Source organism: Miniopterus schreibersii, assembly GCF_964146895.1.
Source record: "Miniopterus schreibersii genome assembly, chromosome: 16".
NCBI classification, from domain to species: Eukaryota; Metazoa; Chordata; class Mammalia; order Chiroptera; family Miniopteridae; genus Miniopterus; species Miniopterus schreibersii.
Genome location: NC_138116.1, coordinates 24,078,572 through 24,147,386, shown reverse-complemented (window position 1 = coordinate 24,147,386; position 68,815 = coordinate 24,078,572). Strand labels below are relative to the sequence as shown.

General features: G+C 51.9%; 3 protein-coding genes across 16 annotated transcripts in view; 2 read left to right on the top strand and 1 right to left on the bottom strand.

Moving 5' to 3' along the window:
* Positions 1 to 2,293, bottom strand: part of RUNDC3A (RUN domain containing 3A) — a 9,636-nt gene extending 7,343 nt beyond the window's left edge. For 4 of the 7 annotated variants that reach the window (XM_081115968.1, XM_081115969.1, XM_081115966.1 and 1 more), the window contains exon 1: positions 1,939 to 2,293. In XM_081115968.1, the coding sequence (XP_080972094.1) occupies positions 1,939 to 2,045 (107 nt within the window). In that variant the 5' untranslated portion in view covers positions 2,046 to 2,293. The remainder of the gene's footprint in view (positions 1 to 1,938) is intronic. The other 3 variants (XM_081115967.1, XM_081115963.1, XM_081115964.1) reach the window with 2 other exon arrangements.
* Positions 2,294 to 20,486: 18,193 nt separating this feature from the next.
* Positions 20,487 to 36,375, top strand: SLC4A1 (solute carrier family 4 member 1 (Diego blood group)). Its single transcript, XM_081115769.1, has 20 exons — positions 20,487 to 20,644; positions 24,494 to 24,576; positions 24,702 to 24,792; positions 25,765 to 25,826; positions 26,682 to 26,862; positions 26,965 to 27,100; positions 27,527 to 27,650; positions 27,760 to 27,844; positions 27,992 to 28,176; positions 28,665 to 28,875; positions 29,137 to 29,349; positions 29,526 to 29,674; positions 29,786 to 29,980; positions 30,785 to 30,958; positions 31,391 to 31,480; positions 31,958 to 32,124; positions 32,649 to 32,902; positions 33,942 to 34,111; positions 34,203 to 34,379; positions 35,061 to 36,375. The coding sequence occupies exons 2-20, from the start codon at positions 24,562 to 24,564 to the stop codon at positions 35,139 to 35,141; spliced, it is 2,760 nt and encodes a 919-aa protein (XP_080971895.1). The 5' UTR covers positions 20,487 to 20,644; positions 24,494 to 24,561; the 3' UTR covers positions 35,142 to 36,375.
* A 14,419-nt stretch (positions 36,376 to 50,794) lies between these two features.
* UBTF (upstream binding transcription factor) lies at positions 50,795 to 66,992 on the top strand. Of its 8 annotated transcripts, none has more exons than XM_081115613.1 (21): positions 50,938 to 51,217; positions 54,182 to 54,316; positions 55,747 to 55,922; positions 56,480 to 56,563; positions 56,661 to 56,816; positions 59,182 to 59,246; positions 59,529 to 59,649; positions 59,998 to 60,108; positions 60,446 to 60,579; positions 60,740 to 60,881; positions 61,167 to 61,208; positions 61,306 to 61,419; positions 61,510 to 61,665; positions 62,021 to 62,176; positions 62,276 to 62,386; positions 62,825 to 62,913; positions 63,010 to 63,199; positions 64,195 to 64,242; positions 64,342 to 64,413; positions 64,495 to 64,638; positions 64,724 to 66,992. In XM_081115613.1, exons 2-21 carry the CDS (start codon positions 54,259 to 54,261, stop codon positions 64,847 to 64,849), a joined length of 2,295 nt encoding a protein of 764 aa, XP_080971739.1. In that variant the 5' UTR covers positions 50,938 to 51,217; positions 54,182 to 54,258; the 3' UTR covers positions 64,850 to 66,992. The 8 variants fall into 8 exon arrangements, with proteins under 8 accessions (XP_080971743.1, XP_080971739.1, XP_080971740.1 ...); XM_081115610.1 differs by lacking the exon at positions 50,938 to 51,217 and adding an exon at positions 51,521 to 51,705; XM_081115611.1 differs by lacking the exon at positions 50,938 to 51,217 and adding an exon at positions 52,805 to 53,023.
* The last annotated feature ends 1,823 nt before the right edge of the window (positions 66,993 to 68,815 follow it).

The following is a 68,815-nucleotide window of genomic DNA, read 5'->3' as shown; positions in this document are numbered from 1 at the left end:
TGGGCCTGCCAGAAGGATCCTGTGTTTAGGGCCTTATCTAGGCTTCATTACGCAGCCCCCATACCCCAATGATTTTTTATCTGGGTCAGACCACAGTGGGAGCCTGGGGCTGGTTTTGGCATAGTAGCTGTTTGCCATCTGTCCTCAGGGGTGCTGCAGAGCTGGTCATTGTTCCCCCCAAGGAGCCCCATGGTGTGCTCCCTGTTAGGAGGTGCAGTGGCTGCTGCAGGTTACCATGGAGACAGGGAGGCCAGGGCCCAGGGGAGCCCTCAGCTTGCTAAAGGGACTTGTTCTGGGAGCTGGAGATGAACCATGTGACAGTGATGAGGCAGCAGAGGCCAGAGGGGTTTCTTAGCCTTTGTCAAGCCCCCGATTCCCCCCAAACTCTCTCTCACACAGAAGCTCTAAGCCCACTTTCAGTCCACCAGAACTTCTGCCTCTGCAGCCTAGGCTAAGGGGAGTTCCTCCTCCCCCACACACTCAAGAGGCCCAGCTGTCCTGGAGTCAAGAGAAAGAAGAGGAACCTAGGAGGTCAAGAGAGAGGATAGGGACAGGGCTATTGTGTACCAGGCACTGGGCTAGGCTCCTGCATGGATTATGTCATTACCACTCCTTGGCATGGCTGTTACATCTATAGTGGGGGTGATGAGATATCCAAGGCCTGGAGTGAGTAGGACACTTCACCAAGGTTGCATAGCTAATAACTGATGAAGTAAGAGCTTGAACCTAGGGCCTGCCTCAAGGGCAGAAATCTTTGTTTTACACCACACAGGCAGAGGTTGGGATGTGAGGGTGGAGGCAGTGGCCTGCACTTTGCACTCATCCCTTCTATAACACTTTAGACATTTTTACAGAGGTCTGGTGTGCACAGCAGTGTGCTAGGCACTAGGGATACAGTAGTGTGAGACAGGCAGTGTGGTTGGGTGTGTGCCCAGGAACCTGGAAGGAGCTATAGGACACAGTAGACAGGGCATCAGGTGGGCACTGATTCCTGTATACAGGCAGGTGGAGCTGCCAAAGGGAAACAGCTGAGATGTGCTGGGAGCTCACTGACCTCAGAAATGGCATGGGGGGAGGGGGAGATTGCAGGTGGAGAAGGCAGCTGGCATGGGGATCCTAGAGGGAGAGATGAATGTAGGTGGAGGCTGAGGTAGAGAGGCTGAGCAAATGGCCATTCCTGGCTTCGGGGCAGGGCAGGGAGAGTGAGTCTCTGCAGGGCTGAAGTGAGAAGGTTCACTTTGTGGGCCCAAAGAAAGCTGGGGAATCTTCTCAACACTGCGACAGCCCCACCCTCAGGGATCGATGGGCCTGCTCTCCCAATCTCCTCCCCTTGAACCAAGGAGACCCAGGTTTCTGCAGCCAGGCCCTATGGCAGGGGCAGTGCCCCTCACCCTACACTGGATGAATTCTAGGGTCTTTGCCCACATGCCCAGTTGACTCTGCCACAGGTCGCAGCTGCCCAGCGAAGGAAGGCACCATCCCTGCTTCAGGATTTGAACACTGCAAAAGCTCCCAGAAAAGCCCCACTCCAGAGAGGCCAGGCTGTTGGGTAAGAGTGAGGGTATGCTTGGAGGGTGGCCATCCCCCTACCTCATCAGTTCTCCTGGGCCCACTGCCTCCCTGTCCCCAGCAAGGGAGCCAACCATCACCACCCCTCCCCCTCACGCACAATGTCACTTCCTGGTTCCCACAGGAAGCTGCAGTACCAATTAAACACCCCTCACCCTCCAGGCCTCAGGCTGAGCATAGGCCTGGCTTGGCCTAGAAGGGTAGGAACCAGACCTCCATCCCCCCTGCCTGGTCTGGGCCTCAGAGCTCCTCTTAGCCCCGTGCCACCTCCCTTTTCTCTGCGGCTGCTGTGCAAGCTCACCCAGGTCCCCAAAGCTGGGCCCGACGCCTCTCCCGACCACCCCACCCCCACCCGCCAGCAGAGCCCACCTGCACACGGTAATCAGGTTCCTACGCTCCACGGCCACGTTGCGGGAAGACGCTTTCTTGGAGGACAGCCCCAGAGCCATGGTGGTCTGGACAAAGCTCGCTTCCATCCAGATGTGCAGCCACTGCTGCCGCTGCCAGCTGCCCCTTACCCCGCCCGGCGCCCCGGCCCCGCCGCCGGATCACGGCTGGGCCCTCTGCCCATCGGGGCCCCTCGGCCCCTCTACGGCCATCACCCAGCCCCTGCGCCGGGTGTCCGGCCCCTTGGCTCCCTCCCCAGGCAGCGATTTCGGAGCAAAACAAGGCCGGGGAGGGAGCTCTCCGAGGTGCTGAGCCCGGGCCCGTCACCCCCTCCCCTAGCCGCCCGCCCCTCCGTCCAGTGACGTCACGGCCCTCGGGCCCCGCCCCCAGGCAGGCCAGGGACCAATCCGCTGAGGGTGCAGGGTTTGGGGGAGGGGAGAGGACAAGGGCCTCAGGGAGGGCTGAGGGGGGTCCCTGGAGCAGGCAGCAATGGGAAGGAGTGCGAGGGGGCGTCTGGCCTGTCCATCCTCACACCCGGAGCCCGGGACCCCTGGCTTCACGTCTCTGAGCTCTGACATTTCTGCTCTCCTGTGTCTGACCTGTGATCAGTGGTGTCATAGCTCAGATTTCCCCCCAGCTGCCTGGGGGATGGAGGTCCTCACCTACTGTACCCTCACCCCCGCCCCTTTCAGTGTCAGCATTCCTAGCGAGGCCAGGCCAGGTCTGCGTCCAGAGGGCGCAGGGGCCCTACACTGCGGGCTCAGGAGGCCAAGAAGCAGTCAGACTACGTATCTGCCTGAGCCCAGGCTTGACTTGGCTGCGCCAACCGCTGGAGTCTACGTCTCCTGGGGTGGGGGATGGGAACCCAGAATCCGCCGTAGGAGCCGAGAGCCTGGAAGCTCTCAGGACTGAGTGGGGAGTAGACTAACAGCTAAGGACCTGGGGTCTGCGGGGGTTCCCAGCAATAGAGGAGCCCGCAGTAGTGTCAAGGCAACGGGAGGGGATGCAGCCAAGGCACTGCTTCCCCGTGGAGTCTTACCCCTCGCATCACCCTAGCGGCATCTGGCTAACGGTTAACCTCTTGGCTGCCAACATTGCAGCGTGGTGCAATCAACCCTCTCCACTGGTTGCATCTTTTACAGGAAGGTGGGGGAAATGGAAGCACTGTCTGGCTTCCCTGCTGCCCTTTACCTCTCACATCCCTACTCGCTCCTGCTTCATTCCTCAACTCAACCTATTCTTTCACCCACTGAAATCCCCAGCTTCCACAAAAAGCCTTTCTGTGTGGATTAATGGGTCTCCACCCAACTTCTCCATTTAGCCTCAGGAATGTTCATTTCAGGGCTCAGCTCATATCTATTCACCAACTCTGCCTAACTATGGGATTTATTCTACTCTGCTAATAGATGGTCAATATCTCCACATTGATTCAGATGTGCACCCACATCTAAATAAGACCAGCGACAGGGGTCCTTCATTAGTACAAACAGAGAAGGAAGAGATGAAAGACCTACAGAGAAGTTCCCAACCTTGGTCTAACTTGGGGCTGGGGAAAAGGTTTTGACTCCTGGCTCAGATCTCATGTTCACTCAGCCTCAGCCTCAATTCTTGGCTTCTGGGACCTCAAACTTGGTCTTTTCTGTCCCTCCTTTGCCTTTTCCCTCTTGCCTCATCTCTAGAAATCCTTCCTAGCATCCTCCTGCCTCCAGATTCATAGTCAGTGGCTGTAACGATGTTATTTTGTTTTTCAATCGCAAGCTATAACTTCTGCACAAAAGAGCACACAAAACACTAATGTGCAGTTTAAAGAATATTGACAAGGCAAATACTTGTGTCATCACCTCAAAGATCAAGAAATAGAACATTATCAACATCCAGGACCCCCCATATGCTTCTCCCAGATCTCATCTTCATCCATCTCCCAAGAAATAACCACTACCCTGGATTTTGTGTTGTTTCCGTGCTCTTCTTTATAGTTTTATCATCTGCATGACCATCAATAAAAATATAGTTTAATGTTGCCAGTGTTTAAACTTTGTAGAAATGAAGTCATACTGTATGGATTCAGTTGTGGTTTGCTTCTTTCAGTATTATTTTAGGGAGATTCATTTTCCTTGAAACTACATTATGCACTTCGAATAGAAGGGATTTAATATAGGGGATTGGTTGCACAGGATTTGGAAAACTAAAAGAGCAAAAAGAGAAAGAACACAGAAACAACCTGGAACGAATAACTAAAGGAAGCAGTAAGGGTGAGGAAACACAGGGAGAGGTGGGGTTACTACACCCTCGGGACCCTGCAGAGTTGGGATTCAAACGCAGGCAGAGCCGCAGGGACTGCTGCTCACTCCTCGGAGGAGCCGTCTACAAAGCTGATTCTTGGCATGCAGAAAGAAGCCAACTCCCCGTGACAGTGACTCTGAACAGAACAAGCAGAATGTGAAGGGAGTCACTTCTCCCTTTGCCTTTCATCTCCCTCTAGTGCCCCGGATTAGCAGACCCCAGCAGGAAGCCAGTTAGTGACGGAGTCCGGAAAACAACTGTAAAGAGTCCCAGCCCCACCCAATAAGAGAGACAGCAAGAGTGGATTTGGAGCAGAAAGGCAAGAAGTAAATAAGTGATACAACCATCGCCACTATCTATTTCCAAAACTTTTTCATCGCCCTTCATCATACTGCTATAAGCATTTGTGTACAAGTGTCTGTTTAAAGTCATGTTTTCAATTCTTTTGAGTTGCCGTGTCATATGGTCATTCTGTGCTTAACATTTTAAGGAAAAAACTGTTTCTCCGGTGGTTGAACATTTTGCATCCCCATCAGTAATGTACACGTGTTCCAGCTTCTCCACAGCCTCGCCGACACTCCTTATTTCCCATTTTTATAGTAGCCGTCCTAGTGCGTGCTACTGGTTTTGATTTGCATTTCCCCAATGACTAATGGCGTCGAGCATTTTTTCATGTATTTGCTGGCCATTTGTATATCTCCTTTGGAGAAATATCTATTCAAGTCCTTCGACCATTTTAAAAATTACATTGTTTGTCTTTGTGCAATTAAATTTTTGTTGTTGTTAATCTTCACCCAAGGATATTTTTTCTATTGATCCTTTAGAGATGGGAGAGAGAGAGAGAGAGAAAAACATCGATGTGAGAGAGACACATCGACTGGTTGCCTCCCGAATGAACCCTACTGGGGGCGAGGATTGCAATGCAGTTACAAGCCCTTGAGCAAGAATTGAACCCATGACTCTCTGGTGTGTTTAAGAATTTCATCTCAATGGAATCATATAGGCTGTGTTATTTTGTGTCTGTCTTCTTTCACTCAGCATAACATCTTGGAAATGTATTCCTGGTGTTATATAAGTATTGTTAATTCATTACTTATTGTTGCTGTGTAATATTCCATTGTATGGATGTACCACATTTTATTTGTCCAGTCACTTGTTGATAGACATTATGGTATGTTTTTTTTCATTCTTGTTACTATTATAGCTATAGCTGCTATAAATGTTATTGTATAAATTTTTGTGTAATCAAGTATTTTCATTTCTTGTGAGTAAATACTCAGAAGTGGAATTGCTGTTAATATCTACAAGTGGAATATGAGAAGAATGCATTTAACTTTATGAGACACTTCCAAACTTCCAAAGTGGTTGTACCATTTTACATCCCCACCATCAAAGTACGAGAGGTCCAGTTGCTTCACATACTTGACAACATTCAGTATTTTTATTCTTTTTAATTTTAGCCATCCAGTGGGTAAGTGGTGGTACCTCCGTGTGGTTCTTCTTTCTTGAGGTATAATTTGACATACAGCAATTTTTAAATTTTAAGCATACCATTCAATAATTTAATAGATATATGCACTCATGTATCCCACACATGAAGTAAGACATCCCCCCCCCCCAGGAAGTTCTCCTATGCCTCTTCCCAAGCAATTCCCGCCACCACAGAAGCACCCACTGATCTGATTTCTAGAACCATAGATTCATTTTTCTATTCAAAAACTATATATAAATGGAATCATACAATACTCTTTGGCTCTGTTTTTTTTTCATTCAGCATAATATTTTTGATATTCATTGATGTGGTAACATGTATAAGTAATTTGTTTATTTTTATTGATGAGAAGAATATCACCATTTGTCCTCACTCTCCTGTTGATAGACATTTGGGGCTATTATAAAGAAAATTTCCACCCTGGCCAGTGTGGCTCAGTTGGTTGGGCGTCGTCCTGTGCACTGAAAGGCTGAGGGTTCTATTCCCAGTCAGGGCACATGCCCAGGTCTCAGGCTTGATCCCCAGTAGGGGGTGTGCAGGAGGCAGCCCATTTATGTTGTGCTCTCACATCTATGTTTCTCTCTCCTCCCCTCCCCCTCTCTCTAAAAATCAATATAAAAAAAGAAAAGAAAATATCCATGAACATTCTCATTCAATGTTTTTGTGGACATATATTTTATTTCCCTTGGATAAATGTCTAAGAGTGAATGAATGAATCATAGGATAAGTATATGATTAACTTTTTAAGAAACTGCCAAACTGTTTTCCAAAGTGCTTGTACCATTTGTACAGTGTACAAATGTGTCAGATTTTCAGTGCCCCATCTCCTTTCCAACACTTAGTGTCAATCTTTTTGCATTTAGCCATTTAATGGGTATGTGATGATATCTCGCTGTGGACTTGCACTTCTCTGATGACTAATAATGTTGAGCTTTTTCATGAGCTTATTAGTTATTTGTATATTTTCTTTTGTGACGTGTGTGTTCAAATCTTTTGGCAATTTTTTTTATTGAGTTGTTTGTCTTTTTCATCATTGAGTTGCAGGAGTTCTTTATATATTCTAGATACAAGTCTTTTATTAATATAACAAAATAAAATATTTTGGGGTTGTGTGGGTTGCAAACTTTTCCTCCCAAACTGACTTGCTGTAAGGATCAAGGTACTGGATTTTGTTATTTTCCAAAATGATGGACTTCGTTCTAACAGGCAATTAGTCAACTTATTCATAATAAACCAAATTCACTTGAGGCTTATTTTTTTTAGGTGTCAGGGAAGGTCTAAATTTGCCTTTAAGGCTGAAATAGGCCTACTACTAACATGTTACTTTCTGGGTTCTCTGCTAAGTGCCCTGGGTATTTTTAACAAAGATTCTCCTCTCTGGGTGGTCAAAAGTTGACTATATACTAGCCTTCTGTAAGCTCTGGGAATTCTTTAGTTTATAGCACACCTCTGACTCTCTCAGATGTGTGCAGTTTCACCTTCACATGGGCGGCTTAGTCTTAAACACTCTCAAGGACTCTCTGATACTTATTTCTGGAGCTCTTTCTCTACATAACTCTTTTTTCTTTGTTATCCACTTTGCTTTGGCCTCATCTTCTTACTTTTACCTTTTAGCATTCACATTCAACAAACATTTATTGAGCACCTACTATGTGCCATGTCCTGTGCAAATCATACAAGAACTACGTGTATGTACTTACATACTGCTAGGTTAGTATATACGTGGAGGGAATGAAGAGAAAGAATGAAACTCAGAATTAGACGGAGCTATGGGATTGAAGCATTAGCATTTGAATAATAGCGAGGAGTGACGGGCCCTGATTTGGGCTTTAGAAAGGTAGTCAGTTACGGAGAGGGAATGGACGGCTCCTGGATGGTTGGTCAGATAAGGTGGAAGTTTTTCAACCACTCCCAGGTTTATGGCTTGAGCAGCGGGTGGGCTAGGGCCTCGCTGGCTGAGATCCAGCGCCTCGGAAGAGGGCCAGGTTCCAAGAGTCTGCAGAGTGGAGGGAGAAGATAGCTCAGAAGACACAAACTCGGGGAAGCACCAGCATGGGGGGAGGTGATAGGAGGAAGATGAGCCTGCCAAGAAGATAGAGAAGAAACCATGAGAGATAGGAGGGGAACTCCGAGCAGACATTTCCAAGAAGGGAGAGGCTGCATGTGTCAAGTGCAACAGAGAAATCCAGCTGAGGATCTGGGGAGAGTCCGATAGATTTGGCAACTAACAGGTTATTAGTGGAAAGGGGAGATAGGGGGAAAGCTGGGTTGTCTGGAGCGGAGGAGAGAATGAGAGGTGAGAATGAGAGAGTGCTGTTCACTGAGGAGTTGAGCTCTGAAGGAGAGCAGTGCGATCGCCATAAGGTTCAGGGAAGACTGGTTATTTATTTATTTTTTTTAAATATATCTTTATTGATTTCAGAGAGAGGAAAGGAGAGGGAGAGAGAGATAGAAACGTCAGTGATGAGAGAGTCATTGATTGGCTGGGAGCCCGCAACCCGGGCATGTGCCCTGACTGGGAATCGAACCCCAATCGCCTGGATCCTAGAAGACTGGTTATTTTAATGGGGTCAGCTTGTGCTCATCAGAGCTGTGGGGAAGCAGCAAGTAGACGAGGGGAGAGTCTTGGGAAGACTGAAGGATTAAGACCTGAAGCGGGGCCTGGTGTTTTGATGGGAGCAAGTGCCCAAGAGAGGTAGGGAGTCGCACAGAACAGCCTGGGCCCCCTGGAGGACGGGTGGTGTCACTACAGACAAGTTCACGGGAGTCGGGGGAGGAGAGGTTATTATATTAAATTTTTCAAAGTCCAGGGGTCTTTACTGATGATAAGAAATCCTCTGCTCCTACCTGAACTTGGTTTCATGTTCCGTTTATTAACCTTCTGAATCTATTGAATAATTGATATTACGTCAAACAATCGACATCTCTCTAATATTCACCCAAGTAAAAGATAACACTTAGGAAATTGACAAACTAAATTTATCAGAACACTTTAAATGTGAATTACCAAAACAATGACCATAGAAATAGGTAACGCTCAATGGTGTGTTTACTCTGCACCGAGCACTGTTTGATGTGTCTCACGTGCATTACTTCACTAATTCTCGCAACCACCCCAAGAGGAAGCCTTCTGCTGTTATTACCACCTGGTTCCCATTTTGCATCCAAGGAGACTGAAGCCCAGAGAGGTGAAGTACCTTGCCCAAGGTCACACAGCTGATAACTGTTGAACTCCGTCGCCTGGGCCATGAAGACTCTATTGCAGTTACACACTGTAATGAAAACATGGTTGGTTTTTCTGAACACTTGGAACAATGGGCAAAACATACACAAGTATGTTTTGTGTATGTATCATGTCTGGTTATCAGGCAAACTGAGGCTTCTTTGCAATGAGGAGAGAGAAATTAAAGCCACCATGGAGAGGTATCTCTGGTGTCCTTGCTACTTTTTGCCTTCATTTTCTGTCCCCTTGGGCACAAGAATAGCCACCTCTCATGCAGAGGCCTATCCATGGTCAGAAGCACCTGTGACCCTCTGGACTTCCTGCTGTGTGTCCCTGCTGCTTTTCACACCCGTCTTATCTCATGTTTGCCTGAGTACCTTCTCTTCCTGATGCTCAGACTGTCCTGCCAACAGAAAGCCAGGAGCCCTGCCCCTGACATCTTTGAAAGTTTTCTTGCTACCCCAGGACACAAAAGCTGCCATCATCCTGGGAATCTTATTTCCTTTGAGTGAAGTACACTTATTTCCAAAAGTGCCACGTTCGATCCAAGCAATGTCTTCCCGGGTGTGAGAGGACACGCTCATGGCGAGGTGATGCAAGGTTTGGGGGTGTGCTGTGCAGATGAGGCAGAAGAGTGAGGGTGCCTGTGTATCACAGGTACTAGTGGTCCTTCTCAGCACTTGCCCTCTAGGCCTTCCCATTGAAGACGGAGAGGGGACGGCCGGATCCACCAAGCTGCCAGCTCTATCCATCATGGACACACCTGCTACAGTGCTTTGAGTGCCTATTTACCTTTTAGCTAAGTCATGGGACAGAATCCCTGCTCACTCTGGGGTTTACTGGCCAAAATGATGTGTGACTTGGTGCACGGGAGGCTCCCACGGGTTGTGAGCTGCTCCCTCTCTCTGCACAGTCCCAGAACTCCAGTGTTTACTCTCCCCCAGACTTGGAGACTCCCAGGCCCCTCAGCCTGGGGTTCAGGCTTCTGTATCCCCAAGCACCTAGCACACTGCCTGCCTGACACACTAGTAGGTGCAAAATAAGTGTTGTGGACCTACTTGAATGAATAAATGAACTAACTCCCTCATCGTCTCAAAGTTGAGCCTTAGGAAACCCCATTTCCTCAGTTATCCAAAGTATATCAGACCCAGTATTTTTTTCTCCAAGGCAAGATGGGTTGATGCTGTCCCCTCCCGAGTCTCCCAGCTGACAGCACTGGACCCTGAGATAGGGGCCTGGGCCCTGCAGAAACCACTCCCTACTCCCCACCCCACCCCACCCCACCCCAGGCCTCTTCTATACCCATGGCCAGGCAGGAATTGAAATTAACCGGTGCTGAGGCAGAGCTGAGGCTCCGGGTCCTGATTGGCTGCACCAGGGTCTGTTCAAAAAGAAACAAGGAGTGGTAGAGAGGGGAGCCTGGACTTGGGGACTCCCTGCCGTCCCACCCTGCTCTCTGGCAGACAGCTGCGTTATTGAGCTGAGACTGCTGGATCTGGCTGGCCTCCCTCTCAGGGAGCAGAGGCACATGGGAAGGGTGGAGGTCTCCTCAGAGCTCAGCTTTCCTGCTGGGATTGGGTGTGGGCAGCTCAAGGTCCCCTGATTGGGACAGCACACAAAGGAAGGAAAGTGAGGGTCAGGGGTTTGGGGGCCCAGAGGCCTTGCTCCTTCCCTTCCCCATCAGCCAGGCCTTTGGGCCTCTACCCACGCCTTCTGGGAGCATCAGACCTCAGGATAGAGCTTATGGAGGATTCCCTCAAGAGACCCCATGCTGATTAGGATTTTCTCCTAACTGGGGCAATGGCTGCTATTTACCAAACTTCCCTTTGTGCCTGGAACTGTGCTGAGGGCCTCCAGTACAACATCTCATTCTGCCAGCACCACCTCTCTTGGAGGCTGGACGTTACAGATGAAGACTCTGGGACTTTAAAGACACCAGGGAACTTACTCAAGGTCACACAGCCAGTAGGAGGCCAGGCCCAGTTGGTTTGACTCCAAAGCCATTGGCTTAACCACACCTCCTTCCCTCTCTCCCTCCCTCCCTCCCTCCCTCCCTCCCTCCCTCCCTCCCTCCCTCCCTCCCTCCCTCCCTCCCTCCCACACACACACACACACAGTGGGGGACACACCCATAGGCCTAGGCCCTGAGACAGACCTTGCCATCAGCTGTTAGGCAGAGGCCCCAAACATCTGGCTCAGCAGATAGGAGGGACCGAGAAGGGATGGAGCTGTTCCAGTCTCACAAGTCAGGCCTGGCCCTTTTCTGGGGAAACTATCTGTACCTTCCTTTGGGAGGGATGGAGAGAGAAGGGGCCCTTGTGGGCTGTGAGGGGAGACCCAGACTAACAGGGAGACCCACCAGCCCTGAGAAGGGTCAGAGAGAAATCTCAGGGGATGCATGTGAGAGACAAGCCATGGGCAAGACAGAGGGAGGAGGGAAGTGGATCATCCCCAGCACTCCCTCTCCCCCCAGGCACACCAACAGCTGCCTGGCCTCACACACATCAGGCTCAAATTCCAGAGGATCATCCCTTTACAACCCCCCCTTTCTCTCCCTTTAACCACCCGCCCAGGCCTAGCTCAGGCAACATGGTGCTCCAGTCAATTACAGTTAACCCTCCAACAACATGAGTTCCAGCCCACTTCACATGGATTTTTTCTAATAAATATATACTCAGCCAACGGTATCCCTGGATTCAACCCACTGTGGGAAACTGTATTTTGGGTCCCCAGTTGGGAATCTGTGGATGTGGAAGGCAAACTATCTGCATTGTTCTATGTATGTATTGTTACTATATGTATTGTTCTGTTATTTTATGTAAGGGTCTTCAGTATCTACAAATTTTGGTATCTGCGAGGGTCCTGGAACCAATCCCTGTGGATACTGAGGGACAACTGTAGTTAAGTTCTGGGGAGTCAAAAGTACTACAAGGATTTCTGACTGTGCGGGAGCTTGGAGCCCCTAACCCCCTGCATTGTTCAAGGGTCCATTGTATTACTGTTAAGGTTGGATGTGGAATCACAGCTTCAGGGATACATATTTTATCAGAACTTGGTTGGTTTTAAATAGAGTGCACAGGAGCCTCACTGGCGTGGCTCAACGGTTGAGCATCGACCTAGGATCCAGGAGATGGCGGTTCCATTCCTGGTCAGGGCACATGCAAGGGTTGCGGGCTCGGTCCCCAGTAGGGGGTGTGCAGGAGGCAGCCGATCAATGACAACTCTCTCATCATTGATGTTTCTATCTCTCTCTCCCCCTCTCTTTTCCTCTCTCTGAAATCAATAAAGACATTAAAAAGAAATAAATAAGTAAATAAATAAATAAATAAATAAATAAATAAAGTGCACAGGGAAGGGTGGCTGGGTGAGCTCCCTCCTTAATGCCAGGGTTCTTCTCACTCAGTGCCCATTGCCCAGGGTCCAGAGTGCACCCTTCTAAGCACAGGGAGCCTACACCACCACATGGCTCCTGGCATCAGGGGCCCTCTGAACACAGAGGAATACTGCCTGGGGCTGACCCCCACTCTGAGCACCCTGCAAAAGAGCTTGCTCCATGGTTTAAAGGGTCAGGCATGGAAGGAAGGGAAGGGGTCAGGAGGCAGCTTCCCAGTGGGTGGCTGACAGGTTGAATAATCCAAGGTCAGCTCCTGCTACACCTAGTTCTGAGCTCCTACTGGGTGCAAGCCCACCCAGAAGGCAGAGGGGAAGGAGAGGGGAGGGGAGGGGAAGAGAGGGGAGGGGAGCATTGTTCCTCGTTCTGGGTGGCAAGTCAACAGAAGGGGAAGTGGCTGGAATAGAGAGAAGGGACTGGGCTCAAAACATTTAACCAAGTGAAGGGAGAGCGAGGACACTAGAACCAATAGGGCAGAGCCTGGGATCAAGTTCACAGCCAGGAGGACAGGACTAGGGGTTGGCAGAAACCAGGTCAGAAGGAGGAATTTGGACTTTACCTTGAGGCTGCCAGGAGCAGCTGGGGGTGGGGTAGGGAGTGCAGAGTCAGGGGGTTCCTTGCACAGGAGCATGGCCCCCTAAGTGCCCTACCAACAGTGGGACATGGGACCTCTCACCATAGGTCCTCCACACACACAGAGGCCCTCCGGTGTGGGTCCTCTCCCTGCGCAGCCCCACCCACCAGGGTTCACCTCTCCACCCCCAAAGGTTCTCTGCCCTCCCACAGGTCCTTTCCGGGGGAGAGCTCTCTCATGCAGGCCTGCATCCAGGGTCACCTGGGCCCTAGGTGGGCAGAGCTGCGAGGGCAGTGAGCAGTGGGGAGCATGCAGCCCGTCCATCCCCCGCCCCAGGGCTCTGCCGTCTGGTGGGCTGTGGCTTTCAGGGCCCGCTCCAGCCCCGCCCCAGCCCCAGCTGAGTCCCGCGTGTCCCTGGCTCCCGCCGGCCAGTTCGACCTCCAACTGTCACTGACCAGGAAGAGCCATTTCCTTGAAGGTTTTCCCTCCCTGCCCCCACCCCAAGCTTTGTGCCCTGGCTGCTCGCATTCAAACCCTGTTGCAGCACCCCTGTGTGACCTCTGGGACATTACATCACGTATTGTGTCCCCTTTTCTTCAGTATTGTGAGGATTAACCAACGACAGCATGTCAGTAGACAGTTCACCTTATTGCGGGTGGTCTTTGAGCGTGTGACTAAGTCTCTTTGTGTGGATGGGGAAGCAGAGGGTCAGAGGTTGCTGGTTAATGGGGACGAGATGAGGTCTAGGTTCCAGCCTCCTGCCCTGGGCTGGGCTCCTTCCGAGACTAAGCGCTTCTTCATTTGGAAACCCTGCCATCCCTGGAGACCGGGAGCCATCCTAGAGCTGCTCTCTCCCTGCGGGCTGTGCTCCACCCGAGGGGACGGCAGCTAGACGGCGGGATTCGTGATGGGTGAGATAGTGCCCCAAAGGGTGGAAAGATGGGGGCAGGGCAGGCTGGGTTGCAAACTGGAAGTGACCTCAGGGGTTAGCACTGCTGAGAACAGGAATAAAACTGTCAAATGCTCTACTCCAGAGGATTCCACCTGTGTTTCAAGATGCCTCCTCCTTGAAACCTTCCCTGACTGCTTCGTTCTCTTATGGGAGGATTCCTGGGGCCTGAGAAGCTGCAGCTTAACCTTGGCTAGCTGAGTGTTCCCTGTTAATGTAGATGATAAGGGCTGACTGTCTCTTCATCGGCTAGTCATTACTAGAGAGATTTCCCATGTATTAGCTCATTTAATCCCTCTAACAGCCTTGGGTTTACAACCACGGGTCTAAGGTTCAGGGAAGTTTGTATGTCTTGCTCACAGAGAATTGGCAGAAACTCAAGTTCAGGCTCCCTGGTTCCAAATCACACACATTCTATCCACTAGAGCACTTCAAGGTTGGGGCTGCCTTTGGGCACTTAATTCAAACTCTAAGTTTCCTGCAGCAAAAGTAAAAAGGAAAACCTGATGAGTTAGGTAGTCTACCCTTGTCTGAAACAAACCCCATCAGTTCATGGGAAGTTCCAGACTCCATCCTCGTGCTTAATTCCAGGAGGAATTTATTTCATGAATTCTGCGTAACACCCTTACCTAGTGATTTGCAGAAAGGTTACAGAAACTTGTCCAAAATGGCCGTTTCTTGTGTTGATCCCATTAGAAGCTAAAGGCATGACAAAAGTGAGAACTTGAGATTAAATTTCCCAGGGAAATGGCAGTAGTAACAGACTCCAGGTAACAGTTTCCTGGCTTCTAACTTGATCCACAGAGGAGCTAAGAGATCAGAGGAGCCAGCATGGGAGGTAGAAAGAGTTGAAAGAACATTGGTGCCACAGACAGTAAGGTTCAAATATTGGCCCTACTGCTTACTGGGTGACCGTAGGAGAGTTACTTAACCTCTCTGAGCCTCATTTTCCCCATCTGTAAAATGGAAATGAGAATGCATCCCTCAGGTAATTATTGTGGGGAAGCATTCAGTCATTCATTCAGTAAAAATGCAAAGCCTAATTTGCACCAGGCACTGTGGAAGGCTCTGGAGATACAGTGATAAACAAGGCTAGCGAAGTATTTGCCCTCTTGGAGTTTATGTTCTAGTGGAGATAATAAATAAATAAATAAATAAATAAATAAATAAATAAATAAATAGGAAACTATCAGCTGGTAGGAAAAAGAAGAGAATTTAGCAGGTGATGTAATTCTGGCTGAGATTACTGGGTGTCCTCTCATTTCCACTCTCCTCTTCTTCCTGTGTCCTAGAACTCTGGACACATGGCTTCCCAAAATAAAGACTACATTTCCCAAGCTCCCTTGAAGCTAAGTGTAGCCATGTGACCAAATCTTGACTAATGGGATATAGGCAGAAGCAACCTCTGAGAAATATTCTTAAAGAGAGAGGGCACACCTTTCTTTAACCCTTTCTCCTCCCTGCTGGTTGGAATGCAGAGGTGACGGCTGAAGCTCAAGCAGTCATATTGGACCATGAAGAGAAAGCCACCTGCTAAAGAAGCCACAAGATAGGGTCCCTGACACTGCAGAGTATCATTGCCAGCCTGGGACCTCCTACCTCCAGACTTCTACATCAAAGAGAAATAAACTTGGGTCTTGCTTAAGCCACTAAGACTTTGGGTTTTCTCTCCCACACAGCCCACCCTGATTTTCCAGTGATAGAGTGACTGGGGGTTATCTCTAAATGGGTGGTCAAAGAAGCTTTTTTAGGGGCAACATCTGACCTGAGACCTGAACAGTGAGAAGAAGCCAGCTGGGGGAGGTTGGAGAGGAGCACCTGGGTAGGGGAGAGACACGCAGGAATGGCACTGGCGCCTTGGTGGAACAGAAGGGGAGGGGGAGCAGAGTGCAGGAGTAACCCAGAGTAAGGAATTGGTGCTACTCCACATGTGGGGAGTCATGAAGGATTTTATACAGGCGAGTCATGTCTTCTGATTTATGTGAGCTAATGAAGACTGGAAGAGGCCCGGGCCTTCTTTGCTTGGGGGAAATGGTTAGAATGAAATAATACTGTTGCTGCGTGTCCCTCATATTGCCTTTCTCAAATACTGTCTCATCGATGCTTTCAGCAGTGGGGTAAGGGCTGATTTTTAATGGATTCCATTCAAAGTCAACAAACACGTATGAACTGTCAGCTATGGACAGAGCTGTGGGCCAGGTTTAAGGGACTGAGCGATGTTCCCTGTCCTCAGGGTTCAGGGTCTGTGGAGGAGAAAGATAAGGGCCATGGACCACCCCGTAGAGCACAGACCAGCGATGACACAGGTGGCTTGGCCTAAGCCATCTCGACCTGCTGGGGGTGGGGGTGGGTATGGGGCGAGGGAGGCTTCACAGAGTCAGAGATTCAAGAGCTGAGCCATGAAGGCGGAAGCCTCAGTCCAGCAGGTAGAGAAAAAAGGGTGTCTCAGGACAAGGAAACAGCACATGTAAAGACCCAGAAGCCCAGAGAACAGAGAACCTTCAGAGAAGGCAACTGTCAAAGCTCACAGCCCCACCTTGAGTCCCATCAGCAGATCCTAGCTCCCAGGACTCCCCACCTCCTTGAGCTCCCAGCTCTCTGAACCTGCCCTCTGACCTCCCTCCTCTTCCCTATTTAGGGAAACCCACCCCTACTCCCTCTTCCCTGACCACCAGGTCTCAGGGGATCCTGTCCAACTTCTGGAAGGACACTCAGAGTGACTTATCTTTGCACAGATCTTGACCCAGCTGCCCCCAGACAGGCAGAAGCCTCCAGCAACCCCCCTGGGGCCCAGCCAAAGGTGCTGGTGATATGAGTAATGGGGTGCAGGATTCCAAGGGAAGAGGGCTGGACAGGCTCATCCCTGAGCACCTTTCCAGTTCAAGTCCTATCCCTCTGTTCCCTTACTTCTGCCCCCCCCCCCCCACCCTTCTGATGACTGGTTCATTTATAATGTGCAGCGATGACTGTCCCACTGTCATTAACCCCTAGGTTGCTCTGTGTCCCCAACTCATGCTACACCTTACACCTCATACCTCTTGCTGCCTCTTCTCCTGATGAACTTTTCTAAGACTCAGCTCAGAGGACTCCCTGGGGACATCTTCTTCACTTCCCAAATACCTGCCCTTCAGGCCCCCATTCTTTGTTCACACACCTTGTCATCACACTCTGGTTCTGATGCACGGCCATGCATTCTCCCCACTGGACAGGAACTCCTTGGGGATGGATGCTGGGTGGCCTTGGCCACCTGATGCACAGGTGACATTCAGTACCCATGGCTCCTTCTCCCCATTCACGACCCAGTCCCTTACTTGTGTCCAGAGAAGATCATGTTCTCAGCTCCTACCCATCTGTCATCCCATTTGGTCTTCACAACAGTGTAGAGAGGAAATCCAAGACCAGAGAGATGTGGCCAGCAGATCACATAGCCCAGGCAGAGCTTCCTGTCCCAGCAGTTCCACTGAACCCAAATATGCTGGCCGTGGTCTCAGTCCCCAGTCCATGAGGGCACAGGAAGTCATATCTTCAGCAGGGAATACCTGTGGGTCCCTCCAGGTCACCTGCCAGACCCTGTCCCCTCTGAGCCTCCTAGCTCCCTTTGGTGAGTCACCCATGCCATCTGGACCTCTACCCACTTTAGCTGCCACTACATATCCAGAGCCTACTTTGCCCTGAATGTGAGCTCAGACCTTCCCTTCAGTTCCCAAAGGGGAACTGTCCAGCAAGGCTTTGCTGGGGGTTTGGGGAAAGCATCTGAAAATCACCCACTGGGCACCAAAAAGCAGGTGTGGGATTACAAGATGGGTCACAGGCCCTCACTGCTCCACCTATCATCTCATTGCCAAGCCCACTGCAAGGGGCAGCTCACCTAATCGCCATGAAAGCCCCTCTCCCACCTGGAGTCTCAGCTTCTCCTTCAGGCGAAGAGAGAGAAAGCAGCCGCCCCTTCCAACGCCCACTTCCAAGTCCTCACTGCTCACTGAGGCTGCCTGCAGTCCAGGGCGACTGAAGATGAAAAAGTCTCGTCCCCTCAGGAGACCTTCACTCCCTCCCTGCCCACAGTCTCCCTTTGCGGTAACCTGTCCCAACCCATGGTCTGGGCTGTGTGACTTAGGATAACATAGCGCGGGGGTGCAACCAAATCACTGTTCAGGGTGGGCTTCTGCCGGCCCAGCCTGGGAGTCCACCCTGGACTCACCTCGTTCCATCTGGCCTTGGTTCCCCAACTTTTGTGAATAGAGACTTGGACAAAGACACACATGGACCTCGAGGAGGGGTCCTGGTCGGCTCCTCCCTTAGTGCTTTAGGCAATGGCAAGGTAAGGGTGGCAAGAAGGACTCTCAGAGAAGAGGATGGCAGGGTGTGGGCCTGGAGGGCCAATCAGAATACCCTCTCAAGGTGTCTTGGGGCCCCGCTCAATTCTCCCAAATGCCAGGCTTTCTGATCGTCTCCATCCCACCCAGGGACATGGCTAAGGGGAGGCGAGCCTCTCTCTTGTCTTGTTTCTCCAATGCCCAGCCCTGTGCCAGGCACATGGGGCCTTCAGATGAACTGAACTGAACCCAGTCCAAACTGGAATAAACTGAGTGAAAGGAGCCATCGCTTCTTCCAGGAGAAGCATAAACACACAGACTGTGATGCTGGGCAGATTTGGGGAAACATCCGCATTCAGTAAGGCAACAAGAAAGATCTAGAACATATGCTTGAGTAGAAAGGAACAGAGGCCAACCTGCCCTGCTGCTGCTTGGGTGTCTGGTGGGCTACAGGAGTGGTACCTGCAGAACAGCTGGGCAGATTCTTCTCTAATCCAGATGTTCCCATTTGTTGTCCCCCCACCCCCCAACAGCCAGCTGCCAGTGTTTTCTGGGACCTGGGAGAGGTGCTTATTGCCACCTCCTGCACTCAGCTACCTCTCGGCTCCTAGGACAGGCAGAGGGGCAATGTGCTGGGCCCTCTGGGCTGTGGCGGGAAGGCTGGGCTGTCACTTGGCCACAGGAAGCAGCCCAGCCCAGTCTGAGCCAGGGCTTGGGACAGATACCGCCAGCCCGGAGAGTAGGAAGAGGCATCGCTCAGGCCCCTTTGGCCAGGGCCTCTCTGTTCCTGACTCGTGCGGCTGTGGGGAGCTCAGGGCTAAGCAGGAGGCGGAATGAAGCCCCGAGTTCCAAGTTTCGGCTCAGGTTCCACCAGCCAGGGGCCTGGGGCAAGTCTCCTACCCCTCCACCCTCTGCGCCCTCACCTGTGAGAGGGAAATAATAATAAAGAACATCTTCCTCAGAGGGGCTTGAAGAGCTTAGAGAGAACTTGTGTGAATTGCTGGGCACAGTGCCCTGCACAGCGCTAATACCTGTGCATTGGGTGCTCTTTTCATCGGGAAGCCACTTTACCTCTTCGTTGTGTTAGTTGCCTCTGTAAAATGGGGAGGCTGGAAGGATTGAGTGTGACCTCCAGGTGAAGCCCCCAGCACAGTGCTGGGGGATCCCAGCGGGATTCCAGCTCCGGTCAGTCCTGCCCTTTGCTCTCTGCCAGGACTCGGCAGTGCGGGCTTGTGGTGGAGTCCCAGGAAATGACTGCGGAATTGCTGGATATGCCATCTCTCTGGCCTTGTCTCTGAGTTTCTATGTTTGGGCTCTAAAGCGGAGAATCCCCACAGAACTGGCACTCTCGCTTTAGAGATGAGGGCACCAAAGAACAGAGCAGGGCAGGCCCTTGCCCAGGGTTCCACAGCCAGCCAGTGGCAGAGCTGGGCTGGGATGATTTCCTGCTTCCACTGCCTGGAGCAATGTCCACGAATCCCCCTTGCTGTCTGCTTTCAAACCTCTCTTCTTTCTTGCCGATCTGAACTCATCTTTCAGCCTCTGCCTCCAGTATCCAGAGCCCAGGATTAGGTGACCAGCCCCAGTACCCCCAGGAGCAGAGACTGCCCCACTGGGGGAGTGTGGGGAGGGGCACAGCGTGGGCCGAGAATGCAGCCTGCTCTGGGCCAGGCTGCCGACAGAGGAGCCAGTGTGCCCGGACATTGGGGCTTTGTGAGCTCTGAGCTCCTGTGTGGAGAAAGTTGTTTTGTTGACCTGACATTGTTTCAGGTTGACTGAGTGGCAGCGTCTTAGCGCCCATGGGCCAGCTCTTTGGAGCACAGCCAGGGTGCTGAGGGGAGGGGGACCAGGGCACCCTCACCTGGAACAAGAGGGGGAGAGGGCTGCCTGGGCCCTGTGAGCACTGAGCAGGTCCCCATGGGCAAGCTGCAGAGGAAGAGCAAGTCTTGAGGGAGAACACGGAGAGAGGAGAGAGGAGAAGTCACCTGTGCATCTTGGGGCCAGAGAAGAGGGGCCTGGCCAGAGTGAGGATGGACAGAGGCTGGACAGGGGCATCCACATGCTGGGCCAGACCTTCCAGGAGGCTGGGAGCTCTGAGAACCCAGCCATCAAACCTTAGTCCACAGAAGAAGACCTGGAGAATCCTAGGGACCCGGAGGGAGGTATTGGGGGCTGGCTGGCCCAGGGTGGGGTGGACCAGACTCACAGCTGTCCAGATGTGCATGAGAGATAACTCTGTTTACTGGGCACCCAGTAGGAGCGGGGCAGGAGGGTGAGAAGGGGCTCCTGTGGCCCATGGGCGGGCAGATTAGGAGGCGGGAGCATGAGTCAGGGGTTTGCAAGCTGGTCCTGGGGCGAAGGAGCGAGAACCTGGCGCTGTTAGAGCGGGTGTGAGCTCAGCTGGTCACAGAGGGCACCGGCAACTGCAGGAGTTCCTGGAGGGACCCCAAGACTCATTAACAGGTGAGCAGGGCTGGGGAGGGGGTAGGGTTGGTCTTGCAGTGCCTGTCAGGAGGGTTTTTGCAAGTGCCCATCTTAAATCTTCACCCAAGTGGGCACAGGTGCCCTAACCTCCAAGGGGGGGGTGCAGGTGGGTGGGGTGAGAACATTGCAATGTGTGTTGTTACCCCTAAGGGCACAGGCCCATTGTCACTTGCACCTGGGGTGAGTAGGGTGGCCATTGTTAAGAAAACTGGCCAGTGTTAGGAAAAAGAGGCTGGCACGTGGCAACAGAGGTGTGTGTGGCTGGTGTGTAAATGTGTGTGTGGGTCCCTGGCAGGCTCCCATTTTTCCACCCCTCAGATCCCACAAACTCAGGTTTTACCCCCCAGCCCCTTTTGTCCCCCATGTATGGGGATCCCTAGGCCACCTCATTAAGAGAAAAGTTGTCAGCTGACACTATTTCCTATTTGGGACATTTCAGGGAGTCTATGAGGGAGACCTGGCACTGTCCCCGCTCTAAGGAGTGTTTGGAGGGAAAGGAGGAGTCCCCTGCCCCCTGTACATCTCAAAGCACCTAGTTAATTCTATAGAAGCAGAGGACAGACTGGGGAATCTCAAGGGAAGGTGGGGGGGGCAGGAAGAGATTAACCAAAGAATTTATATGCATATATGCATGGCCCGGGGAGTGGCGAAGACCTGGGGGGTGGGATGGGCACAGGATGGAAAGGGTCAGTGGGGGGGGGAGGGGATATATGTAATATTTTGAACAGTAAAGATAAATTTTAAAAGAGAATCTAGAAAAAACTTTTAAAAAGGGAATTGCAAATTAGAGGGGAGGAAGATAGTAAATCTTACCTTGATTCCCAGCAGCAAGGATGGCAAACGTTTACATGGAGCTCCTATGTGCCAGGCACTATTTTAAATGCTTTATAAACATGAACTTAAGGCTCTAACAGGTCTATGAAATAGATATTATTACCTCATCCTACAGATGAGAAAACTGAAGCATAGAGAGGTTGAGTCACTTGCCTGAAACCACACAAGTCACACAGTTAGTAAATGGCTGGGCTGGGATTTGAATCCAGGCAGTCTGACTGCAGAGTCCATACTCTTAATCACTAACACTAAACTAGCTAATAGCTGTTTTGTTTTTTTCTGGGGGCAACTCAGCCTAGTGGTTAGAGATGTAGATAGAATCAGGTAGTCCAGGGTTTAATCCTGTCTCTGAGACCTACCTACTAGGGGACCAAAGCAGGTAAACCTCCCTGAACCTCAGCTTTCTCATCTGGAAAACGGCTAATGACATAAGCCACTTGACAGAGTGGTTTGGGACTATAAAAGATAAGGCGGTACAGCTTGGGGCTGCGCTGGGGCAATTACACAAACGTGGTGCTATGCCACCAGGGAGCCCTCCCTGTCATCTGGTCTCCTCTGCCCCCCAAGCCTCTTCCAGCTGTGCTCCACCTCCTGGGCTCCAGATGCCTCACTCACCCTTATCTGGCCCGACCCTGGCTGGCTGGCTGGCCAGGTGTTTGGTGTGCTTCCAGATGCAGGGCAGTGACAGGGACCAGGTTCTTATCAGTGTCAGGCAGAGCAAGGCCTGCAGCTGGAAGGTGGCTGGGCCTGGTGGTGGCAGCAATCTGGGTTCTGGGTGCACCCTCTAAGGGCCTGGATGAGCACCAGGCGCCTCTGTTCTCCTCTCTTCTCTCTCACTAAGGGTTCAAGCCCAGGTAGAAAGGCCCTCCTGTTATACAGACTGAACGAGCAAGACCTAGAGGGAGGCTGGGAGCTGCCCAAGGCCGTTCAGCCAGTCAGTGGCAGAGGCAGCCTGCGTCTCTGGATTCTCTGGTTCTGGACCATCCCACCTCTCAGATGGAAAACAGGCCAGAGTCCCAGCCCCATGGGTGGGATTTTTAACACCTCAGGTTTAACACCCTTGAGAATTCTAGGGATCTGAGGCCCAGGCAGAGGCAAGGCCAGGGAAAGAAGAAGAAAGAATAAAGGTGAGAGAAGAGGCAGGCAGGGGAACCTGGGGAAAGGGGGCAGGGAGGGATAGAAGAGGGGGAGAAAACATATATGACCAGGATCTTCAAGGGGCAAGCCCAGTGCAGTAAGGACAGTCCCATTCTCAGGCCCTGGGACACTCCCATGGCCATCACTTGCCCTCCCCCCTCCCCAAGGCAGGGACTCCTTCCTTTCTCAGTTTGGTGGGTAATGCCCCTCTCCCTGTCTCTAAGGACTACAGAGCCATCCATTCCTCAGAGAGAAAGTTCTATGTACAGTTCTTTCTGTATATACTCCCTGCCCTCTTCCTTCACACAACACCCAGCCTTGCTTTGCCCGGTCCTAGCTCTGCCCCTTGCCCACCATTTCCCACACCTGGGCTATCCCTCTCCACCTCTCAGCCTTTCAAATCCTCTGGGTCCTTCTAGGCCCAGCACCAGTGTCCCCTCCTCCAGAGACATTCCACCCCCAACCCCACCAGTGTGTCCTGCTCTTCCTTCTGCTGCACAAATCCTTGGCACCCAGCACATTCCGCTCATAACTTGTGTTTGTCTGAGGGACATGTTATCTCCTGAACCTCTTAGCCTGTCACGTATTCCTGGCTTGTGTCCCCAGTCAGGGCTACGAGCCTCTTGAGAGTAGAGACGGTGTCTTGTTCATTCAACATCCCACTGCTCAGCACTACGCTGGCACAGACCGGGCACATTTGCCAACCTGACCCAATCTCTCTCCACAATGCCCTGTGCTGCAGTGGGTGAGGGGAGAAAGGACGTTTCTCCATACCGAGCCTGGAGCTGCCCTAGGGGACCTCCGCCCTCCCCTTGGACTTGTCCTCACATTCCTGGGGTGGGCGGGCATACCTTCCTCTCTGCTGGAGAACACAACTGGAAAAATGGAGGCACAGGACTCAGTGGTCTCCTGGCTGGGTCCTAGTCATACTAAGTCCCCAGTCCCAGAGCCCCATGACTGCAAGGGGGACACATTCTTACATTCATTCAACATGTATTTATTAATGATTACTATGTGTGACCATTCTTCTAGGAGTGGGGAATTCAGTGGGGATCGTGACATTCAGGGTCTTTGCCCTCATGTGCCTTCCCTTCCAGAGGAAGCATCAGACAATATATGCACAAATCAATCAGGAAACCAGAAAATGACAAATTTAGTTAGTGCATGTTAGGGTGGTTAGGGAAGGAATCTAAAGCGGTGACATTTGAGCTGAGATGTAAGAAAGGCTGAGGTATGTGGGGGAGGGGCATCCAGGGTGTGGACAACAGCACATGCAAAGGCCCTGGGGCAGAAAAGGGCTTGGCAAGGAGGCCAGTGGGATAAGTGGGGAGAGAGCAAAAGAGACAGAGTTCTAGATGAGGTGGGAGAGAAAGCAGGGCCACCTCATCCAGGACCTGTGGGCCAGTCCCAAGGATTCTGCAGCACCATGCCCAGCGCAAAGCAGTAATTTCTGGGAGGAGAGTGTGTTGTGGAGACTCTCGGAGGAGCTAAGCCCCTTGAAGAGGGGCCAGGTCATGCTGCCCTGGGGTTGGCTGAGTTGTGGGGATGTGCAGGAAAAGAAGCCAGGTGAGGTTTGGTGAACGGAGAAAGGAGTCAGATTTGAAGGACATACCCATCCTGCCCAGACACCCTTAGCCAGCCAAGCTTCCCCTTCCCTGCACTGCCCCATCTCTCCTGGCCCTTACATCTACAAATTCAGCTCCTTCTTCCAAGCCTCCACCCACACCTCCTTCCTTTGATCCCACTGTCTCCCAACATGTGGGATCCCCCTTCTGTCAAATGCGGCCCCCTCTGGGGGAGGACCAGGAGACCACAGGATGCCCTGTGCCTCACTCAGCCTGTGCCTCTCCCCTGCAGGGACCCGCAGTGCGGGTTATGCTGGGGGCTCAGATCCCTGAGGATAATCGGACAATCAGGACAGCGCCATGGGGGATTTGCAGGTGAGTCTTTCATGGCATCTGCAGAGCTCCTACCTGGGGGCTCTGGGAACCTGGCCCTAAACTCCTACCTTCATGGGGAGTCAAGAAGCCCATCACAGCCCAGTCCTGATGGCCACTTTCCACAGGAGGATTACGAAGAGGGGCTGGAAGAGATTCTAGAGCAGGAGGAATATGAAGATCCAGGTGTCCCTGTACCCCAGGTGGAGGAGCCAGAAGGTAAGCCCCATCTCCCTCTCTGCTGGGGTGAGCTGCTGAGCCCCAGACAGGGACATTTGGGGAACTTGTTCTCCCCTCTTCTCTGAACTCCCCCCCCTCGCCCTAGCCCCAGGGCCAGTTCTCCCTGCAATCCTGGCTGATTGAAGGATAAACAGAGTTTTGTTTAAAATGATCACAGGAGGGGACTGGGGGGTGGGCAGGACCAGTCATCCGTCACCATCACCGCGCCCCTTAGATTTGTGAGAGGGCAGCCAGGACTGACTGGGACAATGGCAGGAGCCCACATGCCACTCATGCCCATCTAATGCTGGCTTCTAAGCCAGGCACTGGCCCTGTTCTGGGAACATTGCCCTGTTTGGGGGTCCAGAGGTCCTGAAAAATTAAGGGCTTGGGGACCCCCAGGGCAGAGAGACATCAGGAAACCTTCCCTGGCTTGTCCAAGGTCTTAGTTGGGGAGCCTTAGGCAGGCACCTATTTACTGTCAACAGGACTTAAGTTCAGGCAATTAGTATTGAAGATAAGAGGCCCCTCTGGGAAATGAGGGCTGGGGTGGGGGGCCATAGGGGCAATATAAGGGCAGACCCCACCCTGGTGCCCAGAGCTCAGCTTGGAGGCTGGGAGAAGCTATGGGCTGACAGGATTCTTGAGGCAGGTGAGAAGGAAGGGAATTGGTTCCAGGAGGTGGCACAAGAGGGAGGAGACCCTAAGAGAATCCTGAAGATTGCCACTCAGGTCTCTCCAGTCTCCTTGGAGATGATTCTCCTGATCATCACTGAGGATGAATCCCAGGTCCTCCACAATGCTCATATGTGGGCCAAGAGCAGGCATGGGGAGCCACAGCCCACTGAGCAGCAGGGGTGGGGCAGGGGCACCAGGGTCCCAGCGGGACATCACCCTGCTCTGGTTTCTGGGGCTGATGGTGGGTGGAGCAGGATTGTCTGGGGGCAGCACTAACTGCCTCTGCGTTTTCAGCTCACCTCACCGAGCCAACAGTCACAGACTATCACACCACATCGCAACCAGGTACCCACGAGGTAAGGCCCCTCAGCCTTCCCCAACCCTTCCTGCACTGGCCCTGGGATCCACCATTCTATCAGGGGAAGGGAGGAGTGGAGGGATAGGCACACACCTTCAAACAGGCCACACGTAGGCTGAGAGGGTGGTAGTCTTGAGAAATCAGTAGAAGGAAAGAGGACAGCCCCCAGTGCGCAGAGACCTGGGCCCCCTTTCGCTGAGGAGGGAGTTCACAGGGCAGAGAGAAACTGGCTGCTGGAGGTCTGAGCCTGAAGGCCCTGTAGCCCTCGTTGGGTGTCAGGTGCTCCCTGGGGAAGCCCAGGAGTAAATAATGCTCTCCTCTGCCCAGGCGCCCTACCTCCCTGCTGGGTCCCAGGCTATCTAGCTGGTTAATAAATTTGTTCTGCCCTCATCTCGGATCTTAAGAGTGGCCACCTGGCCTCAAAGAAACCCAAGAACAAGCTGAGCGACACACCTACTCAACAGACAGGAGATGATCCAAAGACCCGAAGACTTCCCTCTCCTTTCCCTTCTAAGTGCCCACTCTAGCACCCCTTTTGGTCCAGAGGGTCTCCAAATGCCTCTGAAAAGAGGTCAGGGGCCTGGTCAGGAAGCTGAGGAATCGAGCCAGAAGTGTAGGCTGTACCTGTGGGACCCTCAAGCATCTCCCCACACTTCCCATCTCACTCACACTCCAGGCTGGAGTTCCTGACCATCCCTCTGAGCTCAGGATCTGCCCCCAAATGCTCCAGGGCCCTGGGCCTCCTACAAACATCTCTCAGAGCCTGCTGAGTGTCCACCATGCCCTAGGCTGCCAGTGTCCCCAGGGCCCTGCCCTGAGCCTGATGGACTAATTCAGGTCTGTGGGGCTGCAGGTCTACATAGAGCTGCAGGAACTGGTGATGGATGAAAAGAACCAGGAGCTACAATGGATGGAGGCAGCGCGCTGGGTGCGGCTGGAGGAAAACCGGGGGGAGGACGGGGCCTGGGGCCGCCCGCACTTGTCTTACCTCACCTTCTGGAGCCTCCTGGAGCTGCAGAGAGCCTTCACCAAGGGTGAGCTCTGATCGGCCCCTCTGTGATCCCTGCATGTGAGGCTTGGTGGGGAGGAGGAGGGCCACCATCCAGCTGTCCAGCTCACCCCTCCACTGCCTGCAGGGACTGTGCTCCTGGATCTGCCAGAGACCTCCATGGCTGGAGTGGCCAACCAGCTGCTGGACCAGTTTATCTACGAGGAGCAGATCTGGCCTCGGGACCGAGAAGAGCTGCTCCGGGTCCTGCTACTCAAACACAGGTGGCCCTGCCTGCCCAGACCTGGACTCCACTCCCAAAGGGCCTACCTCCCCAGCCCATCTGCCCAAGCTCTCCCTGGGAGTCCAAATGGCCTTTCCCTTGCCAGGAAGGGGCCCACTTTTCTTTCAGGATGGCTCCTGCCTCTGACACCTCTTGCCGGGTGGCCATGTCTCCATGCTCAGATTTGGGGAACACTGGTCCCCAGGAGAGCAGACTCTCAAGGCCCTTCCCTCCATTCATTCTTCTGGCTCCACCTAGTCACTCCAGACAGAGGCTGCCTGCAACACCCTCCAGAAGAGGCTGATTCCCCTTCTGCCCTAGGGTGTCTCTAGTCTGCTCACTGGGAGTCCTAGTGGATCCCTCCCACCACCAATGCTCTGCTGATAGCCCACCCTTACTCAGCCCATGTCCCCTTTGTGTCCTGCAGCCATGCTGGAGACCTAGAGGCCCTAGAGGGTGTAAAGCCCACAGTCCTGACACGTTCCGGGGAGCCCTCACAGCCTCTTCTCGTCCAACACCCCTCGCTGGAGACTCGGCTATTCTGTGAACAGGTGAGGCCATACCAGGGGTGTATGGGGGGAGCCAGAAGCATGGTTAGAAATGAGAGTAGGGAGGCGAGGAGGGGGCCAGATGCTCCCCTCACCACCCTCTCCCCAACAGGGAGAGAGGGGCACAGAAGGCCGCTCGTCATCTGGAATTTTGGAAAAGATCCCCCCGGATTCGGAAGCCACCCTGGTGCTAGTGGGTAAGCAGTGGTGCTCTGACCCACTCGCCCCTCCTCAGCCCCGTTTCCACCTCCTGTCCTGGCCCAGCCTGCCTCTGTCTGAGGCTGGACCCCAGCAGTGCCCCCTCAGCTTGGCCAGACCACCTCATGTCCCCCCCCATCCCACAGGCCGAGCCACCTTCCTGGAGCGGCCGGTGCTAGGCTTCGTGCGGCTGAAGGAGGCCACAGAGCTGGAGGACGCAGTGGAGCTGCCTGTGCCCGTGCGCTTCCTCCTTGTGCTGCTGGGACCCGAGTCCTCTCACATTGACTACACCCAGCTTGGCCGGGCCACTGCCACCCTCCTGTCCGAGAGAGTAAGGAGGGGCTGGGGAGGGCTGGGGGGACCCCGGGAGCTGGGTGGCAGTTGAGGCCATTCTCCCCCGGACTGGTCTGGGTCGCTTTAGCTTCACTAGTTTAGCGCACTCAGCCTAATCCAGCTGCTTCTGGCCCAGCCCTGCCTGATCCGGCTTGGTCTGCTCTGGCCCACTCTGACCTGGGTGGCCCTGGTCAAGTCCAGCCTGGTGTGGCCTAGTCTGCTTTGGCTTCATCCGGTTCTGCTGTAAGCCACCTGGTCTGCTTTAGTTCTCTCTCCTTCCTTCACTCAGGACCATGTCTGCCTCCCCAAAGCCCTTTCACTGTGTGTGTGTAGGGGGGCTAAAGGAGGTGGGCAAGAAAAGCAGTCAGTTCCTAGCAAGAAGGAGCTGGGTGAGAGTATTCTGGCCCTTGGGGGCCCTGGCTGTGGACCCCTGGGCCCTTTCATCCAGCAGGTCCAGGCAGCCCTCACCCTCTCTTTGGCCCCTAGGTGTTCCGCATGGACGCGTACCTGGCCCAGAGTAAGCAAGAGCTGGTGCGCTCCCTGGAGGGCTTCCTGGACTGCAGCCTGGTGCTGCCTCCCTCGGACGCCCCCTCGGAGCAGGCCCTGCTCAGCCTGTTGCCGGTGCAGAGGGAGCTGCTGCGAAAACGCTACCTGCCCAGCTCTGCCAAGCCAGACCCCAGCTTTTACAAAGGCCTAGGTACCTGCCCTGCCCTGCCCTGCCCTGCCCTGCCCAGCCCAAGGCTTTCTGAGCCCCACAGACACTCAGACACCCCAGCACAGCCTTGTGGGCCCCTGCCTCCCCTCTCCCCATCAAATACTTGGGTATTCCTTCTCCCTAGCCTCTTGCCACAGCTTCCTTGGCCACCGCATTCCCATCAGACTATATACCCTCTCAACTCCCCTCTCCCCACATCTCCCCGTGCTACTCCCATGACCATGGTCCTGTTCTTCACTACAGATTTAAATGGGGGTCCAGGGGTCCCTGGTGGCCCGGATGACCCTCTGCAACGAACAGGCACCTTCTTTGGGGGCCTGGCGCGTGACATAAAGCGCCGCTATCCTCGCTACTTGAGTGACATCACGGATGCACTCAGCCCCCAGGTCCTGGCTGCCGTCATCTTCATCTACTTTGCTGCCCTGTCACCTGCCATTACCTTCGGAGGCCTCCTGGGTCAGTTCCTCTGAGTGTCCCCCAACCCTTTCTTCTTACCCTCAGGCCTCTGTGTGGGCCCTGACTTCTGCCCTGATCTGACACTCTGAACCCTTTCATCAGCCTGCCCATGAATGCTTCATTGACCCCTCAAAATGATCTCCTGACCTTGACCCCACTGTTACTTCTACCCACAGGAGAGAAGACCCATAACCAGATGGGGGTGTCAGAGCTGCTCATCTCTACTGCGGCGCAGGGCATTCTCTTTGCCCTGCTGGCGGCTCAGCCCCTGCTCGTGCTTGGCTTCTCGGGGCCCCTGCTCGTGTTTGAGGAAGCCTTCTTCTTGGTAGCTCTGTTCTAGCCCCACTGTGACCCTGTACCTGGCCCCTGGCCCCCTGCCTGATGCACAGCACTGGGCCCGTTTGTCTGACCCCAGCTCCCTCTGACCACCCTGCAGTTCTGCAACAGTAATGACCTGGAGTACCTCGTGGGTCGCGTGTGGATCGGCTTTTGGCTCATCCTGCTCGTGGTGCTGGTGGTGGCCTTCGAGGGCAGCTTCCTGGTCCGCTTCATCTCCCGCTACACCCAGGAGATCTTCTCCTTCCTCATCTCCCTCATCTTCATCTATGAGACATTCACCAAGCTGATCAAGGTGGGAGCGTGAGTGAGCATGGGGGTGTGCGGGGGTGCGACTGAGCATAAACTACGTGACCGTGTGCATCACTGCACACATGTCTGTGCGGCATTTGGGTGGCAGTGTTTTTACGGTATGTGACTACGACCACATACATGTTGGCACCTGCTCCCGGAATTCTTGCCATGACTGTGCAGACTGACTGTGCAGGAGAAGGCACCTCTGTGTGCGCATGTCCATGTTTATAACCACACAAAGAGTGACTAATGGGCAAGCATGTGTGTGAGACTAAAATGGGAAATTGCATGCATGGTCGGGATAGTGCGGGGTGGGCTATTGAGGCTCTGATGTCCCCCCTCCCTCTCCTGCACCTACCCTCAAGAACCGCACGTCCTATGGATAAAGCACCCTGCCCCTTTGCCTTAACTATGCCTGTCTCTGTGTCCGCATTTCATATGGAGGAAGGCTGGACACTATGTCTGTCCCTGATTCTGTTGGTTGGTGGGTCTTTCCAAGTCCTTGAAGCCCTGCACTCCAGCCTTTTCATGTCTCCCAGGCCCTGGGTGATCACACACACACACACGCACGCACACTCACACGCACACACACCACACACACTTATTGCCTCCATGGCCCACCCCACCCAAGCCTAGCCTGGGTACTTGCTCCTCAAAACCAGGCTGTAGAATTTCATGGCCCTTCTGTCACCATGTCAGCTGAGGAAGAAGATAGGTGGATGGGTGATGGATGGATGGGTAGATGGGCGATGGACAGAGGATGGATGGATGGGCAGGAACTGGATGCCTTGGTTTTCTGCTGCAGATCTTCCAGAGCCACCCACTGCAGAAGCATTATGAACACAACGTGAAGATGGAGCCCAAACCTCAGGGCGCCCTGCCCAACACAGCCCTCCTCTCCCTTGTGCTCATGGCCGGCACCTTCTTTTTCGCCATGATGCTGCGCAAGTTCAAGAACAGCTCCTACTTCCCTGGCAAGGTCAGCACATCGTCTCCACCTGCCCTTACCTACCCTGCCCCGTCCCAGTCCAAAGCACCCCCTAGCTTCCCCAGTGCCGTTAGCTCCCCTTCTTAACTCCCTCATCCCAGATCTCACTCTTCAGGCAAGCCCATCTCCCCTTCTCAGCACGCCCCACCCCCCAGGGTTGAGAACCCAGTGAGAACCCAGTGGGGAGCCAGACTCAGTGCTTGGAAAGGGATAGAGAACTGTGGGGCCAGGGGTGGGGCTGGTTCAGGGGAAGGAGAAAGGAGGTTAGTACACTGAGGTGCAAGACAGGGCATTAGATGTTGACAAATTCCCTGGGAAGAGCAGGGCCCCCTGGGTTAAGATGGCGCAGAAGTGGGAACAAGTGAGAGGTGGAAGGTGGGGAGCAACTGGGCACTAACGGCTGGTTCTTCCACCTGCCCTCAGCTGCGACGGGTCATCGGGGACTTTGGGGTTCCTATCTCCATCCTGATCATGGTCATGGTGGACTTCTTCATCCAGGACACCTATACCCAGGTGACCCTCTCCTTCCACCCTCATTTCATTTCCTCAGCTTACTCCCTCCCGAGAACTACTTTCCCCAATCTGAAGTCAGCTAGAACTACCCCTACCCCATCCTTGACTCCCCTGGGGGCCCCCTCATTCCTCCCACAGCCTTACAGGATCCCTCTGGCTGAAACAAGGGCCTGGGTCAGGTTGCCCACTTCACTCTTTAACCCAGGGCAGCAGGAAAGAATCCTTTTTGGAGCCAGGCAGATCTGAGTATGAATCTTACTCTGCCACCAAACTGTTGTGTGATATAAGGCAAGCTACATACCCTCTCAGCTATAAAGCTGGGAATGAAATGTACGTAAAAGGCTTAGTATAGGGGCTGGGAGCAAAGTAGGTGGGCAATATAAGTGAGCTCCCAGGCTCCCAGGACCCCGTCTGCCCCTGTCTCCACCTTTCCCCACCCCCTTCCCCAGTGTTCTCACCAGCATCCCCCTCCCACAGAAACTCAGCGTGCCTGCAGGCTTCAAGTTGTCCAACTCCTCGGCCCGGGGCTGGATCATCCACCCTCTGGGCTTGTACACCCCTTTCCCCATGTGGATGATGTTTGCCTCCGCTCTCCCTGCACTGCTGGTCTTCATACTCATCTTCCTTGAGTCCCAGATCACCACGTAAGAGCCGGGGGGGGGGGGGGGGGGGGGGGGGGGGGCTGGGCCTGGGAGAGCTGGAGGCAGAGAAAGGGACAGGGTCCAGGCAGGCAGTCTCAGGGGAATGTGTGGCCCTCTCTGCTCACAGGAATGATGGACAGGGAGGGGCAGGGCCAGGTTTTGTGGGGCCCAACAATGTATAATTTGGGGAGCTTTTTTAAGAAAAAGAACACAAAATGAGAACTACACAGTAAGGTGCCAGATCTGGGAAGAGGCCTGTGTCAGCGATGCTCCCTGGAGCCTACACTTCATTAGCTTCAGAGAAAATCTGCCTGCAGACATTTTAGGTGATGTCTGAAGACATTTCTGCTCTTAGAGTCTGGATTCTCAAGATGAGGTGGGAGGGAGGAGAGGAAGGAACTCCTAGGGAGATGGGCACAGAAGGATAAACTGAGGTACAGAGAAACTCAAGTATGGGGAAGGAAGGAGGGGGCTGAGGGGGTGCGGGAAGGAGAGCCCTGCTTACCCCTGACCTCCCACACCCCCAGGCTGATTATCAGCAAACCAGAGCGCAAGCTGGTCAAGGGCTCCGGCTTCCACCTGGACCTGCTGCTGGTCATGGGCATGGGCGGGGTCGCCACTCTCTTTGGAATGCCCTGGCTCAGTGCCACCACCGTGCGATCTGTCACCCATGCCAATGCCCTCACCATCATGGGCAAGGCCAGCACCCCAGGAGCTGCAGCCCAGATCCAGGAGGTCAAGGAGCAGCGAATCAGCGGGCTCCTGGTCTCTGTGCTTGTGGGTGAGTGAGCACCAGCCACACTCTCTACCACCCCCTGGCCCTGGCCCTGGCCTCCAGCCCCTGCCCCTTAGGATCCAGCCCCTTCCAGCCCTCCTGACATCCCTGCTGCTCACACCTCCCCAGTGAGTTATCCACATGATGGAATTCTGGAAGAAATTTCCAAGGCACTGAGATGGGCATCTGAGCAGGGGAGGAAGGAGGGCCTCCATTATTAAAGCCTTCTCTAGATAGACATTCAGCGAACTGTGGGTTCCAGCCCTGCCCTGCTGCTGGACCTCAGTTTCCCTTCTTGTACCATTAGAGGGCTTATTAGATGCCCCTGAAGTCTCTCTAGCTCAGCTGCTCTATGACTGATACAAAGGGCAGTGCTCCAGGCATAACCTGGGGGTGGGGAAGGAGAAGGCAGAGGGTCACTGGGGTTGATCTGAGTCTAGAGCAGCTGCGAGTCCAGCTGGGCTTGAGGTGGGCAGCACCATGATCACTGATGGAGAGGCCAGGGGAGTTTCTTACAGAAGGAGAAGCTGATGTTAGCTGGAGGAGGGTTAGGATTTGGAGGTGGAGGGTGATGGAGGCATTCTGGGCTGGGCTGAGGAAAAAGGTGGTCTCTCTGACCCCCTAGGTTAAAGGAGTAAGGAGGTTTTGAAGTCAGGCAGGCCAGCCGGAGCTCGACTCCCTGCTCTTCCAGTTGCTAGCTGTGTAGCCTTAGGCAAGTTGCTTCACCTCTCTGACTCTGTTTCCTCATCTCTAGAATGGGGGTAATACCTATTAAAAGGATCCACAGAGCCCTGGCCAGTGTTGCACAGTGGTTAGTGTCATCCGGTGTACCAAAGGGTCTCGGGTTAGATCCCCTGTTGGGCGCATACAGGAGGCAACCCATCGATGTTTCTCTCTCTTTCTCTAGAACCAATGAAAAAAACATATCCTCCGGTGAAGCTAAAAATAAAAAGGGTACACAGAAAGGGCTCCCCATGGCCCTTGTGGAGCCTGGTGCCAGCCCTCCAGGGCATGTGAGGCTGAAAGTTGGTGGTTCTTCCTGCAGGCGTGTCCATCCTTATGGGGCCCATCCTGTCCCACATCCCCCTGGCTGTGCTGTTCGGCATCTTCCTCTACATGGGGGTCACATCCCTCAGCGGCATCCAGCTCTTTGACCGCATCTTGCTTCTCTTCAAGCCGCCCAAGTACCACCCAGATGTGCCCTTCGTCAAGCGGGTACAGGGCCCCCCGGCTGCCCAGCCCAGGGTGGGGTGGCCGTGCTTGGCGCCGGGGCAGGGCAGGCCATGACCCCAGCCTCTGCCCGCAGGTGAAGACCTGGCGCATGCACTTGTTCACGGGCATCCAGATCATCTGCCTGGCAGTGCTGTGGGCAGTGAAATCCTTCCAGGCCACTTCGCTGGCCCTGCCCTTCATTCTCATCCTCACAGTGCCCCTGCGCCGTCTCCTGCTGCCACTTATCTTCAGGGACCTGGAACTCCAGTGTGTGAGTGGCTGCTCCCCGCCCCCACCCCTCAAGGCCCGGGGTAGACGGGAGGGTGCAGAGGGAGCAGGAGCTGGAGGCCAGGACCCCCAAGGCGGCTCAGGGAGGGCTCGTCAGAGGGGGTGGGTCTCAGAATCAAGGAAGGTAAAGAGTAGTGCAGTTAAGGTCTGGATCTGGGGCCTGCGTTCAAGTTCTGACACTGCCTGCCACGTGCTAGTGTCAGACCTGGAGCAAATGGCCTCATGTTTCTGTGCCTTGGGTTTGCTCACCTGTGAAAGGAGTAGTGACAGGGTGGGTGGGAGAGTTAAGAGGCACCCAGGGTGTGTTCCATGTTCGTTGTCCTGACCACAGAACAGCTGGCCCTATGGTTTTCCAAATCATTTTGGAAGAGTCGTTCCTCCAGTAGAATTCTTCTAAGATGTGACACAGGTCACTGTGGGACTGCCCTGGTGAAGGAGTCCCCTGCCTGCCCTCTGGAGGTCCACCTCCCTCAGAAAGCACCAGATGCTCAGGGGCTCCGCACCCTTTGGAAATCTCTCATGTTGACCAACCTTAGGGGCAGGACTCAGCCAAGGTTCAGAGAGCCAGGCCCTCTCCTAACTCCAGAGGCGCCTCTTGGTGCTCGGGGAGGCTCACCTGGCCCCTGGGCCACTCACCCTCTCTCCTTCCTACCCCGCCCTCCAGCTGGATGCTGACGATGCCAAGGCAACCTTTGATGAGGAGGACGGTCGGGATGAGTACGACGAGGTGCCCATGCCCGTGTGAGAGGAGGGCCAGGGCCTCAGACCTCCCCCCATTTCCACTGCTCCGCTTTCTCAGGAAAAGTAGAAGTTCAGGGGCACCTCATGGACTTCCAGGCCCCTCCTGGGGTAGCGGCTGAGGCTCCAAGGCTGTGGATGGGGGAAGGAAGGGGTGTCTAGGAAACCTTCCACCATGGGTAGACTGACTTTTCCGGCTGGACATGGCCAGTGGAGCCCACATGGGGGCATTCAGTGTGCCACCCTTCCTGCTGCCACACTGCCACATGGGGATTCCCAGCTGGGAGACTTAGACCTGAGCCCTACTCATGGCAGAGACAGGGGCAATAGCGAGGGAGGGAGTTGGGTGGGTGGGTTCAAGTTCCTGCTTGTTGTGTGACCTTGAGCAAGTCCCTTAATCTCTCTAGCCTCTGCTTCCTCTTCTGTAAAATGGGTATATTGATAATAATACCCACATTACAGGATGGTTACTGAGGACCAAAGATAAATGTGAACAAAGGGCTTTGTAAACTCTGAAAGGACTATTACGCTGTAGTCATCATTCTTCCTCTAGCCTGCCCAAGGTCACAGCTCCTGAGCGATACAGATGGGATTTGAACCAGGTCCCCTGATTCTGAGCCCAGAGCTCTGTGCTCCACTTCAGTCATCCACCTTCCCATGCTTAGAGATGCCCCTGCTGACTCCTCCCTTCCCCTTCTCTGCTCCCACTCCCTACCTGGGGACCCTTTTCTCTGGAGCAGAGGGAGGTATCCTGGTGAGGGCAAGGTGTGGGTGGTGAGGAGACAATCAGGGCTGGGACTCAGGACACCTAAGTGCTTGCTCCCTTCCCCCATGCTTTCATTCATTCGCTCATTCATTCATTCCACAAACATTTACTGAGCCCCTGGACCCTGTGGACACAGAGGTGACTGAGACAAGGCCCCGCCCAGGGGTGGGGAGTGATGGGCAGCTCACAGTCTGTTCTAGATTTGGATGGAGGGGTGGGAGAGGGAGGGGCTGGGAGGAGGAGGGGAGGGAAGTTTGTAATTTATTGATTGTGTATTTTCTCAGTTATCACTGTACTTTGGCTTCATACATGCCCAGGCCCTGCCCCCATTAGTGACCCACTGCCCCCAACCCCACTCAAGATGAATCTTGGGGAGAACCCAGATTTGACTCACTGGGGTAGGAGACAGTGGGTTCTGTAGAATACGGGCAAAATCTATTTTTTAAAAAAACAAAAACATAAAAAGTTGAAAGAACTGGACATGGTAAGAGATGGTTGAAACTGAGAATCATGGTGTGACAGAAAAGAAAGGGGGCTTTGAACTGAAGGAAAGCCCTTGGGTGCATCCCTGAAGGCTGGCAGCTGCCTCCCACTACTTCACTTTCTGTTAAATGGGAACGGTAATGGGATCAACCTCTAGGGTCCTTGTAAGGATTAAATGAGCCAGTGCTCGCAAAGTCTTGCTCAGCACAGGCCTCAGGAAGAGCTCAGTAAACGCTGGCTATTGGCTTCATTATTCTGCTTGGGATGTTCCTGCCCTGTCCTTCCGTTTCCTCCTTGAACACCAGCGGAAAAAGTCACCCTGCCGGCACCCTTCCCCTCGATGCCTGGGAATGGGCTTTGTCAATAAATGGCGTCTGTGGTGGAGTGACTGCCTTGCTGGAATTCCCCTCCCAGAGTCAGGGGTCCAAAGGGACTTGGCTGGGCCAGGCGGACACGGTGTGTGTGGTGAGGAGCTGGTGCAGGGCTGCTGCCCTGGGGGGGGCAAGGAGAGCCAGGCTGGGAGTGGGACGAGCTGGGGAGGGGAAAGGCTGGTGACCCCCGAGCTCTAGGGGCAGAGAGGGCCAGCACACAGCGAGGGGCAGAGAGCAAGGGAAACGAGTTTGCACTCAGGACATCCTTCCTCCCCAGAATAAGCAACAGCCATGGAGGTAGGGAGAGGGGCTATAAAGGGGCCTGGCCCCTGCCTCTTGGACTGTGGACCCCACATCCCTTTGAATCAGTCAGGCCCTTAGCCTCTTCAAGCTGGGCAACATCTCTGAGAGGGATCAGCAGAGGAAATGCAGTTGGCTGTCAATCACAGAGGAACAGCATTTCTTGACCAGCTTCCCACTAACCTTCACTCTGATCCCCTTGGAGACTCTGTTCCCCCCCAACCCCCCCCCCCGCCCTGCCCCCAGCCACTTTCAGCAATTCTAGGGAGCTGCTGGGTCAGGTGTCACCCAAGACTGGAGAGGAAGATGCCAGGACATACTCCCTCCCCACCCTCCCAGCCTTCCAGCAAGCGGCCAGCGCAGGGCTGGTCCGCCTGGCTTCCTTCCCCGGATCTATATTTACTTGCTGCCTATCCCCAGCTGACCCCTCCCAGGCTGTCCAGGGCAGCGCCAAAGGACCAGAGAGCGACGGGAGCCCCAGGCAATCCCAGCCGCCACCCAGGCAGCTTCCTGTCCCACTGCACTGGCCCTGTCCTGAGCTTGCCAGAACCCCACTCCCCACCTTGCGCCAGGAAGGCAGTAGAAAAATGTGAAGACCACAGAAATCAATCAGGATCCGACTTCCTGCCTGGCCTGAGGCCTCGCTCCCCCTGCATTTCCTGCCCCTGCCCAGATGCCCTGTGCAACCCCACTGCCTGCATTTCCTTTCATGGAAAATCCCTCACCGGGAATGAACTGCCTTAATGAGGTCCACCCTTTTAGGTGAACACAAAGGAACCCCACTCCTGGTAAGGAAATAGTTCAACAGAAGCAAAAAGCTCTAAACCTGAAGATATTCTTTGCAGGACTATCTATGAAAGCAAAACACTAGAAAGAATCCAAATTCTCAGAAATAGGAGAGCAGTTAGTAAATTGCCCTACATCAATATAAATGACCACAGCCAGGCCTTAGAAATAATAGCGATGATGAAGAAGCTGTTGGATCCGCTTGGTGCAATCGCGTAATCCTGGGTGTGTGAGGCCAAGGGGTTTGGAATTCCAGCTTTGTGGTTGAGTAGGGCCTCCTCTCTGAGCTCAGTTTTCCACATCTGTCAGACGGAGATAATGAGATCACAGACCTAGAGGTCTAGCCCAGGGCTGGCCTTTGGTGAACAAAAGTTCATTCGTGTTACTTAAGCAAGGCACAAAGTGACATAACTGTCCTGGTGACAGCTATGCAGGAAAGTTTAGTATGCGCGAGAATGAAGGTTTAAGGATTAGACAGCCGGGGGCTGACGCCTGGGTTGTGGGCTCCGGTTTTGACTTGATTCCCAGTGTGGGGCGAGCAGGAGGTGACCTTTCAATGACATCGATGTTTCTCTCTCTCTCTCCCTTCCCCTCTCTCTCTCAAATCAATAACAACATATTTTTTAAAATAATAAAAAATTAAAAAATAAAGGCTTAGGCAGAAAAAATTAAAGTGCCATGGTGGTAGAATTATAGGAGATATAAATTTCCTCCTCTTTTGGCCTGTAGGTGCAGAGGGTTAAGTTAATCATTCTCCTCGGGTCAGGGCAAGTTAGCACTGAACAGTAATGTCTCCTTTTTTTCTTTTTCCCTTCCTTCCTTCCCTTTTGTTCTCATTTCCTACTCCTGCTTTCTTCCCCCTCCACAGACTGACCCAAACATGTTTAATGTGCATCTTTTTGTGTGAATATGTTCTTGAAAATATGTATCATTGATATGATTTATTTATTCTTTTTTTAATATGTCTTATTGATTTCAGAGAGAGGAAGGGAGAGGGAGAGAGAGAGACAGAAACATCAATAATGAGAGAGTCATTGATCGGCTGCCTCCTGCACGCTCTCCCCCCTCCCCCCCACTGGGGATCAAGCCTGCAACCCAGACATGTGCTCTGACTGGGAATTGAACCCCAATCTCCTGGATCTTAGGTCGATGCTCAACCACTGAGCCATGCTGGCCGGGCTCATTGATATTTTTAAATTTATTATAAAAGTTTTAATACATACATCAAAGTAGAAATAATAGTACAATAAACTCCCATATACTCATCTCTCAGACTCAATAATTATCAAGATTTTGACTCAAAGTTTTGCTTAAATCTTTGTTTCATCTTTCTCATTTTTCCCTTCACTGAACTAAATACTTTAAAGTCCATCCCAGACACTTCACCCCTATATTTTTTAACTATGCGTCCCCTCCAACACGGAACATTTTCTTACCTGAATGCAATACCATCATCACACTCAACGAAATTAGCAATAATACCTAATATCCAATTTATAATCATATTTCTCATAATGTCTCTCTGCAGTTGGTTGGTGGTGGCGGTGGGGTTTGGGTATTTCTATATATTATCAGCACTGTGCTGCAGGCTTCGCTCTATTGGTCCTCTTTTCACCCAATACTATGGTTTTAAGACCCAGCCAGGTTGCTCTGTGAACATGGAGTTGCTTTATCTGCTTCATGGTTCTCTGTGGAGTATCCCCTACCTTTGGCCTCTCCACTCCTCCAGGGAGGGACACCCGAGTGCACCCAGCTCCCCTCCTGCAAAGGATGCTGCAGTGACGTCCTCAGCCTTATACTCTTACGGATCTAGTGAGAATTTCTCTGGGTTATATACCTAGGAGCCAGGAGCAGATTTACTAGGTCACAGGGTATGAATATATCTGTCTCAGTTTGACTAGATACAGCCATATTTTTCTCTATAATGTCTGCACCAGTTCATGCTCCTACAAGCAGTTCAGGAGGTTCCTATATTCCCATGTGATTGACATTACCCAGCTGTCTGATTTTTGCTAATCTAACCAAAGTATTACCTTATTTCTCTAAAGAGTTTGAGCATCTCTACATTGCTGATTATTCTTTAAGATTTGTTCTGATTTTAGACCTTGCAAAAATATACTCCCACCTTGGCATCTTGCTCTTAACTTTGTCTACCTCATTGAACAGAAATATTTCCTTTTGATATAATTAAATATACTCAAGAGCAAGAATTTGGATTTGAGCCCAGCCGGGCATGGCTCAGGGGTTGAGCATCGACCTAGGATCCAGGACATCGAGGTTCGATTCCTGATCAGGAGACGTGCCTGGGTTTCCAGCTCAATCCCCAGTAGGGGGGACGCAGGAGGCAGCCACTGATGTTTCTATTGATCTCTCTCCCTCTTCCTCCTTCTCCCTTTTTCTTTCTGAAATCAATAAAGATATATTTAAAAAAAAAAAAAAAAGAATTTGGACTTGATTCAGTAGGCACTAGGGAGTTATTGCAGGTTCTTGAACTGGGGAGTGATATGAACTGATTCACTTGAGAGCTACATATAGGAGGGACTGGCTGCAAGGAGGCAAATTGGGAATCTGCATGTAAGTGAGTCAATAGCAGGCAGGTGGACATAAGCCCCTATCCTCATAGGACCACTAGTCAGCATGGGAGCCAGGTGTTCAACAAGAGTGATGAGTTTTCTGCAGGGAGTGGTGGGAGCAGAAGGGGGGCAGGGTTAGGCAAGACTTCCTGGAGACAGACATTGCCTTTGACTCCTGGGGGAAAAATAGGAGCTGGCCCAGTGATTAGAGAAGGGGAATGTCTTGAGGGAATAAGTATTTGGAAAATGGAAAACATCCAAGAAATATCCTGAAGATAAAGTGAGTGAAATTGCTCAGCAAAGTCCAATGACATGGTGGAAAGCCTGCTGGGTTGGCAGGCCACAACCTCAGAAAGTTGTTTCTTTCCCAGGCACCTGGGCTCAAAGCCAGATGACAGGAGGTGAGGAAGGAAGGGCTGGTAAGGAAGCAGAAGCAGGAGGTGTAGGCCATGGTCTGGGAGCTTGGCAAGAGCAGGACAGGCAGACAGCATCCAGCTGACCTTTTCCCAAGATGAACAAGAGAATAGTTTGCAGGCTGAGAGAATGCATTCATAGGCATGCAACCATCTCTCCTCTTTCCTATAAAACGTATCGTTATATGTTCAAATTTCAAAAAGGATGCTTGTATATTATAAAACACCTAGCCTTATGGAACTATTTAACATAGAGAATAAAAGTCTTCAATAACCACCCCCAGTAACCACTGTTAATAATTTAGAGTATATTCTTCCAGAGTTATTTATATGTAACACTAATTTACATGTATATTTTAGTAGGGCATATATAATTTTTAAAAAATATATCTTTATTGATTTCAGAGAGAGATAGAAAACTCAATGATGAGAGAGAATCATTGATTGGCTGCCTCCTGCACGCCCCATGCTGGGGATCGAGCCCACAACCAGGCATGTGCCCTGACTGGGAATAGAACCTCGATCTCCTGGATCCTAGGTCAATGCTCAACCGATGAGCCACGCCCAGCCGGGCGGCATATATAATTTTTTAACAGAGTTTTAAGTACATAAAACAAAAACTGATGAAACTGAAAGGAGATGTAGATAGATCCACAATCATAGTAGGAAACTACAACCACTCTCTCAATAATCCATAGAACAGAAAATTATTTCTACTTAGACAGAAAATTATTAAGGCTATAGAACACCTGTAGAGCACTATCAACCTACTTGGCCTAATTTATATTCATAGAACATTCCAACCAACAATAGCAAAATACCTATTCCCTTCAACTGCACATGGATCACTCACGAAAATAGACCATATTGCGGGCCATAAAACAAACTTTAGCAGTTGTAAAATAAATGAAATCATAGAAAGTATAATCTATGTCCACAACACAATCAAATTAGAAATCAGTAACAGAAAGACAAGAACTTCTAAATAACCCATAGATCAAAGATGAAGTTATAAGGAAAATTAGAAAATATATATTTTAAATGTTTTTATTGATTTCAGAGAGAGGAAAGGAGAGGAAGATAGAAACATCAATGATGAAAGAGAGTCATCAATTGGCTGCCTCCTGCACGCCCCCTACTGGGTATGGAGCCTGCAACCTGGGCACATGCCCTGACTGGGAATCTAACTGCCATCTCCTGGATCATAGGTAGATGCTCAACCCCTGAGCAACGTTGGCGGGGCTAGAAAATATTTTGAACTGAATGAAGATGAAAACATATCAAAATTTGTGAGATGCAATTAATCAGTGTTCAGAGGGGAAAACAGTATTGAATACTTAGGTTATAAAATAAGAAAGATTTCAATCAGTAACAGAAGCTTCCACCTTATAAAACTAGAAAAAGAAGAATAAGTTAGATACAGATTCATACATTTGAAACTTGTATGGCTTTATTGACCAATGTCACCCCAATAAATTCAAAAATAAAAAAAATTAAAATTTTTAAAAAGAATAAAGTAGACTCAAAGCAGGCAGAATCTAGAAGGAAATAATAGAGATATACTACATATCTATAAAATAGAGAACAAACAATAGAGAAAAATCAATAAAGCCAAAAGCTAGTTCTTTGGGGGGAAAATCAATAAAATTGATAAACCTCTTGCCAGACTGGCCAAGAAAAAAAGAAAAAAGACATAAATTTGAAATAATAAAAATGAGAGCACATCACTACAGACCCTAAAGACATTAAATGGAAAACTACAAATATAAATATCCATAAATTTGAAAAGTTAGGTGAATTTTAAATTCCTTAAAAAACACAAACTATCAAAGCTCACTCAAAAAGAAATAGAGCCCGGCCGGGCGTGGCTCAGCGGTTAAGCATCGACCTAGGATCCAGGCGATCGGGGTTCGATTCCCGGTCAAGGCACATGCCCGGGTTGTGGACTTGATCAATGACTCTCTCATCATTGATGTTTCTGTCTCTCTCTCTTCCTCTCCTTTCTTCTCTCTGAAATCAATAAAGATATATTAAAAAAAAAAAAGAAAGAAATAGAGACTATGATTTCATTTATATATGGAATCTAAAGAACGAAATAAACAAACAAAATAGAAACAGACTCATAGCTGCAAAGACCAGATTGACAGTTGACAGAGGGGAGGGGAGTTGGAGGAATGGGTGAAAAAGGTGAGGGAATTAAGAAATACAAATTGGTAGTCACAAAGATGTAAATTACAGCATAGGAATGTAATCAATAATATCATAATAACTATGTATGAGACCAGGTGCATTCTACAAATATCAGGGGGACCACTCTGTAAAGTACATGATTGTCTATACACTATGCTGTACATCTGAAACTGAAAAAGAATACTATTGAGTATAAACTGTAATTTTTTAAAACAAGAAAAAGAGACTGAACAATAACAACAAAAGAATCAGATTAAAAAATGAGCAAGGACTTGAATATACATTTCTCCAAAAAAGATATAAAATGGCCAATATATACATGACAAGATGCTCAACATCACTAATAATTAGGGAAATACAAATTAAAACTACAATGAGATACCACTTTTATACTTTTAGGATGGCTACTATAAAAAACAAAACAAAACACAGTCCTAGCTGGTTTGGCTCAGTGGTTAGAGCATTGGTCAGTGGACCCGAAGGGTCTAGGGTTCGATTCCAGTCAAGGGCACATCCCCTCAGTTGCAGGCTCAATCCCCAGCCTTGGTTGGGGTGAGTGTGGGAGGCAACCAATTGATGTGTCTCTCTCACATCGATCTCTCTCTCTCTCTGCCTTCCACTCTGTCTGAAAAGCAATGGAAAAAATATCCTCGGGTGAAGATTAAAAAAATGAACAAAAACAAAACAGAAAATGACAAGTGTTGATAAGGATGTGGAGAAATTGGAACCCTTGTGTACTGTTGGTAGAAATGTAAAATGGTACAGCCACTGTGGACAACAGTATGGTGGTCCCTCAAAAAGGTAAGAATAGGATTACCATTTGATCCAGCAACCCAATTCTAGGTATATACCCTAAAGAACTGAAAGCAGGGTCTTGAAGAGATATTTATACACCATACACCTAGCAGCATTTTTCACAAGAGCTAACACATGGAAGCAACCCGAGTGTCCATGGATGGATGGATGGATGGATGGATGGATGGATGAGCAAAATGTACATACATACAATGAAATATTATTTAGCCTTAAAAAGGAAGGCGATTCTGACATATGGTACAATATGGATGAACCTGAAGGACATTATGCTAAGTGAAATAAGCCAGTTGCAAAAAGATAAAATATATGATTGCACTTATATGAGGTACTTAGAGTAGTCAAAAATTATAGAGGCAGAAAGTAGAATGATGGTTGCCAGGGACTGGAGGGAGGAGGAACGGGGAGTTATTGTTTAATGGGTATAGAGCTCCCGTTTTACAAGAAGAAAAGAGTTATGGAGATGAATGTAACACATTATAAATCTACTTAAGACCATGGAACTGTACACTTAAAAACGGTTAAGATGGTAAATTTTACGTTGTATGTATGTTACCACATAAAATGGGAAAATAATACATTAAATTAAATAGCATAGCAAAGGGGGGAAAAACAAAAACAAAGAGAAATAGAGGAGTTCTGTTTTCTGGTCAGGCATGTAAAAAGCCTAGAAGTCTTCACTCCATCCTACAAACAAGGAAAAAGCTGAACAAACTGAAAAATCAACTCTTCTTAGATCTACCAGAGAAGTGAGGTCACAAGACAAACTACTGCCCTTCAAATTGGAGAAACAGACAGTCAGATACAGAGAATCACAACTTATCTGAGCAGAAACCTCCACTGGAACCAGTGCTGGGGTAGAAAAACCTGAACTGTAATTAACAAATTGCTGGAGGCCTAGCATGACATGTCTGAGACTTAAAAATTCCAGGGGAACTCAGTCATTTGTGAGTTTTATCTCCAGGAGCTCTCCCAGGTCCTCACTGTGAATATCAGAGAAAATTCTCCTCATACTTCTAGCAGGCAGAAGGAAAAAGAAAACATTTTGAAATATGCAGAGCATTCTGTTCTTCTTAACAAGGGTTCCTCTCAGGAGAATTTTACCAGAGCCTAACCTGCTGGGGTTTTATCAGATCCTAACCTAACTGGAAAGGGAAATATCCAACTCCAGGCCCTTGTATCCATCCTGTCCCACCTAATGAGGGAAGACAACTGAGAAGCACTGGTGAAGTTCACAGACTAGAGAAAGGCTTACCAAAAGACTGAGACCTAACCATAGGACTAGAGAATGCTTACTCACTCCCATACCTTACGACCACATTACTAAAGACCTATTTACCACAGTTCCTTTCACCGCGTACTTCACATCTGCCTTTCAACAAATAATTACAAGGCATACTAAAAGGCAAAAAAAAAAAACCAGTTTGAAGAGGTAAAATAAGTATTAGAACTAAAGTCAGATATGATCATGAATGTTGGAATTAGTAGACTAGGAGCTTTTAAAATTATAATTAATATGCCAAGGTATTTAATAGAAAAGGTAGGTGGCATGAATGATCAGATAGATAATATAAGCAGAAATGTGGAAATTCTAGAAAAGAATCAAAAAGAAATGTTAGCGATCAAAAACACTGTAACAAATGAATGCCTTTGATGGGCTCATTAGTAGACAACATGGATGAGGAAAAATCTGTGAGCTTGAGGATATGGCAATAGAAATTTCCCAAACTGAAAAGCAAAGAGAATAATGGCTGAAAGAGAGAGAAAGAAAGCCAAAACAAAACAAGGCAAAACAGAACATCCAAGGACTGTGGAACAACTACAAAAGGTGTAGCAGGCACATAATTACTACCAGAAGGAGAAGAAAGAGAAAAACAGAAGCAATATTTGAAGCAATAATGACTGAGAATTTCCCAAATTAATGTCAGACACCAAATCACAGATCCAGGAAAGTCAGAGAACTACAAACAAACAAACTAATTAACTAACAACAAAAATCCTACACTTAAGTATATCATATTCAAACTCCAGAAAATTCAAGATAAAGAAAAAAAATCTTGAAAGATGCCAGAGGAAAAAAAACTCCTTATCTACAAAGGAGCAAAGATAAGAATTACCTCCAACAAGCCAAAGGGAGAAAGTAAAGTATTTAAAGTACTGACAGAAAGAAAACCACCAACCTAATTTTGTACCCTGCAAAATTATCCTTCAAAAGTGAAGGTAAGGCCCTGGTTGGGTAGCTCAGCTGGTCAGAGCATCATCCTGATATGCCAGGGTTGGAGGTTCAATCCCCAGTCAGGGCACTTACAAGAATCAACGAGCGAATGCATAAGTGGGTGGAACAGCAAATCAATGTTTCTCTCTCTTTCTCTCAAATCAATACATTAAAAAAACAAGGAGGAGGGTGCAGGGTAGAAGGGGTCAATGGGGAAAAAAGGGGACATCTGTATTACTTTCAACAATAAAGATAAATTTAAAAAATAAAATAAAGTTCAACAGCAAAAAAAGAAAAAAAACGTAGAGGTGGACATAGTTCATATTCTGGAAAGTCTTATATTTCAACCACACCCCAAATTATTTCATTTAAACATATTTTATTTATTTAAATCTTATGAGAATATGAATATTGATACACTACTGCTATGTCAAATGGATTAGGCCTTTTGGAACTAATTAAAAATATAAACGTGGAAAAAAAAGAAAAGGAAAGAAGCGTATTGGTGAAGGGGTAAGAAAAGGTAGAATAGAAACATTTATTTTTCTTATTTTTAATTGATTTAACAGATAACAGTTTGTTCAAAATAATAACAGCAACAATGTATTTGACTCTGTGTGTGTATATATATCTATACATAATATATATTTATTTATGCCTGTGTATAAATGAAATGAATGACAGCAATAATACAAGGGACAAGAGAGAGAGAGAAAAATTAGAAATATTTTGTTATTATAAGGTACTTCCACTACCCATAAACTAGTATAAGGTTATTTGAAAATGGACTTGAATATTATATTGCAAAGTCGAGGGCAACCACTAAAAATAGTGGGGAAAAGTATAATGATATGCTAAGAAAGGAGAGAAAATGAAAACCACAAAAGGTAGAAAAAAATGTAGACGACAAAAATAGCAAAAAAAAACCCAAAAAAAGAACAAGGGCAACAAACAGAAAACAGCAACAAATATGGTAGATATTAATCCTACTATATTAATTAGTAATCACCTTAAATGGTCTAAATACACCAATTAAATAGCAGAGATTGTCAGAGTAGATAAAAAAACAAGAAACTATGTATTACCTACAAGAAACCCACTTTAAATATAAAGACACAAAGACATGGCCTGGTGGCTCAGGTGGTTGGAGTGTCATCCCATGTACCAAAACATTGTGGGTTTGATCACCGGTCAGGCACAGCCAATCTATGTTTCTCTCTCCCTTCCTCTCTCTAAAAATCAATAAAAATGTATCCTCGGGTAAGGATTGAAACACACACACACACACAACGGCACATATAGATTCACATTAATGGGATAGAGAAAGATATACAGAAGCAATATTTGAAGCCATTTGGGATTGAGAATTTCCCAAATTAATGTCAGGCACCAAATCACAGATCCAGGAAACTCAGAGAACCCCAAACAAACTGATTCTAAAGTTTATATGGAGAGGCAAAGACCCAGAACAGCCAATACAATATGGAAGAAGAACAAAGTTGGAAGACTGACACTACTCAACTTCAAGATGTACTATAAAGCTACAGAAATCAAGACAGTGCAGTATTGGTGAAAGAATGGGCAAATCAATCAATAGAACATAATAGCCCAGAGACAGACCCACATTAATACAGTCAACTGATCTGCAACAAAGGAGCAAAGGTAATACGATGGGGCAAAGACTTTTTTCAACAAATGGTGCTGGAACAACTGGACATTCACATGTAAAAAAAAAAAAAAAAGATCTATACACAGACCTTATATCCTTCACACAAAAAAAACTAAAATGGATCATGGAGCCCTGGCTGATGTGGCTCAGTGGTTAGAGTGTCGGCCTGCACACTGGAGGGTCATGGGTTCAATTGCAGGTCAAGGGCGCTTCCTGGGTTGTAGTTTCTATCACAGAGCTCCCCCCCCCACCAGGGGTGCATGTGGGAGGCAACCAATCACGTGTCTCTCTCTCACATGGAGGTTCTCTCTCCCCCTACAGCCTCCCTTCTACTCTCTCTAAAAATCAATGGAAAAAATATCCTCACTCCTCAGGTGAGGATTAAAAAAAAAAGGGGGGGATCATAGACCTAAATGCAAATCACAAACTATGAAAATTTTAAAAGATAATATAGGAGAAAACCTAGATGATGTGTATATTTATTTATCTGTAAGTTCTATCTCAATTAAAAAAATAAGAGACAGTAGCCCCCCCATTCCCCTACCAAAAAAAAAAAAAAAAAAGACACAGGAGGAAGTCTTTATGTCACTATCTTAAATAAAAATTTCAAAACAGGACATTTCCAAAACATATAACATATTTAAAATATATAACTTTGAAAATAATATGTTCATCTGTACACCATCTAAAATTCCTCCACAAACACTAGGAATTCAGGTACCACATTTTGGTTAACGCATTCCAGGCACACTAGGGGTTTTACATGAGCTGCTGCTGGAATACCGGCCACCTAAAGGGCTGGGGCCAAGTAGAGAGTTTGTCCTTAGGATTATGCCTTGTCACCAGCCTGGGCTGGGGTTGTGGAATGCTGAGGCTCTGCTCCAAGGCACAGGGCAGAAAACTGGAAGGGAGGGGAGGCTGAATTGGGAGAGGAGGCAAAGAGAAAGGACCAAGGGCAGATTCCCTCATGCTCTGGCCCAGAGCCCAAGTCCTAGACTTCTGACCTCACTAGAGCCGCAATAGATGTAAAACAAGTCAATTGGTTTCCAAGTGGGAAGAGTGCCAGCCATGATTTTTGCTGCCCAAGGAATGAAAAGTCAATAATAATCATTCTTATGATTCATGTTCATCTTGTTTTATTCCAAAGCACTTTACCAAAAGGTCTTTTAGTCTGGCCAATAAGTTCAGGGCCAGGAGCCAGGGCACCTGGGCTCCAGATCTGTGCATGGAAGACTTGGAAATTTCTTGGGCATCTAAGTTTCTCCTACTCTAATTGTGGCAAGTAACATTGTGAAGAATTTTACAGTTTTACATGTATCGTTTTGCTAGACTCTCCAACCCCGGTGAGGAAAGCCGAGAACATAGGATTGCTATCCTAATTTTATAGTTAAGGAAACTGGGATCAGGTGAGGTTAAAAAACTCGGTCAAACTCACACGCTATTAACAAGGTGGGGAAGCTGAGATGCTGGGAAGCTGGGACTTCTCATTCCAAGTCCTTTGTTGTTTCCCAGTCAAAACAAGAAAGTCAGTCCCTGTGAGATGGCTTGATCCTACACAAAATGTCCTGTGTATGTTACAAGGGCAGAACTGGGTGTCTGGGACTGAAACTTGTTTAAAAAAATTTTTTTCCGGTGTGTGTGTGGGGGGGTGAGAGGGTAACGCTTTGACAAAAATATCAAATGATAAATCAAAATTAAGTACAGGGCCTTAGACGACCCTACAAATAAGGGGCCGGGAAACTTCAGCTGCATTAGCGTTAAGGTAAATCCACCTCTCCCACAGGCCCTGCCCACTAAAAAATCTGGACACACCAGATCTTGACAGGGTTTTCCTCCCTGCTTGTGAAACGTGGCAGACGAGGGCTGTGGAAGTCCTGGGAAAGGAATCTCATTTTTCCCAGGAGACAAGAGGAATTACAACAGCCGCGAGGCCGTTTTGTGAGGATGGAGAAGGCTCTGCGCCAGGGGAGAGTCCAAAGGGGCTGGTGCCCCAGCTGGCGGAGACGCGGGCAGAGCGGTGCTGGTGCTGGTGCTGGAGACGGGCGGCCTGGGAGCAGGAGCAATGGCTGCCCCGGAGCGACGGGCCGAACCGTAGGCACGCCTGTTGGAAACTGGCGTCCTTTTAGATGCCTTCTGGCTGGCTGCGTCCGGATCAACCTTCCTTAGAAGAGGGGCGGCTTAGACAGGCTACCACAGCCGACGGCCGTGGGAGGGTGGATCGTGGTCCCCGCCCAGGTCTTTTGATCCCCGGCCCGCAAGAAGCTGGAGTGCGGGAGGCCTACGCGAATGCCACCACGCCGCGGCTTGGGCAGAGAGGCCAGGGTGCCAGGCTCCCCTCTGGGCTCCCCGCTGCGGGTGGGGTGGGGGTGGGGGACGGGGGTGGGGGCAGCGCCCGTGGCCTGCTTTCCCAGGGCTGGGCGAGCCTTTTTGACAAGCTGATTGCGTGGCGGGGATTGGCTGATCCCGGCGTGACGCCGGTTAACAACAAAGGTGGAGTTGGAAGAAATTAGATTAAAGGAGAGAAAAAAAAATTAAAGGGGGAGCTGGCAGGGGACTAGAGGCAGAGACCGAAGGGGAGATGTGCGAAGCCTGGTCTTCTGGCTCCGACTACGCTCGGGAAGGGAAGCCCCTTCCGAAAACCCACTGGAATTTTCTCTCTACCCCCACCCTGGCCCAGCTAACGAAGCCTGGGTGCGAGGAATGGCTACCGCTTCTTGAGAAATCCCCCCAACTCCCACCCTGACACCCCTTGATTTGGCTCAGGAGGAGAACTTTTTGCTCGGATTCCTCGGATCCTAAACCCGGCGGAGGTGAAGGGCACTGAGAACGACGAGAGGCTTGCTCTAAAACCCGGAAGGCCCTCGCGGGGCACCGAGATCGGACGAGGCGGGGTGCTCCCCCGGTTTTTCCATGTGTTGCAAATCTAAGAGCTGCTTTCTTGCTTTTTTTTTTTTTTTTGGTACCCCCCTCCTTTGCTCTTCTCCCCACCCTCCGCTTTGGCTTTAGGGTTGCAAAAGCAAAGAGCAATAAAAAAAAAAAAAAAAAAACCAACAACAACAAAAAAAACCCGCGCACACACTCAGACACACACCAGTGGCGACAGGGGAGAGTTGGAAAGACGCAGGAGAGAAGCAGGAGGCTGGAGGCAGCCGGGAGGGAGCTATGGGAGCGAGAAGCAGGAAGGTTCCCTCGCAAATCCCCCTCCGGCCCCACGTCGCCTCGTCGGCCCCGGCAGGGGAGCGAGGAGCCGGGCGAGCAGATGGAGTGGAGCTCGCTCTAGGCAGCGGGCTTGGCCGGAGAATGGAGGAGCCGCCAAGCGACCGGCTGATTGGAAGAGAAACGCAGAGCGATGGAGGCGGGGGTAGGAGGACGATTTCTCTGCGGGGACTGGCGGCGGCGTATACGCCCGGGTCGGGAGCTGCAGAGCTTGGCTAGCTTTCAACCCGCGCTCGCCGGCTCCAGCCCCGCGAGCCCCCACCCCCAGCCCTCCCGACAGCTCCGCAGGTGAGTGCGAGCTGGGGGCAAAAGACCCAAAAGTCTCAACACGCCCGCCGTGCCAAAAAAAAAAAAAAAAAAAAAAAAACCAACAACAAAAAAAAAACAACAAAAAGGAAAAAAAAGCATTTTTCTTTTTATTTATTTTTCGTGCAGCCCCCAGCGCGGTGGGAGGGAAAGGGTGAGGCTGAGCAGCCCGGAGGAGGCGGAGGGGCCAGGCGAGGCCAGGGTGGCCCGGGAGGCGGCGGCGCCGAGGCGGCTCTGACGGTCGAGCGCTCGGAGCGGCGCCGCGCTGCGCCGAGGCGGGCGGGCGGGCGGAGCGGGGCGGGCGGAGCGCGGCGCGTGGGGCTCGCCATTAGCCGTCGCTCCGCTTCGCCATCTCGGGCTTTGTCTGGCGACTCACTGCCCCGGCGGCGGCTGCGGCGGAGCTGCGGCTCGGCTCTTCGGCCAGCCGCACCCCTAGGTACCCCTGGCCCGCGCTCCTATTCACACGCTCGGTAAGTGAGCCCCGGCGCCGTGGATTTCGGGGGAGAGGGCTTGCTGCTAGTGGCAGCGGTGCCGATCTCCATGCGCCCGGGCAGGCCTGGGGAGACATGCCGGGCTGGATTGAACCGGCTCCCTGAGAGGCTCCTCCGCCGGAGCCCGTCGCTCCCTCGCCCTTTCTAGGGTGTAAGAAGCAAAGGGGATTTAAAAAATTTTTTAATTTACAGGGAGGGCATTTTGTAGGTTTCCCTTTTTTAATTTTTTTAAGTTTCGTGTATTTGCTGTTCGGCAGCAAGGGAACCGCGAGGTAGGCGCCGAAGACTGGCGCCGCGATCGGCGTGCGTGCGCCCCAAGCTGGTGGCCACGCTCCGGGGATGAGGGTGGGAACGGATCGCCCGCTCCGGGAGGCGGGAGCGGACGAGAGCTGGCATGGAAGCCCGAATCTGAGCTGAGAGGATTTGGGGAGAGCCCCGAAGCAGGGCTACGGGCATCCCCTAAGCCTCCCTAGCAGCCGGGGGGCCCTCCGGGCCACCCTCTCTGCGACCGCGCCTCGCGCCCTCCCTCCCGCGCCGGCCGAGCATGCCAGTTCCCTCGCGGGTCTGGCGAGGTCGCTCTCGGCGCCCGCCCGCCCGCCCGTCCCGGCTCCGAGCTCCGCCGCCATCCGGGCGGCTGCGTGTCTCCCTGCCCCGGCCCCCCCTCCCCTCCCCGGCAGCAGCAGCAGCAGCAGCCGCCGCCGCCGCCGCCACCACCACCACCACCACCCCTCCCCTCCTTCCTTCCCTCCGCCTCGGCCGCCCGGGTCCCCCCAGCTCCCGCCCCTCCTCCCAGCTGCCCCCCGCGGAGCCCGCCCGGGCAGGCTGTGGGAGGGAGCGGAGCCGGCGAGGCGGGCGGGCTGGCGCTCGCTCCCCGGGGGTCGGTGTGCGCTCCACGGGGAAGGACGCGCTCGCTGCCCCGCTTCTCCCGCCCCCCTCCCGCTCCTCCTCCTCCCTTCTCCCTCCTCCTCCCCGCTCCGGCGGCTGAGGCTGCGGCGGCGGCGGGGGGTGTGCGAGCTGAGGCCGGGGCCGGCGGGCGGGCGGCGGGCGGGCTGCCTGCAGGCGGAGGGCGCTGTGCTTTGTGCTTTTCGCCGCGAGGAGCAGCAGGCAGCAGCCAGAGCCGCCGCCACGGCAGCAGCAGCAGCCGCCGCCCCAGCGCCACCGCCGCGCCCGGAGGAGGAGCCGCTGCCGCCGCGGGAGGGAGCTGCGGCTGTGCCCGGCCGAGCGGGGGAGGGCGCCGCGGCTCACAACCGGGGAGGGAGCCGCCAGAGCGGGAAGCCCGGAGGCCGCGCTGCGCCGGGTAACCGAAGCGGCTTGGGACGCATCCGCGATCAGGGCCGGGCGGTGGGGAGCGAACAGCGGGTGCAGTCGACGCCCGGAGGGGTTCCGGGGCGACCTCCGGGCAGAGAACTGGGCGAGGGAGGACCTGGGCACTGGAGAGGACGCCGAGAACCGGGGGAGGGGAGGGCAGGAAGCGAGGCCTGAGCCGAGCTCCGGCCGCGAGCGGAGGAGGCCGCGCTTCTCCCAGCCGGCAGGCGCAGTTCTCGCCGGCCGCCGGAGGGGGCGGCGGGGCCGGTGAGCGCTGCTCCCCCGCCTCCGGGCCGCCGTCCTCCCGCCCTCTCCTTGGCTCGGCTCCCCGGAGGCCGGGGCGGGGGCGCCGGCGGGGCTGGGCCGCAAGCTCGGGGAGGAGGCGGCGGTTCCCGCTGTGGTCGCGCCTCTGCGCCGGGTTCCTCCGTGCGCTTCGGGGTAGCTGGGCGGTGGTGGCCCCTCTGGCCGGGGTGAGTGGCTCGGGGGCGGGGGTCAGGCCGCTTCTCCGGCTGCTCGCCCGCCCAGGCGGGCAGGGACGGCGTCGGGAGCCCGAGGGGGGGGGCGGCGGGAATCCAGATCCGGTCCCCGGGGGCGGTGCGGCCGCTGCGCTCCGGGGCCGGCGGCGGCTGCGTTGCGTCCGGGTCCCCGCCGGGTTGCGGAGGCGGGGGGAACCGGCCCGGGGGAGGCGGGAGGAGGAGACTGCGGCGCGTGCCCGCTTCTGCGGCCGCGCGCGCCCTTTACCCGCCCTTCCTCCTCCCCCGCCCTCCAGCCTGGGGCCTCCCCAGGGGAGGCGGGTAGGGGAGGAGGAGGAGGAGTTTGTGTGTGTGTGTGTGTGTTTTTTTTTTTTTTGCCTGGGTGGGGGAAGGAGAGCGGAGGGCGGGCGCTAGCTGCACGCGGGAGCTGGGAGCTGTCTCTCGCGTGGGCAGCGGAGGGCGCACGCTGCTGAGCCCTCCTGCAAGGGCTGTGGGGAGGGGGTTAGGGAGAAGAGGAGGAGAGTTTTCTCCCACCCACCCACCCATTAAATCCACTAGGGTCCTGACAGGTCTCTCTCAGAGTGGGGACTTGTGCCCCCCTCCCCTCTGGGGGGGGAGGAATAGAAAGTCCCTCACCTCTCTGCCTGCCTGAGCAGAGGCTGATATTTCTCCTAAAGGGTGAGAAGGCTTTGAACCCGGATTGCCCGGCAGGCGTGACGGCGGAGGTGGCTGGAGGTGGCTAGACAGCTGGAGAATGAACGGAGAAGCCGACTGCCCCACAGACCTGGAAATGGCCGCCCCCAAAGGCCAAGGTAAGAGTCCCCACCCTTAGCCCTCTTTAACTTATAGCCCCTTTTCCCACATCGTTTGTCTCCAGGGCTCAATCCCCTTCTAAAGAGTTTCTCTGAATTGAGATAGGGGGAGAGTATCTATAAGAGTCAAGCATCCCTCACACTGGGGATTTTGGCTCAGTCCAAATTATTAGGTCCAACCAACCAACCCTAACCCCCTCCGGTGTTAGCGAGAAGGAGACCCCTGCAAGCCTTCCTTCTGGGGTTCCCAGTCACCCCAAGGTATGTCCTCCCCGTGTCCTGAAATGGGAGGAAGGATGAGGAATGTGGAGGAAGAGTGAGAAGAGAGGGATTGAGAAGGATTTTCAAGGTTTTTTTTTTTATCACTAAGAGGACAGGTTTTTTGGATGAGGTACTTGGGAAGGGTGTATTGGTGGTTTGAGACCCCAAGCCAAGTGAGTTATTTACATAACTAGACCCCCAATCAGTAGGGATCCATTGTGTATGGGGGCAGGGGGTAGGATGAAGTTAAACATCTGGCAGGCCAAGGGACATTGAGAGGAGAAGAGGATTATGGGTTTATGAGACCTGCCCCACAGAAACCCTGGCCCAGGCTACCAGATGTAAATGCAAATGAGGAGTCCTTTTGACTCTTAGCCATGCATAGCTGTTCTCCCAGCTCACCTTCCAGGGTAGGCCTCACTGGAGCTGCATTTCAGTGACTGGAAATAGCTGGTCCAGAAGACCCCCTTTTTTGCCTACGTGGGGGATTGTGCTGAGAAGACAACTCAGAATTCTGGGGGTTCTCCCAGAGCAGGGCCCTGAGAGCCTTTGCCCACCTGCCTGCCTGCCTTGCCTTACAGCTTCCCTTTATAGAAATGAAAGAACCATTTCCATTCCACTTTTCTTACTTGCCCCAAATTCTCCTTTGGTCTTCCTTGAGGGGGGTGATGGAATATCCATGTCTCTAATGTTAGTTTCCAGCTGAGTTGGAGAGAAACATCTGCATTGGTTCTCCTTACTGCCCACACCCCATCCTCAGTTGTTGAACACTTAGAGTATCTACCTAGAACTTGGACTTGAACTTGGCGACACATTTAGAAATGTTGCCTTCCTGCTTCCTTCCCCTCTCTGAGAAGCTAGCTGTTTTCCCACAGGGCCCCAAATCACGGTAGCTTCATTTCCTCCCTTCCCTACAATAAATAGTACCTCGTGGTAGTCAAGTCTGGCTTTCTAGGTATGATGCTATCTGGACTGGAATCCCTGCTCTAATTCATATATATGTCCACAGTTTTTACTTAGGGCTAGGCCATGTTTGGTTTGTCTTCAGATGGGAGGTAACCAAGGACTGGGATGCTCTGAGGAGGAAGAGTTGAGTACATAGGGACTGGAGAACAGAGGCTGGGTATAGCATGAGCCAGGCATGATCACCTTTCTTAACCCTTCTCCAGACCGCTGGTCCCAGGAAGACATGCTGACTTTGCTAGAATGCATGAAGAACAACCTTCCATCCAATGATAGTTCCAAGTTCAAAACCACTGAGTCACATATGGACTGGGAAAAAGTAGCATTTAAAGACTTTTCTGGAGACATGTGCAAGCTCAAATGGGTGGAGATTTCTAACGAGGTAACTGATACCCCCCTTCCTGACACATAGGAGCACACATCTATACAGACCCTTGCCTTAACCTTCCTGGTGGGGGAGATGAAACAGAAGTCTATGAACAGGAAGGAAAGAGACTGGGCGAGGTACTCATGTGGTCGCCCTTAAGCATTTTGGGAGGTGGCATGGTTGACAGCACTGGCTTAGAGTTCTCAGTTCTGCCACTTTCTAGCTTTGTGGCCTTGAATGCTTACTAGCTTGGAACTTCTGTTTCCTTAGCTGTTCTGGGGATTGAATGAGGTGCTGGCATGGACAACCACATTGAGGTCAGGTGGTCACCTTGTTGCTGTCCTTTGGTGTGTCTGGCTGCCTGGACCTCTGCAGTAGGCATGGGCCAGTGCCTGGGTGTCTACCTTGATATCAGGGGCTACCTTACCTGAATTGTGTGGCTGTTGGCCTCTGCCCCTCTTTTGATGAATTCAGTCTAGTGAAAAGTAGAGGAAACCCGTTGAAAAATGGGAGTATGCTACTGGGTAGTGTCCCCTCTTCTGAACTCCTTCCACTCACCTCCCTTCTTCCAGGTGAGAAAGTTTCGTACATTGACAGAATTGATCCTTGATGCTCAGGAACATGTTAAAAATCCTTACAAAGGCAAAAAACTCAAGGTGAGTTTCCAGGAGGAAGAGCAGAAGGGGTAGGAGAGGAGTGGTCCAAGGAATGGATGGTGTCTGACCTTCACTGTGTCCTTGTCCCTCTTTCCAGAAACACCCGGACTTCCCAAAAAAGCCCCTGACCCCTTATTTCCGCTTCTTCATGGAGAAGCGGGCCAAGTATGCAAAACTTCACCCTGAGATGAGCAACCTGGACTTGACCAAGATTCTGTCCAAGAAATACAAGGAACTGCCCGAGAAGAAGAAGGTGGGGGGAGGGGGGCTAAGGTGGCTGGGAGGGAAAAGGCTGGGAGTAGCTGGTCTTGTGTGGGTCAGGAGGTGGGGCTCAGACAGAGGGACTTGACATCAGGGACATGGGTGGGTCAGCAGAGCAGAGTAGGATCTTGAGCAGCCACACCTGATCACCCACTCCCAGGCCCACACACCATCAAGTATAAAGTACAGGCACTGTCAGAGCTGTAACCCAGGCTGAGACACCTGCTGGGACCAGCCACAGTCCACAGTGTTCTTTTATAGAGTTCTGCTCCCATGCATACATCCTCACTGTTAGGCCTACACAGCAGTTCTTCACCCTCTGACATGTCTTGACATGGTCTCATTTGATGCTTGCAGTATACTCGTAAAGGCAACCCCAGGAGAACAGGTTATCCCGACTTTGTGAGCAAGAAACTGGGGTGCAGGAGGATATTGTGTCCCAGGTCACACAACTAATGATGCTAGAGCAGGACTTGGGTTTAGTGCTCCAGACTCCCTGTGTAGTGTTCTCATTGCTACATCCACGTGTTAGGTGGGCTTCCTTCTCCATGCACACATTTGCCCAAGGATCCACATTGTTCCTGTTGGCCTCATGCAGACCATTGGAGGCTGTTAACCTTGAGCAGAGGTTGCCCTAGCCTCCCAGGCAGAGATGGATGGTCAAGTACAGTGAGGTCAACAGTCCCTCAAAGAGATAGGCAGCAAAGCACTGGAGGATCCTGCAGCTGGTTCATGAGTGAGATGGAGTAGGGAGAGAAATGGACACAAAGAAGAGATGCTAGACAATGAAGATGGAGCCAGGGAGAGCTGATGAGGGGCAGCAGGAGAAACAAGACAAGAGTTGTCTACAGCCAGCTCTTAGGAGGTGGCACTGGCTGCTGCACTGTAAGTAGCCCTTTGCCTGGTTTGTGCACCCTGGCTGCAGGCTCTCGTGCCTTTGGTTCTGGACCCAGAAAGAGCAAGTTTGGCTGGGTAAACCAGCTGTCTTCAACTGCTGCCTGAGATGAGCAGGAGCCTGAATTGCTGGAGCTCTTCTTGACCCTTTGATGGGAATATTGAAGAGATGACTATACAAACGACACCCAGTCATTCATGGGATGGGAGGGAGAGGCAGAGGGTCTGAGGGCCAAGGAGGGACAAAAAAACTTATGTGGTAGAGTGGACAATGTGCTGATCTAGGGGACGTGAGACTTGGGCCTTTTCTGGCTCCCACTGAATCACTGTGAGTGACCCTCAGTAAGTCATTTTACTTCAGTCCTGGTTGTACCTGACTGAGGTGTGGAGGCTGAGCCTGAGCTCTGTGGTGCCTTCCAGCTCAAAAAGCTGCTATTGCGTATAAGGAGGACTGACATTGGGGTGGAGCACGTTGGGCTCTACTCAGTTTTCTGCGGGAACCTCAGGAAAATGGGCCTTTTCTTCCTGCACCTGGTGCCTCTTCTGTGAGAGGCAGGGGTTGGGCTCAATCACCGTGAACCCTTAGCCCCTTTCCAGTGCTGATTGTGAATCTAGAAAAAGGAGGGAGAAAGAGATGAACACTGAGTGAGAGGCAGGACAGGAGGTAGATTGGGAAGGAAAAAGACATTGGAAAGGAAGTAGAAAGGCGTGTGGAGAGGTAGGAAAGATGCAGGGAAGTCAGGTGATGGCTGGAAGGGAGGGCCAGGCAGGTGGAAAGGATGGAGGAGATGGGGAAGCCAAGTGTCAAGAGGAAGAGGGAAGGAAGATGGTGTCAGAATTGTGAAGGACATCCAGGAACCCAGAGGCGGTGGATGGGGGGAATGTCCCAATTTAGGAGACAGATCTATTAGGATGTGATTTACGTTGCAAGAATTCACTCTGGGTTTCCTTCAACACACTCTTCCCCTTGTGCCTTGAAAGTGGGACTCAGCTAGCCCCTGGCCTATGGGCCACCTCTGAGGGGTAGACCAATATCAGTTGCCCCAGACATGGGAGGAAGGAGCAATGGAGGCAAGTCCTACACTTTCTCCTGACTCCTTATTTTGGGAGTCCTGAGGTGGTGGGGAAAGGTGGAGGGGTGGGTTTGAGGGAGTCCCAGCCCTATCACTGTTTGCTGTGTGACTAGGTAATGTCATGCCCCCCTCTAGGACTCCCTGTCTTAAATGGAGTGCATAGGAGGTATTCTAGGAGACCCCTGTAAGCTCCCACTAATCTGGGCTACTGTTGAGCCCTGCCCCTGCCGCCACCCCCCACTGGAAGGGAGGCCAGTGTCCCCTGCCTGCCCACTCCATCCTCCATTTGTCCAGTCGCAAACTAGGAGGCAAAATAGCTAGCAAGGAGGACTCTGGCTTTTGTAGCTCAGGCCTTGGGTTGTGGATGACCCGGTCCCCTCCTCCCCCCAGATGAAGTATATTCAGGACTTCCAGAGGGAGAAACAGGAGTTCGAGCGAAACCTGGCCCGATTCAGGTAAGGCAGTGGAGCCCAGAGAAGGGTCACAGGGCGCTGGGTTGTGACAGGATAGGGTAACACTGACCAGAGCCTCAAGCTTGCCATCTGAGAGGCATGGAAGATGGGTCACGTGTAAACCCTAGTGGGTCATGCTCAAGGGCAGGGACAGTCAGGCAGCCACTGTCCCACTAGTCTCCAATTGATAGGCCTAGGAGCCTTGTTGGGTGGGGCAGCTAGCTGGGTCTGCCCTGGCAGGATCTCCCTCCAACCGCTGATTGTTGCTCCCCATGCCCTGGCTAGGGAGGATCACCCTGACTTAATCCAGAATGCCAAGAAGTCGGACATCCCCGAGAAGCCCAAAACCCCCCAGCAGCTGTGGTATACCCACGAGAAGAAGGTGTATCTCAAAGTTCGGCCAGATGTGAGTGTCCGGCCAAGGGGTGGGGGCTGAGGGCACATGGCGGTGGAAAGGGGGGAGCCGCGCCAGGTCGGCTGGGCACGGAGCAGGAGAGGAGGCCCCTCCCCAGGGGTGGGCTGCATGGACAGGGCCTGGGCCAGCTGGCGTGCAAGCGTGTGCGTGCGTGTGTGTGAGCCTGTCCCTTTGCATCTAGGCGGGACTCCCGCCTCTCTGCCTTCCCCTCCTGGCCTGTGGGGGACACTCCTGTGACCTCCTGTGGCCTGAGGGGGCGGGGGCCTCTGTGCCCCCCACCCCCCTCCCTTTCCCTTGCCCCTGGCTGCCTGTGTGTGTCTGACGGCTTTTGGTTTGCAGGCCACTACGAAGGAGGTGAAGGACTCCCTGGGGAAGCAGTGGTCTCAGCTCTCGGACAAAAAGAGGCTGAAATGGATTCATAAGGCCCTGGAGCAGCGGAAGGAGTACGAGGTTAGGCTTCCGCTGCGCTCCTCCCCATCCGGCTCTTCATGAGCCTCTGCCCTTTGACTCTGTGGCCTCCGCACTCCGCGGGAGGCAGTCATTCCCCATCCCTCCGTTGAGGGAGGGGCCTTCTGGGCCCCTCACCTCTGCCCCTACCTTCCCCATGCCCCCCCCTCCCCATGAGATCTCAGGCTAGGGCAGGGCAGGGCACCACGTCTGCTGTGACAGACACATGGCCACCCCCCAGCTTTGCTCCCTGCCTCCCCTTCCCAGCGGCTCTCCCCCCTTCCTGGCCCCTGCTAACCCCACACCCCATTGCCCTCCATCCTCCCACCTCATTCTGCAGGAGATTATGCGTGACTATATCCAGAAGCATCCTGAACTCAACATCAGTGAGGAGGGCATCACCAAGTCCACCCTCACCAAGGCCGAACGCCAGCTCAAGGACAAGTTTGATGGGCGACCCACCAAGCCACCTCCGTGAGCGCTGCCCTGGGGGGGGGGGGTGAATGGGCAAGTGGGCAGGTAGAGAGCTGGCAGGTGAAGGACCTTGGCCCAGGCTCTGTAAGTGAGGGGACCTGCTGCCTTGGGCTACCCTGTTGCTCACATAGATCCTCCTTCCTTGCTGCGGTTCTAATAGGAACAGCTACTCACTATACTGCGCAGAGCTGATGGCCAACATGAAGGATGTGCCCAGCACAGAGCGCATGGTGCTATGTAGCCAGCAGTGGAAGCTGCTCTCCCAGAAGGAGAAGGATGCCTACCACAAGAAGTGTGACCAGGTGAGCTGTGCAGGAACTACCCCTGGAGAGGGAGGACTCCTGGGGAGCCTTGGAGGTTTGAAGCATGAGGTCTCACCCCTTGGGTACCTGCTTCAAACTTGGTGGTGTGCTGGGTTTTGTGTCTGGGCAGACCAGATAATGTCATGCTTATGCTTACTATTTATGGAGGGACACAAGGCCCCATCCAGGCTCTAGATGGCTTGCTAAGGGCTCCTGCTCCCAACCACGGGAGGGTTTCCAGTGAGCCTGCCCCCAGACTGACCCTGACTCCCCTTCCTTTCCCAGAAAAAGAAAGATTATGAGGTGGAACTGCTCCGTTTTCTAGAGGTGAGTGGGTGAGGCAGTGGGTAAGGCCCTTTGAACAATTGGGAGCTGACTGGGAACTGAGCACGCAACCCAATGCTACCTCTTCTCCCTGGAACAGAGCCTGCCTGAAGAGGAGCAGCAGCGGGTCCTGGGGGAAGAAAAGATGTTGAACATCAACAAGAAGCAAACCACAAACCCAGCCTCCAAGAAGCCCTCCCAGGAAGGGGGAAAGGTGGGCAGGGAGCACCACTGAGCTGGTGGGGGCGAGGAAGGCAGGCTCCCTGTCAACACTCCATCAACTCTGACCTTTGCACATCTACAGGGCAGCTCAGAGAAGCCCAAGAGACCAGTGTCAGCCATGTTCATCTTCTCTGAGGAGAAGCGGCGGCAGCTACAGGAGGAACGGCCAGAGCTCTCAGAAAGCGAGCTGACCCGCCTGCTGGCCCGCATGTGGAACGACTTATCAGAAAAGAAGAAGGTCAGGCTGACCAGACCAGAGGGGCTGCTAGGCGTCTGAGTGTGGGCCTCTTCTCTAGGGGCTGGCTGCACTTCCTCACTCCTGCCCAGTGCCAGCCACACTTGCGCCTGGGCTCAGATGCTGGGGCTGGGAGCCCAGCAGGCCGGAAGGCGGGAAGCTGTCAGCTGAGGCCTGTTGGCTCCCTAGGGAGCAGCGCTGGTGGGCGGGGCTGAGCCCTGGGCTGGAGAAGTCTGCACCAGCCCGCGCCTCTGCTGGTCCCACCCTTGCAGCTGTGGGAACCTTCAGCTGCTGGATGGGGGACGAGCGCCCCCTGGGGGTGGCCCGAAGGCTGACGCCTGGTGCCATCCCTCTGCAGGCCAAGTACAAGGCCCGGGAAGCAGCGCTGAAAGCCCAGTCGGAGAGGAAGCCCGGCGGGGAGCGGGAGGAAAGGGGCAAACTGCCCGAGTCACCCAAGAGAGCCGAGGAGATCTGGCAACAGAGCGTCATCGGTGACTACCTGGCCCGCTTTAAGGTATCGAGAAGGAAAGGGGTTGTTCTGCAGCCTGCCCACGCAGGCCTCCTCCAGCCCCAGGTGACCCCTCCCACAGCTAACACCACTGTGTGCCCCCAGAATGATCGGGTGAAGGCGTTGAAAGCCATGGAGATGACCTGGAACAACATGGAAAAGAAGGAGAAACTGATGTGGATTAAGAAGGCAGCAGAAGACCAAAAGCGATATGAGGTGGGAAGGGGCTGCTGGTTAGTGTAGTGCAGTGGGGCAGAATGGAGCTGGGGCCCTCTCCCTCCACTTAAAACTTGGGAGTCCCCCTTTGGGTGTGCAGCTTTCTTCACTGCATGGGGCTTGGAGCCCAAAATCCCAGCCTTCGCTGTGTGACCCAGAACAAGTCTCTTCAACTTTTTTCTCTGAGCCTGTCACACATCAGTAAAATGGATATGACAATGGAAGTCATATGGGTGCAATTATGAAAGTACTTTCAAATGGCAGTGCCCAACACAGGTGTGAATTGTTAAGAAGTTGCTTCCTGGCTGTGCCTTAGTTTCTCTTCCTTCCTGGCACATAAGAGAGCCAGCTGAAGCACTGATGGTATGGGGCAAGAGGTAGGAATATGTTGCCAGGTGGGGATGGGATGAGTATAACCTTTTCTGGGTATCCCCACAGAGAGAGCTGAGTGAGATGAGGGCACCCCCAGCTGCCGCAAACTCATCCAAGAAGATGAAGTTCCAGGGAGAACCCAAGAAGCCTCCCATGTGAGTATGGAGCCCACCCTGGAGGTGGGGAGGGTCAGGGCTGGAGAACTTCTTGGATGGTATCCTGACCCTCCCTGCATCACCCCCACTTCCCAGGAACGGTTACCAGAAGTTCTCCCAGGAGCTGCTGTCCAACGGGGAGCTGAACCACCTGCCACTGAAGGAGCGCATGGTGGAGATTGGCAGCCGCTGGCAGCGCATTTCCCAGAGCCAGAAGGAGCACTACAAAAAGCTGGCCGAGGAGCAGCAGAAGCAGTACAAGGTGCACCTGGACCTCTGGGTCAAGGTGAGAGGGCAGGGAACCCTTGGAAAAGGGAGGCATGATGCTGGCTGGTCTGCATTGATGATTTTATTCAGTGTCCCAGCAGTCCTACAGGGTAATGATTACTGTCAAAGATGATAAAACCAAGGTTCAGAGAGGTTAAGGAACTTGCCCAAGATCACACAGCTAGTAAGTAGGAAAATCCAAATCAGACTGCCTTTTCCTTCGCAGCTGGGACCATGGGACCTCTCCTAGATTCTAGCTTGGCTCCCCTCTGTGCCTTGGTTTAGCAGTCAGATCTGTAAAGTGGAGAGCCACTTATATCCTCCCCAGCCACCCAGGCAGGTTGGCCAAGGACCCAGGGAAATAGCAAGGTTTAGGTATTCAAGAAGTTTGGCAAGCCCAGCCAGGCATGGCTCAGCAGTTGAGCATCAACCTGGGATCCAGGAGATCGCAGTTTGATTCCCGGTCAGGCCACATGCCCAGGTTGCAGGCTCGATCCCCAGTCAGGGGCATGCAGGAGGCATCTATCTGATCAATGACTGTCATCACTGATGTTTCAACTCTCCCCTTCTCCCTTTCTCTCTCTGGAATCAATAAAGATATATATATATTTTTTAAGAAGTAGTTTAGTGAGCCCCAGACTGCCTCATCAGTGGCTCCAGGCTTGGTGTTGGGGTGGGAGTGACGATGTCAGGCTTGGGGGGGGTATCATGTGTGGCTTCTCTGAATTGAGGAAGGCGCTGGCTCTGGAGCTTTCATTTGAGTAAAATAATAGGAGGGACATGAAAAACAACAGTCTTAGGACAGGGTAACTAGAAAAGGATTCAGAACATCTTTATCAGAAATACTGGAGCTTGGTTCTCAGGTCCCAGGGATTTTCTGCAGAGACCCAAGGTATAGGGAGACTGGGAAGGGTAATGGTAGGTAGTAGTAAATGCTTGGCCCACTGCCTGGCACTTGATCAGCAGTAGCTTGGGTGGTATTCTAACGCTTACCTCTTCCTTTGTCTCCCCCAGAGCCTGTCTCCCCAAGATCGCGCAGCATATAAAGAGTACATCTCCAATGTAAGTCTGGGAGCATGGTGGTACTGTAGTAAGGGGTGCTGGGGGGCGGCTGGGACTCATGGCTGCTCCCTTTGTCTGTATTTCCATCCTCTCCTACAGAAACGTAAGAGCATGACCAAGCTGCGAGGCCCGAACCCCAAGTCCAGCCGGACTACCCTGCAGTCCAAATCTGTAAGGAATCCCCGGCGGGGGGGGGTCCTCAGTGCCTGGAGTGGTGTGGCAGGGACCACTGATGCACCTCTGTCCCTCCAGGAGTCTGAGGAGGAAGAGGAGGACGACGAGGATGAAGAGGATGAGGATGAAGAGGAGGAAGATGATGAGAACGGGGACTCCTCCGAGGATGGCGGGGACTCCTCCGAGTCCAGCAGCGAGGATGAGAGCGAGGATGGGGACGAGGTGGGGTGGATGGGCATGGTGGGAAGCTGAGGGTGGAGCCCTGCCGGGATGACCACCTGGTGATAGCATGTTTCTTGCCCCCCAGAATGAGGAGGATGATGAGGATGAAGACGATGATGAGGATGATGATGAGGATGAAGACAATGAGTCTGAGGGTAGCAGCTCCAGCTCTTCCTCCTCGGGGGATTCCTCGGACTCTGACTCCAACTGAGGCTCAGCCCCATGTGGGGCTCCCCTCTCCAACTGACCGCCTTTGTTTCTCCCCCTTGTTCCGTCCCCTGCCCTTGGCCTCCCCCACTTTCTTTCTTTCTTTCTTTTTTAAACAAAATATGGTGGGGGGAGGGGCTGGAGGAGCCCAGGCCAGGACTCTGCAGCCTCAGAGACATCAGCCCTGGGGGCCCTCCAGGGAGTGCAACCATCAGACTGAGCCATCACTGGACTGGACTGTCCCACCCCTCTTCTGCACTTGCGGTTCCGGCATGGACAATGGACCTGGGAGTGGGGTGGAGGGTCCCAAAGAGTTCATTGAGGCCCTCTACACCTGCAGCCCAACTTGAGGGGGGTGGAAGCTTGGGGAGAACCCCTCCCTTCCCAGAGGGGCTTGCTGCCTGGACCCCCCACGTTGGAATTGGAGGCAGGGAACATGGAGAGAGGAGGGCAGGCACCTATGAGAAGATAGGTACTGCTGCATAGCCCTCTCTCCTGCCCCCTGCAGGAAGGAGCTACCTGGACCCACTCATGGGGGGAGGGGGCAGAGGTGTTTTTTATATATGTGTATATATTTTTTTTTAAGCTCTGAGCTGTCAACGAGACGTTTCCTACCGATCTCGGCTGCCGTCTCTGTTGTCATTTCTGGGAGAGGGAGGGTTTAGGGGTGTAGGTTTGGGACTTTTTAAAAACTTGATACGTATGGAAAAGTGAGTGTGTGTGTGTGTGTGTGTGTGTGTGTGTGTGTGTGTGTCCTGTACATAGCATGGGTGTACCTGTGGATGTGTGCAAAGGCACATGTATATGTGTGTGTGTAAGAGAGAAGCGGGAGCCCATGTCAGTCCATGAATCTGGTAAAAGGGTTGGTGAAGGCCAGGGAGATCCTGGTGGGAACAGGCTGGGGCAACCCCATTCTCCACATCCTCTGCTTTGCCTAATCTCTGATTCAATTTAAGGGGGTGTACTCATGCCAGTCTCTGATGCTTCTTACCAGCTTCCCTCTGCCAGGGCCATATGACTGAGCTGCTGCTGGTCTCCAATATCCAGCAGGATGACAGGGAGGGGGACAGACCAGGTGAAAATTAAAGCTTTTATTTGGTGGGAAAGACCTCTCAAGCTCATTCAAGGGGTCACCTGGCCACCCTAGGCTCAGAACCTGGGCTTCAAGAGGTGTATTGCAAGCTCTTATCCCTCCTGCCTTTTCCCCACATTCTCCCAGCTCCCCTGCCCCCATTTCCTTTGATTTCTCAGGTCTGCACCATTTCCCCCCAACCCAACCCACAGCTGGAGAAGAGGCCTGCAAAAGCTGCTTTTGCAGCTGTCCCTCTAACCCTTCCCAGCTATCCCCAAATTTTTGGTACCCTGATTCCTAGATTCTTAATAAGCCAAGCCACCTTGTCTCTGTGGGTTTTATTTTTTTTGTCTTTGATTAAATTTTGGCTTTTTTTTTTGCAATCATGTCAGTGACCTATTTAATTGGGGCTCTGTGCTTTTCCACCTTCCCCCTCTGAATGAAAGCCAAGAGATGGGGGAATAGTGGGAACTCTACCTAGGGGGTGGGATAGGAAAGGTGGATCCTGCTCCCAAAGGAAGGCAAACAATCTACTTTGCCTTGGACGTGGTGCTGGGGTTGGGGGAGCTAGGGAGGGATACTCCCCACTCCCGCTCCCCTTCCTTTGTCCCTATCCTGGAATTAGGCACAGGGGTTCATAGGTTCTATTTCTTACCAAGAGCCCCTGCAAAGAACCCCATTCCCTGTTTGAGTGTCCCTGTGCTGTTGTGTTTTAGTGGAATGTGTTTTCATTTAAAAACAACTTTGGGGCGCTTTTTTTTCCCTGTTTTAAAAATTCAAAAATTCTTACAGTACAAACAGGGCTGTGGGGGTGGGGGTGTTGGTGCTGTAAGAGGTCACTCTGAGTGCATTTTGGCACTGGGATGGGATGGCTGGGGTGGGAGGACCCCCGCTCCCCCCCCATTTTTTTTCTAATATTTAAGGAGTGTTTTTGTAGGTTTCAGCAACCACCACAACTTGAATTTGTATTATGGGAGGGGGAGGGAGTGGCTTAGAGGTGTCTGCCTAAGCTTAAGGCCAACTGTGGAAGTTTTGTTTTCCCTTTTTTTGTACAATAAAGTGAAAAACAAAGGTTTGACTGCTGTGTGGTCACTGGAATCAATGAAGGTGGGAGGCAGGGTGACCCAGCAGTTTCAATGTGGAAAGAGCCTTGAAACCAGCTTGTTTGCCTCTTTTTTCTCCAGAACCATCTTCCTTTTTCCTGAGAATTCCATGGGCAACCTACCTTCACATTGTTTTGTGTTACTGTTCTTGTACTTTCTCGTTTCAGTTTGTTCACCTTGGGTTGTCAGACCATTAAGGACTGAAAAGAGAACAAGTGACATTTTCTCCCAGAGTACATGACGTTGGGAAATTGGGAGTGATAAACTATTAGGGTCAGGGTTTCACCTGCAAGGACTTATCACCGGGAGCTGGGGCAACCCTCCCACCTTGAGGCCTCAGCCTCACCCAAGGTTAGGAGTGACTTTCCTAACTCCACCCAGACCTCTGATGGGAAATGGGCTGGGCCTTGATGACTCGCTCTCTGCTGTTAAGGAAGACAGCTTTCCCTGCACAGGCCTTGGCTGGGTTCCTGGAACCACCAAGGCCTGAAGACCCAGGTCCTGTCCAAGAGCTCTTGTCTCAACACCACACTCCTATTCTTGGCAAAGCTTCTGAAAAGCTCATTGCCCCTCACGGTCTTCTGTTTCCTCACCTCCCACTCACCACTCCCCTGCGATGACTCTAGGGTCAGATGTTCATCATTACATCCAGTGGGGACTTGTCTATCTTGATCTCTTAGTCTACTCTGCTGGTATCAGCTCCTCCTCATTCGATCCTCGGTGTTCATGTCACTCAATGAACCTCCAATTATCACCCATAGGTAAGCATCACAAAAGGCCACTCTTCCAAGCCACAGACCTGCATAGACCTCTGTGATATCTTGCAGGCATCTCACACCTTAAGACACAAAATAATCACCAACCATCTAGTTATTCAAGCTAGAAACCACAGTTTCAGCTTTGACTCCTCTCCCTCTTTCACTTCCACATTTATTCCTTTGCCTAGACCTGTCCATTCTGCTTCCTGTATCTCTCTGAAACCTGTCTACCCTTCAACGGCTGCCATCCCTATCCTACTCAAGGCCACAACATTGCTCAACTTCTGCAAAGACCTCTTGAAGTTGGTCTTCCTGCTTGCACTCTTGCCCTCTACAGACCATTCTGCACACAGCAACCAAGTTGTCTTTTAAAAACAAATTTATTATTTCTGTACTTAATAATTTACCATGTCTTACTTACCATGACCCTACAAGGTCTGGGCCTGCTTCCCTTCTCCCACCTTCTTTCACCCCACTCTTCTAACCAATCACAATTATCCAGCAAAGTAATCTCTTTTGTTCCTCAAATATGCCTACCACTTGTTCTCACTGCACAAAATGCTATCCCCCCAACTCTACACATAGCTGGTTTTCCCATTTTTCAGGTCTCAGATCAAATGTCACCTCACAAACAGGCCTTCCCTAACCACCCTCTCTAGAGAGGCGTCTTCCTACAGCTCCTTGTTTATGTATTTATTTTCTATCTCCCCAGTAGAAGATATCTTTTCTGCTTGTTCATTACAGTAGTCCCAGTAAAACTACCTGGCACACATTTCGTACTCAAGAAACGTTTGTTGAATAAGTAAGTATGGCTTACAAAGCCCTGGGGGATCTGTTGCCCCTGCTGGCCTCTCTGCCCCAATTCCAGTCACACCAGCCATCCATGTCTCAAACATACCACACTCTGTTCCCAGGCCTGTACACATAACGGTTCCCTCTGCCTAGAATGTTCTTCTTTATCTCTCCACCTAAGTTAATTCAGGGCCCCACTTAAAAGATCACTTCCTCCAGGAAAGCCTCCCCTGATCCTGACAAAA

Excerpts from the sequence above, each read along its gene's own strand:
- SLC4A1 (XM_081115769.1), top strand. Across the intron at positions 30,959-31,390 it reads GCTCCTACTTCCCTGGCAAG|CTGCGACGGGTCATCGGGGA; the intron begins GTCAGCACATCG and ends ACCTGCCCTCAG. Across the intron at positions 32,903-33,941 it reads CCTGGTCTCTGTGCTTGTGG|GCGTGTCCATCCTTATGGGG; the intron begins GTGAGTGAGCAC and ends TTCTTCCTGCAG.
- UBTF (XM_081115613.1), top strand. The coding sequence starts at position 54,259 with ATGAACGGAGAAGCCGACTGCCCCACAGACCTGGAAATGGCCGCCCCC. Across the intron at positions 60,580-60,739 it reads CGACCCACCAAGCCACCTCC|GAACAGCTACTCACTATACT; the intron begins GTGAGCGCTGCC and ends CGGTTCTAATAG. Across the intron at positions 62,387-62,824 it reads AAGACCAAAAGCGATATGAG|AGAGAGCTGAGTGAGATGAG; the intron begins GTGGGAAGGGGC and ends GTATCCCCACAG.